At 40.9% G+C, this 72,089-nt stretch overlaps 1 protein-coding gene across 1 annotated transcript; it reads right to left on the bottom strand.

Annotated features, from left to right (window-relative positions):
- Positions 1–47,922: 47,922 nt before the first annotated feature.
- Positions 47,923–49,005, bottom strand: LOC147465760 (uncharacterized). The gene has a single exon (XM_086498622.1). The coding sequence runs from the start codon at positions 49,003–49,005 to the stop codon at positions 47,923–47,925; it is 1,083 nt and encodes a 360-aa protein (XP_086354748.1).
- Between the last annotated feature and the right edge of the window lie 23,084 nt (positions 49,006–72,089).

Genomic DNA, 72,089 nt, shown 5'->3' with positions numbered 1-72,089 from the left:
GTTGCTTTTGCTCTCCAAAATCCAACTTTTTGAAGACAGTGGCTTTGAGTTGTAGGTCCCAAAACTTGTCTACATATTTGTGGATGGATTCATTGGGAGAGAGCTTTAAGCTTCGCCATTCGGTGAGTACTTTGTCTTTGGCATCGGTGGCCAAAAACTGCTTCATAATGGAAGCTCTTAAAGCCTTCCATGTTCGTGGAGCTTCACCGTTGGCTCGTAGGCTAGACCACCATTGTCTGGCGGACTTTTGAAAGTGCATAGCTACATGGCGTAGCTTAGAGGACTCCGTGAAGCCCTCATCTCCAAACGCCGCATCGAATTGCTGGATAAAGGCCAAAACTTTGTCTGTAGCACCGAAGGTGCCATCATAGGTAAGGAAAGAGATGCTCTTCCCTCCCTCTTTGAATTTCTTCAGCTTGGACGACCTCTTCCATGCGGCATAGGATTTCCTATGGCCTCTTCTTTTTGATGGTTCAAAAGTTGCACCATCACTTTCTTCAGAAGATGAAGAATTTGAAGAAGATGGAGAAGAGGGTGACCTCTTTCTCGCCTTTTTCTTGTCTTGATCTTTGTCATCTTCACCATAGCTTTCATAAGAGGAAGAGGATGAAGAAGATGGAGAAGAGGGTGTCCTCTTTCTCGCCTTTTTCTTCTCTTGCTTTTTATCATCCCTCTTTGAATTATGGCGTGGAGAAGAGTGTGATGGTCTTCTCCGCTTTGGTGGTGATGGAGAGCTTTTAGCCCGCCGTCTTCGTGGAGCCATCTCCGCCGAGGTGGCGGGAGACTCGCTTCTTTCTTGTTCCTTCGGTGGAGGCTCTTGAGTTCTCCTTTGGGAAGGAGATGCATCATCAAGAAGTAAGTTCTTGAGCCCTTCATATGGATTCTCTTCTTCTTCCCGAATCGGAGAGAGACCTCTTTTGGTAGTCTCACAAGGAGGCTTCCTAGGTGTTCTCTCGTCATGGTGATGAACTTGGAGAATCCCGTGAGCACGGAGCTGCCGTTGCACTTCACTTTGGAGAGATGGATTGCCCATGGCTTGTTGAAGCCTAGAAACAAGATAATTAACAAGCATTGAAGCATCATTAGTAGCTTGCTCATGAGCAAAATCAAAGTTATCAACATTAATTTCACTCTCTTTAATATTGTCAGCCATTCTAACAACTTTTAGGTGTAAACTTTTTAGGTGTACTTTGGCACTTCAAGCCCTAGTTGCTACTCCTCTTTACCCCTTTAGAAAAAGCACTCAAGCTACTGTACCCGCGGCTCGAATACCATTAATTGCAAGGAATAGAAGAGAGGGTCTTTCGACACCAAAACAGCACCGGCTCCTGTCAAGCTTCTAATAGCTCAATAGTGGTTAAGCCGTAGGCAAGCCCCGTAGGACTCCACTATTAAGACCATAGCTCTCGACGGTGATGCCCCGTTAACTGCACAAAGGCAGGCGCACTGCAAGGCTGAAAAATCGCTATTCTACTTACTCACAGGCAATTAATAATACCAACCATTTGTAGCTAGCTTGAGGACCTCCCTTCTTGAGCAAGAAAAGAGAAACCTTGAGCTCTGATACCAATGTAACATTTAATGGTCTAAAATCTTATTTGTAGCGGAAATTAGCATGAACATAGTGGGCATTTCATTAGAATAGATTCCTAATGATAATTACAAGAGTGCTTGGGTGGAGAGAGCAACAAAAAGCATAACACCTAGTTAGATAGCATCGACAATACTTTCAAAAGAGAGAGCAATTAAACTATTGACAACAGTTGAGGACCGGATTTGCATGGAGCCGGTCCCCCCTCCAAAAGGCTTTGTATTATGGTTTGAATCTCCCATCAAGAGAGACATTGTACAATACAATTCTTTGTGTTCCTTCAAGACTAGCTAGTGCAATGAAGATGGAAGCTTCATACACCAAGCAAAACACTTAATCAAACACAACTTGAATTATCCCTGTTCTCAGACCCAAGACCTCACACACCTTCGAAGATGGTGAGAGCTAGCAGGGTATGAGAGTAGATTGAGAGGAAAAAGAAGTATCTTACGAGAAAGAAGTACATCTCCTCACATAATCACTCATATTAGCATAGCTTAGCTTAGTAATTAGCTTGGTAGAGAAGATGAGCATGCATTGAAGCTTGGCTCTTGGTTGGATTTGCATCCACATGCCAAGAGAGTGTTGATGTAGGCTTCTATCTCACAAGCTTGGAGTAGGTGATGAGCTCTCCATTAAAGCTTGGGAGGAGATAGAGTGTTTTTCCTTCACACATGGTCAAGTGTGAGAGTGTGTGTGTGAATGCCAAGCAAAAATCAGCCCCCTCTCTCTCTTGGGCGAGCCCTAGCTGCTAAGTTAGGCTGGCTTTTGCCTCATTGGACCTCCCCAGGTCAAGCCAATAGGGATTAAGCAGCATAAGTGATAGCCTTCTGACATGTGTCCCCCTTTCCCCTTTTGTGAGAGCTTTAGGTAATTAAATAATTAAACTAAACTCTCATTGGACCCCTTTGCCTCCTGGCCAATAGGAATCAGGCAAGCCATGGGGCTCCTGAATGCTCATTGGACCCCTTGGGAGACTGCCCAATAGTCTTCTAGGACACTTAATTCTTATTGGTTTCTTTTATTAAATGTTTTTAAATTAATTAAACTAGATTTACTCTAGCTTAATTCTCATTGGTCCACTTCAAGGGTCTTCCAATAGGAATTGGGCACACCTTGTGGGCATCTGGCCTAGGAAGCTGACATGTGTCCCTCATTCCCTTTGTGTAAAGGGAGCCTGTGTGTGTGTGTGTGTGGTTTTCTCTCTCATCCCCTAGCTTTGGGGCTCGCCCCCTCCCATGTAGGGATGCAGAAAGACTTTTTGGGCACACACACTAAGCATCCAATTTTCCCTAAGGTTGACCTTTGGACACAACCTTTGAATTTTGGAACCTTAGCATTTTGGAAGTCTTAATGGGCTGAACCTTAGGGTCTTTTTAGCCCGTTGTTTCACATGGCTCTTTTGCAGATGGCCCCCCCCTTTGGATCCCTAGTTTCCCTCCTTTGGATCCCTACTGTGGCCGGTCTGCTAACTTAACCAATATTCTAGCTTTTTCTCCCTTGGCACTTCCCCACATTAAATGATCAGTTTAATATGAGAAAATCATTTAGGAGAATTAGATATTGATTATTATGACAACTTTGTTAAAAAATTTCCTCCCTGATCAGAAACCAACTCAATAGGGCATCCAAAAATGGTCATAATATTTTTATACAAAAATTTTGCCACACTCCTTGTTGTGTTATCTCTCAAGCCACACCTTCCACCCATTTTGTGCAATAAGCAATTGCAACCTTGATGTAATTGTTATGTGTAAAGGTGGTTTGATGGGACCAACAAAATATAATCCCCACTTTTGAAATGGTTCCAGAGGTAATATAGGTTGCAAGGGCATCCTATCTACATTTAATGGCCTACCCTCTCTTTGGCAAAACAAACACTTCTTACTGAATTCATGAGCATCCTTTATAGCAGTTGGCCACCAAAGTCCAGCTTGAAATATTTTTCTTGCAGTAACATCTCTTGAAAAATGTCCTCCTAAATTTCTTGCATGAGCCTCTGCCAATACTACTCTTTGTTAAACTTAGGAACACATCTCTTGATCACTTGATCAATTTCTCTTTTGTACAAAGCTCCTGCAATAGCTGTAAAGGGTTTGCTTCTTAATGCTAATCTTTTCCTTTGATCCTTAGTCATTGCTTCAAGTAACACCCCTTCAATCAAGAACTGAAGCATATAGTCATACCAGTCACCTAATGATCGGTCAGTACGTGAAATAGAAATAGCTATGCATCGGGAAATTGATCAGGTCCTCCTCCAAAATCTTCCTCTCTTGTTTCCAATCTACTCAAATAATTGGATAATACATGAAGTCTGCATGGAGTATGAATCACCACATGATCAAATTCTTGCAAAAGCAGTATCCATCTTGCCAACCTCCCTGAAAGGTGGGGTTTATTGACCAAATAGATCAATGCCTGGTGATCCACATGAAAAATTACCCTATTTGCTAATAGGTAATGTCTAAACTTTTGTAGTGCATAGACCATTCTCAAGCACTCCCTCTCAGTAACTATGTAATTATTCTCTGCAGGTGTCAGTACCTTGCTTGCATAGTAAATAGGTCTGAACCAACCTCTACTAGTTTCTTGCTTTAATGTTGCACCCATTGCCACATGAGATGCATCCACAAAGATGTGAAATGGTAACTTCCAATCAAGAACAATCAAAACTGGTGCTACAATCAACATATTCTTCAAAATCTTGAATGCCTTGCTCTGCTATGTTCCCCATCCAAATACAGCATCCTTCTTTGTAAGGTTTGTTAATGGTATTCATACATGAGCCAAATACCTCAAGAATGTGTTATGCCACTTGAATTGGCCCAAAAATCTTCTCAATTGTTCTTGGTTCTAGTGCCTTACTTATAGCCTCCACCTTTCTAGGATCAATAGATACCCCTTCTTTAGAAATCACATGCCCTAAAAGAAATCATCTTTTAATTGCAAATGCACATTTGGATGGGTTCAATGACAGTCTGAATTCCCTGCATTTCTAAAAACACAACCTCAAGTGTTCGAGACGCTCTTGCTTCTTTCCAAAAACACTAAAATCATCCAAGAAAACCCTCATAAATGTTGTAAGGAATTTAGTAAACATATATTGTATTACTTTTTGAAATGTTGGTGGAGCACTTTTCAAGCCAAATATCATCACATTGCTAGCATAAACTCCCCATTCAGGTCACAAAAGTTGTTTTTTTCATGTCTTCAAGTGCCATTGAAATTTGGTTGTAACCACTAAAACCATCCAAAAAACTATAAATCTCATATCCAGCTATTGCATCCAATAGTGTATCACAAAAAGGTAAAGGAAATGGATCAATTACTGTAGCATCATTCAGTTTTCTATAATCCACACACGCCCTAATCTTTCCATTCTTCTTTGGAACTACCACAATTGGGGACAACCAAGTAATTTCCTCCAAAGGATAAATGAAACCCACAGCCAACAGTTTGTCAATCTCTTCTTTAACCTATTTGGCATAACTAGGATTCATTTTGTACCTTTGTTGTACAACTCGAATTGCGTCTGCTTTCAAATTAAAGGTTGTTGTGCTGCCTCTTGTCTATTGTTCAAATTTATAAATTTATGTGCATAATATTCTACCAGCAAGTCTTTATGCTTCAATTTCCTCAACTTATTCAAAATGTCTTCAGGTGTTTTATCCTCCCTGAACCTTAATAAAAATCTCTCCTTCAAATCATTATAATCAGCAAAAGCTACCATGCCATACTGTAAGAACCAATCCATGGTCTTACCCTATAGTGTTGCTGCAAAATGCTCTTTCTTCACTACATCTAGATGTAGTGCCTCATATCCACTTGAAGACCACCTTGTTTGAAACTAACCAATGTGGTTTTTAGCATCTTGGGACTTTTTCCCATTGAACTTTGTCGCGCCCATTTTGGGATTTGGTGCAGCCATTGGGGGTATCGGAAGTTCTCTGAGTACTCTTACCGCAAGTGGATTGAAAGGTAAAGTACCTATCTTGATGGTACAAAGTTTAATTGTCTTCTTGCCCTTAAAACTATCTGAGTTAGTATTACATTAACCAATTGTCCCAAAAGTGGGTCTGTTGTAGAAGGAGTTGTTTGTTGGCCTCCTTGGTTTGCAGGTGGGGTCTTCAGCGGCCCCAACAATTCCTACTCTTGCAGCAACCCACCTTATAGGTTTTTCTTGGTCATCACTACCAGACTCTTCTTCCTGTCTTCCCCTTGCAAAGAACTCTCTCCTCAGTCTAAACCTTGTGCCATATGAGTATTGTGGTAAATTGGACCCTTGCCCTGACCCACTCATGCATTGCTTCTTCTCTCCTGTCTTCAGTACTATATACGGACTGTAACAGAAAGGAAAATTGCAAGCACCAAAATGTAAAAATGATGTAGCTACCTTATCAGTGATTGAAATTTTGACCTGGAAAATTTGGGAAGAACTTCTCCAAGAACTTTGCTACATATTCCTAAAACTCTTTCAGTAGGGTTACCCAATTTGAGAACTCCTGCAAGTGGTCTATGTTAGCCAAAATATCAGCACCTTGCTACATTTCTGAGTGCCATATGATTCAAGCTAAATATGAACCAATTGCCGGATTGCCAAAGTGTTAGGGGCTCACAACCCTAGCAGGTATTAAGTACAAGAAACATGTAGCATACAGGAAAATGACTATAAGAGACTCCATATTAATTCATAAAACTGCAAATTATATGAACAATAGACACCATGATTGAAACAAAGAAGGTACTACTTCACTGTGTATACATCATCATTATCAAACTATAGACCCAAAACAACAGTTGGGAAGGCTGCAAACTACTTGTTGGTTACATCCAAAAATTGCTACACACCATAAGACAATTCAAGTATTTCAAAACTACCTAAGCATTAAGTACTTGTGTAAACATGTCCCTAGGTTTAAAACTAGGACCTTAGTTACAATCCAAAAAAGATAAGTACCCTGACACATCAAGCACTAGCAGTGGGCAAGGTGGTGCTTCTATACTCACCTTGGCAAATTTCCCTACACAGACGTTCTCAAATAAGTAAAATAAATACTTTAAATAAATATTTGGATCACCTTAGACTATTCACTTGAGATGCTACAACTTTAACAATTACAACTTGTCTCTTTAATTATCTTGATCAAGCTCACTCTAAATGTCATTCAATCCCCTTGAATTTCAAGACATTACTAACATGCCAAAATAGTATTGTCTAAATGTTGATTTGGAGCAAATATATGAAATTATGTGAGTTGGAACATCTAATTCCAATAGTGCAGATCAACTATGGAGCATTGGGTGCACAACAAAATTGATTTATGGATTGATGGTCAAATTTACCCAAGTGATCCTGTAACCTGTGCCTCACCACCATTTGGGAAAGTTACTGAGCTATTACGTTTTTTAGATCATGAAAGAGAAAGCCCATTTTCCTATTGCAATGCAAGATATTTTATTCCATGTTCTTTGATGAAATGGAAGCAAGAAGAAACTCTTTGGTGCATACTCTTTGCTGCAAGATATGCATGTCACTTGGAAATTAAAAAAGTCCATGATGAAGCCAATGAAAAGACCAAGTAGCTCAACAAGGAAATGGCAAAGCTCAAACAAAAACTAGGCTAGCAAAAACAAGAGAAAGAGGCGTGGCTAGACAACTACATTCAACTCTAGCCCTTGGCTTCCATGTTTTCAGATGCATGATACAAGCAATGTTCATGCTATCTTTAGGTTGTGGAACATGAAAGAAACGTATCCGTCAAACCAGATATAGGCAAGGGTACACACTTTTGACATGTATTCCAAAAATTTTACATAGTACTAAAAATTTATTTGAGTCTACAGACATTTGACATGGATGATGATGGATTTTGATGCTCAAGAAGCAAAACATACTCTACTATAATACATCCTCAAGGTAAAGAATCTTATGCAACTATTGGATGACCCATCCAATGCTAGCATTGCCAGTTTTTATGCCATAAGTATTTTATTAAATTGAAGAACATTGTGTAACCACACGAAATGATGGAGGTATGTGACAATCCAAGAATAAGTTTCAAAGCTTACAAAGCCTTGTATAGAGCCATCACACTAAACCATATGACAAAAAGGATATTTAGATTGTAATCTATACCTTACAGTGTGAGCCTTGCAAATAAATGTGTGAATAATGATGTTGCTAGCTTATTAGATGGATTCCAATGTGTGGATAATGGCATGCCTGTTACGGCATGAGTCACACATGCGGTCCTGCGGAGGTCTCGACATTGCGGATCAGGAGTCATGCGGTATGCAGCGGCCGTGGCGGCAATTCTTCACAAGATATCATGGGACAGGAGTTTGTGCACCATTCCCGATCTGCGCTGGAGCAATGGTTCTATATGGGGGGGCATGCCTGTCTTTTGATGTAACCAACCAACCTCTATGTTATTCATTACATCTGCTGTTGTAACTCTATGTCCGGATTACATATGAATTAAGCAGGAGGTGTTATGTGCCTGTGTACTGTGTATTGTCTTCTCTCCTATTTCTATGTGTTTGATGTTCACATAATGTAGTTTGCGGGTAATCATTCTTGTAATGCCTATTGCTCCTGTGCGGGCAATAGCCATTACATCTGGCGACCACGATGCGTGATGGACGACCTGCGATGAATATGCATGTGCACTAGGTCGCAGGGTCTGCCTGACCTTGTGGTTCCAATTGTAGGAAGACGACGGAGGAGATGCGGTTCGGATAAATTTGTTTTTTCTTCACCGTAGGTTGAGGAATCTGTATCTCCATCACCAAGCTCGGTGCGTGGTAGGCAGTTGCGGCGGGCGAGGCGTACTCCACGCAGTGAGTCATGTCCTCTTGTCATACGTTCATCCTCACCCACACAAGTTGCTCCACCACCATCTCCGGTAAGCAGTCCGGGGGTGTCTCCGCCACTGTCGCCACCTCCTAGTGCTCATCAGCTTTTTCTGGGAGGAGGTACAGTTGGGCAAGGGGTGATGGCACACCCTCAAATTAAGTATAGTCGATTTCGAGGTCTTTCGAGAGAAGACCCTGATGCACATTTGCTCCAATTCAATAAAGCTTATGGATTGAATCATGATTCCTCTCCATCAACAATCAGTGTCGACGGATCCAGAGCATTTCTACGAAGGTTTAGAACGGAAAAGACAGTCCCTCAACATTTGGAAAAGCTTCGAACGTTGCGGCAGAAGTCATTGCCAGTGGAGGATTACGCTGCAAAATTTTGGATGCTTTTGCAGAGGGTACCTCAGGCACAAAGGCCTGCAGTAGAAGTGCTGAATGATTATTTTTTGCGGGGGCTCAATGAGGATCTCAGAACTGCTATGGCAATAGTGGATAAGGTAACTAGTCCACTGGATAATGTAATTGCTAGGACTGTAGTAGCAAGAGAAGCTTTAGAGGATACGGAATCCCCAAAGAAATCAAAGAAAAAGGACAGGAAGAAATCTCATCGAAAGTTGCAAGACAGCGGCAGTGATAGTTCGGAGTCGGATTCCGCAGTATCAGATTCCTCAGACTCAGGCAAAAGCAATTCAGGGAAAGAATCGGAAGAGACACCTCGGAAAAAATCCCAACGTCACGGGAAAGGTGTTTCATCCGGATCATCGGAATCGACTGCGGTGGCTAAAAGTCTGAAGGAACTATGGTGTACCCAGTGTCGAAATCCGGGCCATGTTTCTCAGAAGTGCGCAATGAATCAGAAGTGGTGTGCGATTTGCACGACCAATACTCATAATACAATTAAATTTTATTTCAATGGTCGAGGTTGTCGGAGTCGAGGAGACTCTTCTACATGGCAAAAACCATAGATAGGGCAAGGACAAGAGCCTGCTGTGGCGATGGCTCATGCTCATACATCAGAGACGCCTTTGCAAGGTCAAGCAGGAGGACGGGGTCAAGGGGGAGGATGAGGTCGTGGAAGAGGTGTCCGAGATCCTAATCGCCCCAAGACATGCCTTTTCTGTTTGGGGGATGGACACTGGCGATCCGAGTGTATTGAAGCTATGGAATATGATCGAAAGAAGCAGGAACCCGCTGTAGGGAAATAGCCTAGTGTGGCTATGGTTCAGATTGAAGGATTGGAGGAGTCTAATCCAATGGTTTCATTAATCACGCAATCGGGTAAAAATGTGGTTCCAACACCCGATGTAAAGATTCCGGATTGGACTGTTCAGGAAGAAGTGCGGAAAAAGACTGTGTCCTCGTTGACACAATCTGCACCACCATGAAGTCATCAGGACCATCGACTGTGGGCTTGGAAATAAAGGAAGGAAAAGTTGGGAATAAGGATGATATTAGAGAAGAGGAGGATTGGAATTCAGTTTGGAAAGAGGTCCTCACGTTGCCAATACAAGTACCTTTGGGTTCATTACTGAAATTGGTCCTGAATTTTCATAATGCATTGCTACGACAAACGTCCACAGAGCTGAGGGAAGTCGCCATCGGGAAAGTTGAAAGCGAGGAGGATGATTCAACCCCGTTGCCAACAAATAGGATCACGGATACCCGCATTCCGGAGCTTTCAATTAGATACCATGGAACATACATTGACAAGGTACTATTGGATGGAGGAGCAGGAGTAAACATTATTACTCAAGCAGCTTGTGAGCGATTTGGACTCAGTGATTGGGATCATGCACCCTTTGTAGTCCGCATGGCAGATCAAAGAAGATTGCAACCAGTGGGGTTACTTCGGGGCATTGTCTTGGATGTGGCGGGTTATCTTTTGCCGTTTTCTTAGTAGTTTTGAATATTGAGGATCATAATCAGGATTATCACAGTATCTTGGGGAGACCTTGGTTATGACAAGTGAGGGTAAAGCATAATTGGGAAGAAAATATGCTTACAGTAAAGAAGGGTAGAAGGAAAGTGCAGGTGATGTTGGGAACATGTAGACAACCACTTCAGGCAGCATGGCCGGTGATAGAAAAAATAGTAAATATGGTGGAAGGATTAGAAGAGGATGAAGAGGAGAAATTTCTGAAAGCTAATCCGGATTTGGTCTCTTTATATCTGGTGGATATTTCTCTGGTTCCAAAGGGGAACTCGGTGGGGGCTTTAGGAACTCCAGCAGGAATAGGGGAGCAACAGCAGGTGTCTCCAAGTCCTCAATCATTGGAGGACGTTATTCAGCAAGAACGTGCGTTTGAGACGCAGATGGAGAAAATTGCAAGGGTTAAGGAAGATGAATTAGAGAAGGTCTTTCTTCGGGAGCAAGCGGAGTCGCAGCCCATATACATTAATAAGAAGCTTGAGGCAAGTTTTAGAGGTGATTTGATTAAGTTACTGACAGAATTTAAGGACTTTTTTGCATGGGAATATGCGGATATGCAGGGATTGGATCCTAAGTTTTATCAGCATACGATAAATCTGAAACCAGATGCGATACCAATGAAGCAGCACTCACATAGGATGAATCCGAATGTGGCAAAGCAAGTTAAGATGAAAATTGATCGTCTTTTGAAAGTGGGTTTTATTACCCCTATTGATAATCCGAAGCGGATTTCTCCAATTGTGGTTGTACCAAAGAAAAACAAGCAAATTCAAATTTGTGTGGATTATCGGAAATTGAATGCGGCTACTATTCCAGATCCTTTTCCTCTTCCATTCTTAGATTCCAATTTGGATGATGTAGCAGGACATGAGATGTATACTTTTCTAGATGGGTTTAGTGGATATAACCAAATACGAATGGCATTGCAGGATCATCCAAAAACAGCTTTTATTACCGCATGGGGTGTGTTTGCCTGCACAGTGATGTGGTTCGGATTGCGGAATGCGCCTTCAACTTTTCAAAGAGATATGTTCCAAATTTTTTGTCCTTATTTGACGGATTTTATGAGAATTTTTCTGGATGATCTCAGTGTTTTTGGAGCGTAATTAGAGCACTTGAAGCAATTACGGTTATGCTTTATGAAATGCAGAGAGGTAAAATTCAGTTTGAATCCTTTAAAGTGTGCATTTGCTGTTCGCAGTGGCAGGCTATTGGGGCATATAATTTCTGAAGATGGTATTTCCGTGGATCCGGATAAAATAGCCGCAATTATGGAAGCACCTCCACGGCGGAACCAGAAACAGTGTCAGATTTTCCTGGGTCAAGCCCATTGGCATGGGAGGCATTTGCGGTTTGTCGCGCATTTGGCAATCCCGATTACTCAAGCAGCGCATGCTATAGATTTTGAATGGAGACAGGAATGTGATCTGGATTTTCGGAGATTAAAACTTCAGCTATCCAAAGCTCCAACTATGCTTCCTCCGAATTGGGGTCAAGATTTTCATGTGTTTGTGGATGCTTTGGATCGAGTTATTGGCAGTGTGCTGATGCACGAACAAAGTCAAGGATGGTTCCGACCTGTCTATTATGCCAGCAGACGATTATCATCCGCAGAAAGAAATTATTCAGTAACAGAAAGGGAATGTTTAGGGATGATTTATTCAGTGAAGAAATTCTGGCACTATCTTTGGGCCGACGTTTTTTCTTCCATGTAGACCATTCGGCTCTTTTATACCTGGTACGTCAACAAAATTTGACGAGAAGATTGGCCAGATGGGTGCTTTTGCTGCAGGAATTTGACTTTGAGGTCATACATCGTCCAAGGGCTCAGCATGCGGTGGCTGACTACCTATCCAGGTTAGATTCCGGTGAGCCACCGATGGGTGTAGCTGATGAATTTCCGGATGCATCTCTGTTTCTAACAGGTGTAGTTGTAGAGGATACAACAGTTCCGCAACAGGAAAGGGTCATCCCTAGCATCCCATGGACATGGTATGAGGATATGTTTCATTTTCTCGATAGTGGCGAAATTCCTTCCTTCTTGTCCAGCCATTAGAGAAAACGTATGGCTATCAGAAGCAAGAATTTTGAGATTATTATGGGGAATCTCTATTATCGTACGGTGGCAGATGTATTACTCAGATGTATGCTATCACAGGAGCAGGAAGCAGTTTTGGAGGAAGTCCATACCGGTATTGCGGGAGGTCACTTTGTAGCATTAATCACGGCTCGAAAGGTTCTCCAATCCGGATTATGGTGGCCCACATTGTTTCAGGATGTGAGAAATTATGTGCAACAGTGTGATGTGTGTCAACGGTTGGGGCAACCTACCAAACGGTCTAGAATGCCTTTTCAGCCGGTTTTGCCCTTGGAACCTTTTCAAAAGTGGGGTTTGGATTTTGTAGGACCTTTTAAACCAGTTGCAGCTCACACGGATAATAAGTATATTTTGACAGCCATGGATTACGCTATCAAATGGGTGGAGGCATGGCCCTTGAGGGATAATACGGAAGTTTCTGTGGCTGGATGCTTATATAAGGATATCTTTTCCAGATATGGCTGCCCTATTGAGCTGGTTAGTGACAGGGGAAGTCATTTTTTGAATAAGGTGATGGAGAGAATGCTACGATTTTATTTTTGTATTGCACAGGAAATCTTCTCCATATTATCCTCAGGCGAATGAGCAAGAAGAATCAACTAATAAGCAATTGATTCGGATATTAACAAAGTTAGTGAGTATGCATCGAACAGATTGGGATGTGAAACTTCCTTCCGCCTTATGGGCCTATCAGAAAGCTTATAAAGTGGCAACATGATTGACTCCTTTTAAGTTGGCATTTGGCATGGAGGCAATCACCCTGGTGGAGCATGTGATTCCGAGTCTGCGGATGCTGATTGCAGATCGGCTTCTTCCAAAAGATTCTGTTATTTATCGCTTGGATGTTTTGCAGGAACTAGACGAAGAGCGATTGCATAGCTTTGCGGTGCTACAAGATCTACAATCTAGGCGGAAAAAATGGCTGGATCGCCCGAAAGCACGGCAATTTGTTCGAGGACAGATGGTCCTTGTATCTAATTCTCGACTCGAGAAGATGCCTGGGAAGCTTAAATTACGATGGTCAGGACCATTCTGGATTTTTCAAGCATGTGGGCCCATCTCTTTTTATTTGGCAAATTTGCGGGGGGAGGTAATTTCTATATCGGTCAATGGTTTCAGACTGCGCCATTATGTTTTACCTACCCCAATTCAATGCCCCTTTGCTGTGGTACAAGAGCCGAAAGCCGCCCTAATAATGATTGGGGATTCTTTTGCATGCAATCTTGGAAAGCGGGAAAGGAGCTATGATGGTTGCGACACCGTGGCTCGCCCTATTTGGGAGCTCATTGTGAGAGGATTACTGTATGCGGACGATTATTTTTGTGCTTCTCATGTTTTGTGTATCACGCGTCCTTAGCTCAATATTCTCTGCTCCTGTATCTCATCGTCACCATGACGGCTTCTCTCCTGCAATGAATCCCCTTTACTCCAGTACAGCAGTTAGCGCTTCGCTGAGTGGATGCCTGGCTGCAAGATTTGCGGCTATGCATGTTCGCCAACTTGGATTGGCAAGGGATACCTGTTCACCCGCAGGTAGTAGGTTTGATTGAGCAACTGGCTGTTGGAGATATGGTGGAGCTGAATAACCAACAGATTCAACTGAGAGCAGAAAGAATTTCCAGGTGTTTCTGTTTGCCCAACGATGGAGTGGTGCGAGCATCTCATGTGATTCTTGTTGCAAATGTCGAGCAGAAGTTTGGATTGAAAGTGAAAGGTGAATATAACCTTTCAGGGTTGTCAGATGTAGCGACCAGGGATGCGTATAGATGGTTTCTCGAGGTAATTTGGCTATAAGACAAAACCTATACCATCTTGACCAGAGCGAGGAATGTTTTGCATTCGGCCAACTTTGGGCCAGTGGCTTGGGCAGCAGTTGTCAGAGAAAGACTGTTGGCAGAATGCCAAAGAGTGATGGCATAGTTGGGGCGAAATACCCCAACCAACACAAAATTCGTCCAACTGCTCACACTGATCTTTCCCTTAAGGGAAGTTTTTCCTCTCGCCCTGCGTCCTCTATGCCATTTTGAAGATGACAGATTGGTGGTCCAAGGGACTGCTGCACCTCTGTCGCAAACCCAGAGTTTGGCAGTTCCTGCTGGGCGGGAAACACAGCAACATAATGTTGGCACTGAGGATTTTCCGGGTCCATCGACGGCAGTGGTACCCTCTGGAGCCCAAGAGATGGCCACTGCAGGACCAACAACCCGCAAGCACGGCCGAGAGGAACAACAGTTCTCTACACCACCTCCTGCGACTGCATCTCCTGTGTCGGAGGATTCTGCGGTGGCACGCTGGTGCCGCCGAATGCAAGAGAGAGTGGCAATTGCTACTCTGCCTAGGACGGGATCTCCGGCTGCGGACATTCCCGAAAACTTCTGGAACCACCAACGCGGCTGCCCCGACGGGAGGTACTCTTCTCGTAGCGCTACCATGGGAGTCAACGGCAGCAAACCCTACTGACCAAATACAGGTGTGCGGCACTTTTTTTAGCAGACTTGCGGAGTCTATTCATGCGGCCTGGCCAGGCCTCGCAACAGAGGGTAGAGTCAATGAGCTGGAAACGAAGGCAACGGCCTTGCAGGCTCACATTGCCGAGTTGACCATTCAAAATGAAGATTTGACTGCAACGGCTCGCCAGCAGAATGAAGAAATACAAACGCTTCGGGGGGCTAATGGTGCATTTGTGGTTTCCATTCAAGAAGAACTACTTCAATTGCGAATGCAACATAGCCTTGCCTCATACTTAGCCTCACACCCTGGTGAGGTAATGATCAGTATGAATGATTTGGATGCATTGGCAGTGGAGATGCAACAGGATCTCCGCATCTTTTTGGAACATCAACTACAGAGCTGGAGCACACGCTTATCTGCTGAGGTGAGACCACAACCACCAACTCAGCAGGTTGTGATGTAGCAACCTGAGTCATCTAACACTGACAGAGGTAAGAGTGTTATTCCAGAAGGTTTCGATATTGCTGATTGGGTGCAAGCTACAGAGGATTGTGCTGAGGCCCAGGCTCATGTATCTCGTTTGCAGAAAATGATTCTTCGATTTCGTAAGGAGCGGCGTAGGGTGTGTTTTTGGGTGGAGACTTTGGCTCACTCTTTCTCCCTCAGTCTACCCCCATGCCCTCCATTTTGTTCTGCTCTCAATAGATACCTTTCTCTCTATTATCCTCTACATACGCCTCTTGCTCCTTTGCCGCAGGCGCCGCAATCTATTTCTTTACCGATGCAGTTTATTCCTTGGGCTCCTTGGCCGGAACATACTGAGATAGATCCACATCTTTTGGATGAGGTCTATTGGGCCCATACTATAGATTTTAGAGGCTTTGTCTACATTGAAATTTCCTCTTCACTAGAACAGGTTGAAGATCAACAACCGGAACCTTCCAACCAGAGGGGCTGAGTGTGGGTTCGTGCAATCCACCATGCGTGCCAAGTGTTATGGCATGAGTCGCACATGCGGTCCTGCGGAGGTCTGGACATTGCGGATCAGGAGTCATGCGGTATGCGGCAGCAGTGGCGGCAATTCTTCACAAGATATCATGGGACAGGAGTGTGTGCACCGTTCCCGATCTGCGCTGGAGCAGTGTTTGTATATGGGGGGGCATGCATGTCTTTTGATGTAACCAACCAACCTCTATGTTATTCATTACATCTGCTGTTGTAACTCTGTGTCTGGATTACATATGAATGAAGCAGGAGGTGTTCTGTGCCTGTGTACTGTGTACTGTCTTCTCTCCTATTTCTATGTGTTTGATGTTCACATAATGTAGTTTGCGGGTAATCATTCCCGTAATGCCTATTGCTCCTGTGCGGGCAATAGTCATTACAATGCCCATGAAAGACATCAAATCCTTATGTGCGTGTATGTCGCACGTGTCAATGCAAGGAACTTGCCGATACACCATGTGCGAGCCACAAATGGCTCTAAGCACACAACAAGCCTAAACTAGTACGCTCAAAGAAGGCGATGGTGTGTCACTCACCGCTCTACGCTTGCTTCGTGGAGGATTCCTCGCCGCAAAGAAGAAGGAGTTGCCGCTTCTCCGTGCTCAACCGCTTCGCCGTCGCCGTGCCGTCGTCGCAATGCTCGATCTCACACTCTCTCTCTCTCTCTCTCTCTCTCTCTCTCTCTCTCTCTCTCTCTCTCTCTCTCTCTCTCTCTCTTTCTCTCTCTCTCTCTCTCTCTCTCACGCATACACACACAAGGAGATGAAGAAGAAGAAGATGGAGATGGAGAAAGAGCACTCTTCTATTGCACAAATGAGAGAATGAGTGAATTTTAGGTTTAGTTGACTTTTATATGAGCTCGCCCCATTCACACTTGGGTGCCCATGTTTAGCCAACTAATCCCTTGAATGTTCCAGTTAGAGTGCGCCTCTCATCGGCGATCACTCTTACCCTTTTCCTATTGGACCGACAAGCCCGGTACCTGACTCTACCAAATAAATAATACAATGTCCGCCGTAGGTTACAACGTCCGTCGTAGGTGATAGGGTGCGCGTGATTCGTGAGGGTTAACATGCCCCCCTTCCTGATGTAGTTTCCGTCCTCGGAAGCTATTGAGTTGAAGCTCGTTCGTCGAGGTGGAAGAGCATTTGAGATGAATGTCCTTAGTCTTCTTCAGTCACTACAAAATCAAACAACATTGGCACAGTAATTGCATTCTCATAAGCGATTAAAAAGCATATGCAGTTTTAGGCAGACAAATTGATTGGTAACAAAATTTTAAACAATTTGTTAGCAAAATAAACATTAAATTGCAATATAATCAAATGCATAAACAGATGTAAAGGTAAAAAATTAAAAAGGTCTGAGGTCGCTAATTTAATGGTCGAAAGACACTAGAGATCGACTATTAATACCATGGGTAAGCTTCTTAATTTTCTCTGGTCAATTAAGTTGTTTAATCGCGAGAGCCAAGTATTTCATGTTCGAGGGCTAACTAGAGGCTATACCTAGAGGACCTTGTAGTTAAGCTACTATAAAAGGAATTTCTCATGAAATCATCGCCTGACTGATTACCTTTTCTTTGACCCCCCAAAGTATTTTCACAGGGATTCAATTTTGATGCGTGTGCTTATTTTGTATGCCTTGGGTTTTTTGCTTTTCAAGGAAAAGTGCCCACACTAGGAACCTCTAGGGCTCTAGTATCATAGGCGATACATGTGAGTGAAGTACCCAATCAAGCTGAGATTTCTCTTCCAGCTTAAGATTTTACAATGTGGCACTTTGATTTTTTGTTTGTTCATTTTCAGCATTTTAATTTTGTAACTTTGGGGGGTCATATAACACTGATACACCTTCCCAGGCTCATCACACAAGTAAACTCCCTTTATAATACTTAAGCTAAAGGTCAATAGGGTCAAGCCCACTAGAAAGCTCTAGTACATTTCACACAATGCTACCTAAATCGGATTAAGAACCTAAGTAACCATTGATTATTAGGAAGGCATTCCCCATGGTATTAAGAGAAGATCTCTAACACCTAACTTGGTCAAACTAGTTTAGTCGGACTGCTTGATTTTTAAATCTAGACAAGTGATTATGACAAAAAATTCATTGAATTTAATGTTTGGTACTAAGAATAGGCGCTGAATATTATGCTACCAATCACAATCAAAGCAGACAAACTTGGATGCAAAAAGATAAGGGGCAATGCTAATGGACAAGAAACACCTGTTTGTGTCGATGGCCGCGCTTGATTTGAAGTTTGAATGAGAGAAAGATCCCATGAAGGTCCAAATCCTAACAACAGCAACACATTCCTCTACACACTAAGAAACACAAAGAATACCTCTAGGAGGCACATCAGTGGGAAAAGGTACCAACACTTATTGAACACAACAAAAAAAACATAAGGAATCCTAACCTAATTATTTGCACTCTCCCTAGAGAGTCAAGGGAATAGGATATTGTAGAGATTGGGGGGAAATCCTAAGGCTAAACCCCTATCCTCGTCGTCGAGATAAACAAAGTCATCATCCATGAGACCATATGTGCCATTCGTGTAGTCATGTAAATCTTCTTCTTCTTCATAGGTACCCATGTTTACTAAGAAGGTCACTAGACGCCTATAGTCATCTTGGTCAAAAGGATAGGCTTATGCAATGGGAGAAACGCTCTCTACTAAGTATGGATCAGTCGTGGTCAAGAGACGTATCAGCCACTCTAACTCCTCAAAATTCCTCTCACATGCTAGCGTACTTACCAAATCCCATTCACGTGCAAGCACCGAAAAGACCATGTGAAACATTTGTGAAAAGTAACGAGGATACCTCTCACCCAAGGCAGGAGTGGATGACTCTAGCGTACTAGCCATATCTGTACACGCAAATAGATGATGGTTAGAGTGCAAATATTACAAGGGTCGTATTCTTGTGCATAATGTGTTTTTATGATTTTGTGTTATGGCTCTTTTTCTTTTACTTTTTTATCTTGTTTTTGTGAGTATAAGGCTTTATATATACATTCCCTAAGATTGGAGATTAAGAGGTCAGGGAGAAAGGTTGAGAGGGAAGCAAGTGAATGATGGATTTCAACAAACACTCCCCCCTTCCTTGGGTAGATCATACTGTTTGAAATGATGTCGTCACCCTTTGAAACCAGTTGTTCCAAGTTGCTATAGGTGAAGGCTTTAACCAATAGTTTTCAACCGCTCTATGCATTTCATCTAGTTGCAAGGGTGGTAAGGTACTCTCCCATGACTTTATTTGCAACATTGTTGTAGGTGGTGAACTTACAATGGGAGGTGTGAACTCTTTCTTGCTTGTATGGATATGTACAATGGTAGGTGGAGGTTGTGTTGAAGCTTCGATTTCCATATAGGAACTACATGAAGAGCAAGAAGCTTCATTTGCTTTCCCTGTTCCTGAGCTAGGTGGAACAAATCGTTCTTTCTTTGGTACCCAAACTAGCTCTGGAGCGGGTGTGTCGCATTCCGTGATTTTTTTCTTTCCACGATATATAATTTGTTTTGGAGCCACAGGATTGAGCTCACATGGGCCCGGTGACAAGTAAGAGCACAATTTATGTTTTGACACCCAGATTTGATCATTTCCTTCAGAGTAGCCTTGGGCTTCCAATAGTTTTTTAGGATCATTTCTTGGGGCCAATGGGATGTCTCTTACCAGGCTCCTGTCTTTTAGCATTGGGGCCAATGGGATGTCTCTTACCAGGCTCCTGTCTTTTAGCATTGGCTATGGTTGCTAAAGAAGCTTTAGGGACCCACTTGTATGTTTTCTTTGTTATATTGGGATGGGTCTTGTGTGTCTCAAGCTTTATTTCAGCTACATCAATTGAATCTCTAGAGACTTGGGCTGGGGACATATGGTTCAACCTCTTGGACATGCAATTGTTTGGGTTTTATTTCCTTAAGAGGCAATATCTCAGGGACTATGGCTTGCGTGGCAGGGCTAAGAGTTGGTTTCTGTGTTGTGACACCCCCTGTCCCCCAATCAATAGTGCATTTGGTGGCTATCATCCACGTGCGTCCTAGGTTTATATTACCCTCCATAGTTCCAACAGGCATGACCAAAAAATCTTGAGCGACAACCCCATTGTCATAACTGACAGAAGTGTGCCAGATTCCAAAAACTGCAGTTTTTTTCTTGTTGACACCCTTGACTTGGATAATACTCTCAGATAGAGGTGGCTTCCCTAACTGACACCACACCCCATATGATAGCAGATTATATTTAGCACCCGTGTCCAATAAGGCGTTATATAGCACTTTTCCATAGGTTCTGTTTAGCTCAATAGGGTATCGTAGAGGTGTGTCAGAGTCCAACCAATCCTCGTCGATTTCAATGTGGAATGCATGTGTGACTCCAAGGTTAGCCTCTCGTTTTCGTCTTACACGTTGTTGTCGCTCCTTAGCCTCAGCTTAAGCTTGTATCTTCTTCAATTCTATTTGTGCCTTGGCTGCCTTTTTTGTATGGATGGCATGCAACTCCTCTTGGCTTAAAGGATCATAGTATCTTTTAAATTTTCTCCCATTGAGGAATCCAATGGCTTCAACTCCATCAAGAGTCTCCACATGAATGGTTCCTTGTGGGGTGATCTCACATACTCTATATGGTCCTTTTCCCATATATTTCAACTTTTTCTTTTTGTTACGCACTCCATACATAAGGACTTTATCACCAACATTGATATCTTTGTTCTTTAGATGATGGTCAAACCATTTCTTCCTCCTATCTTTCTCCACAAGTGCATTTTGCACAGCTAATTGCCTCTCTTCATCTAGCCTTTCAAGGATATATAATCGCTCAACTAAGGGGTTACCATCCCAACCTTCTTGAGAAGCTACTCGAAGACTAGGAATGACAAACTCCCATGGCATAACCGCTTCTTGGCCATACACCATCTTGAATGGTGTGCAGTTAATGAAAACTTTATACGCAGTACGATAAGCCCATAGAGCTGATGTAAGCTTTAAATCCCAATCTGTGCGATGAGCTTCCACCATTTTGGTTAAGATAGAGATTAAGGTCTTATTGGTGCTCTCAACTTGGCCATTTGCTTGTGGATAATAAGGTGTGGATTTATGGTGAGCTATCATAAAGTTGGTAGTGAGTTCTTTTATTACTCCATTTATAAAATGAGTACCATTGTCACTCACAATCTCAAAGGGACAACCAAATCTTGTAATAATTTTCTCAAAGAGAAACTTGGCAGTTGACCTCGCATCGGCCTTACGTGTCGCCCTAGCTTCCGCCCACTTTGTCACAAAGTCAGTGGCAACGATAATATATCGAGATTGAGTGCTACGAGTTGCTGGACTAATTGGGCCTACAAAGTCCAAACCCCATTTTTCAAATGGTTGAGTCACTTTAACAGGATGTAAGGGCATCCTATCCTTTTGTTGTGTGATTTTGTAACGTTGGCATTCATCACATCCTTTTGCAAAAAGTGATGCATCCTTAAATAAAGTTGTCCACCAATAGCCTGATTGAAACACCTTTCTAGTTGTTAGTTCCCCTGAGAAATGTCCTCCGGCTATACCCATGTGGGCTTCTTGCAGTATGTATAAATACTCATCCTCACGAGCACAACGTCTAAGAATATCATACTTCCCTAGCCTGTAGAGTTCCCGCAATGAGAGAGTAAGGTTCACATTCTTTTAACAGTTTTCGAGCTCTGTCTTTACGAAGCTCTTTGGGTGGAAAACCATTAACTAGAAAGTTCACAATCTTCTCACTCCATTCAGGTATGGTTTCGACTAGGAATAGAGAAGTATCAGGAAATTCATCATCGACTCAAGTAGGGGCCTCATCATTGGGTATGTGAGACAAATGATCAGCCATGACATGTCTTTTACCAGGTCTCACCACAATGGTAAAATCAAACTCAAGGAGAATTAACAACCATCGTGTAATTCTTCCTGTGGAACAAGGTTTATTTACTAGATACAACAAGGCTTGATGATCAACATAGAACACAAACTTGTTGGCCAGAAGGTAGTAGCGAAATTTCTTCACTGCATAAATCATACCTAAACCTTCTCGCTCTATAGTGGTGTAGTTTCTTTCGGCATCATTCAACTGACGAATTGCAAAGCTAATGGGGTAGTCCAGTTTATGTTCTCCTGGTTGAGCTAGAACACACCCAATAGCAAAGTTAAATGCATCAATATGCACATGAAAAATTACATTCCAATCGGGCACTTGTAGAATAGGAGCGCTAGTCAAGGTCTTTTTCAATGACTCATAAGCATGGTCACACTCCGCAGTCCATTGGAACTCAATAAGAAGCTTTTACAAAGGACGAGCTATCTTGGCAAAGTTTAAAATAAATTGTCGATAATAACCAACATGGCCCATGAACCTTTGAACTTCTTTATAATTTGTAGGTGGTGGCAATTCAGCAATGGCTTTAATTTTTCTCTCATCTGTGGAAATCCCATTTTTGGACACTATATGCCCTAAAATGACTCCATGTTTAACCCAAACTTGGCATTTGAAAGGGTTTAAGGAGATGCGATACAATCTACACTTTTCGTAAGCATGATAGATGTTATTTCCAAGAGGAATAAACACAAAGGTCATCTAAGAAAGCTTCACAAAACTCCCTCAAATATTCTCTAAAAGCAGTGTTTATTAATCTTTGAAAGGTAGCAGGGGCATTGGTTAAACCAAATGCCCTAACAAAAAATGCGAACACTCCAAATTTGGTTATAAAGTTTGTTTTAGCTTGGTCCTCTAGCGCAATTGTGATTTGATTGTAGCCAGAGTACCCATCTAAAAAGCTATAAGCTTCCTTCCCTGCAACTCTTTCAAGCACGTGTTCTGAATATGGCAAGGGGTAATGGTCCCTCCTAGTGGCGGCATTGACCTTCTTGAGATCCACGCACACTTTGAGTTTCCCATTCTTTTTTGGCACAATCACCATTGTCACACCCACTCTGAGTGCTCAATAGGGTATATGAATCCGCATTCCACAAGCTTTTCAATCTCTTCTTGAACGATTTTTGCATATTTAGGATTCATTGGGTAGGGTCGTTGCTGAACTGGTTTAGCCATGCTATTAATAGGGATTGTGTGTTGCAACATGGAAGGTGGAACACCTTTCATATCATGATAAGTCCAGGAAAATATATCCCTAAATTCCTTGAGAAGTTCTTTAAGTACACACTCCTCAGTCTCGGTCAGATCTTGGGCAATGAAAACAGGTTTACTCTTCTCCTGGGTCTGCTAACTCTATTTCCTTAACTATTGCTAGACCATCATAGATTCCATTGCTCCCATCGATAGGTTTTTTTTTAGCCTTTGTATACACAACCTTACGTTCCTCTGTGGTATAGGATTTGAAATGTTCAGGTGTAGGGTACAAGTCTGTGGGGTCCTGTTGTTCTGTGGAGTGTGATTTAACTTCTGATTCCTTTTGTTGTTGAGCTAATTCTTGATTTTGTCATCTCCTTACGGTACGGCTCAACTTTGGCTTCTCTGTAGCCTCTAGTTGTGCAATGTCAATGGGTTGTGGACTACACCACATAACGCTTTGAAGGTATTCACCCCAGTTATCTACCAACTTTCGATGAGCATCACATGCCCCTATATAATTAAGCCATTCTGCGGTAGATTTTTGTTCATTTATTCTAGCACTCACATTGCTCGATATCGTCGCCTCTTATATCTCTTACTCTTCTTGTTTAATTCTCGATTACGGTCGATTTCTAGTGAAGACTCACAAGATGAATCACTACTTGTGTCTTCTGCTCCCTTGGATAGATGATCATCTAGGTTACCACTGGGCCCTGAATGGTTTGTCCCCACATTTGCACTAAGATGTAACTCATATTCTTCATCCTCAGAGTCAATTTCAACTGATGATTCTGACCCCAAATCGTGTGGGCTATAGTCTTGTGAGGCGCTACTGGTTTCAATGCCAGTCAAACTTTCATCTTGTAGATCATTAGAAGCTATATGCATTGCTTCTAGCATGTTTAAGGGTACAAGTGGTGGTATTTCATCCCCCTCAGGTGTTACCCAGGTCGTCCCCCTATTTCCCCAAGTGTCTATGGTTGCTGCTAGGTGGACCCAATCCACATTGTCCGACTCAGTCATCCCAGGTAGTACATCCATATAAGGAGAATCTTCCCCAACATCAGTGTCCGCATTACACGTGTAACAATACTGCAATGGGGTCGAGTGAACTGTGATGTCAGATCTATGATCAATTATAAACCTGTTTCCTAGAGGATGTGATCGACTCGTCACAAGATCCACTCGAATGAAAGAATCTTGGAACTGCAGGTAGACATGGTTTTTGGACCAGTCATGCACCATTTTTGCTTCCCTCATGAAAGGACGTCCTAAGATCATCTCCGATGCCATAGTGTGTTTGGAGAAATCCATAACAATAAAGGTAATCCTTATTTTATGTCCAAAGACCTTGATCTTGAGATCTTCTAGCATCCCAATAGGTTTAACAATAGACCCATTTGCCATCTTCACTACTATGGTTGTGGTCGCAAGGTGAGGTCTTCCCATAGTTTCCCATCAATTTTTAGTCACAATGCTAACCCCAGCGCCACCATCAAGGATTCCCTTCAGAGTTAATCCCTTAGTACTGATTGGTATAGTCGCATTGGATTCATCACCCTCAAAGTATTGTCCCAACTTGTTAATAGGTATTTCTATAACAAGGTTCTCATCTAGGTTGGGTTGTGGATCTATGTATTCCTCCTCTATTGGCATCTCCCCAGCTCCATCCATCTGTGAAAATTGTGGTAGCCCAAACTTCAGTTCTCCATTGAGGAAGGCTCGAAGAGCTGAGACTAGCTCAGGGTCTTTATGTAGTTTGGACATGATGGTGGTTCTAACTTCTGAAGACATAAAATCCATCAATTTGGCAATGTTTAATGGAACCTTTTGGACTTCAGTCCCTTGACGTGGGAAAGATGGGATCTCCATTTCTTCGATAGGATAAGGTAGTCCCTCTATAAACATTCTTTCCATCAAGAAGTGAGTACGCCCACTTTCCCATGACTTTAAGCCACTTTCTTCTTGGATGACACTAGGTATGTCTAAGGGTCTATGGACTTGGTGAGGTTGTTGTTGCGTAGGGAACACAGTGTCTATAATATGGATCTTCCTAGGTGCTGGTTCTAGATCCCTTTGGGTATCTTCTACAAAACTCCTTAATTGCTTGACTTGCTCAATCTCCTATGTAGGGTTTGGGTAAGTTCCTATCTTCTTTTTGGATCCTGGCCATTGTGGCTCATGAAGATCTTCCTTGTTGGTTTCTATGTTAGTGGTCATTTTGGTCTCCATGGTTTCACCTGAATCAAAATCTTCTTCAGCGTCGTTCATATATATGGGGTCGTCACCAGTCCCCTATGTTGGTCTTTGAACTGGGGTCTGACTTCGCTGCTTTTTGCGATCTCTTTCTTCTTATTTTCTTCTTTTTCTGAGATTGGGCAATTGATGCCGTGTCTCTTTCCTCAAGAATATAATTTTGTTTTTGGAGCATCGATCGTGTGAGTACGTTTACTGGTACCACGGGTGTACTTGGTGATGGCTCCTCGGTAACTTCAATCAAGTTTAATGGCGTGATCTTCGGTGCATTTGGATTATTTGGACATTGGGCAATCAAATGATCTATGCCACATCGATTACACATGAGTATCGGCATTGTAGACGTGCTCGCTTGATTGGTTTGCATTAGTATGGCGTTCTTTTGTAGCCTAATAGGACACTCGGCTACACGATGTGGACCTCCACACTCATAGCATTGAAGAGGTGGTCTCTTAACAGTGTAATTGATATTTTGGCCTCTTGCCACAAGAGCAGCTACTTGATATACAGGTTTGACTTGTCTCCAATCATCCTCCATGTAGTATTGTGGACTTTCTTCAAGCACATCCATCCCATAGGCGATATTAGGATCTATATCTTCCTCACAGCCTTCCAAACAATAAATAGATGACCCACAACCCACTTGATTCACAGAAGTGATTCTCGGATGTGGTGGTTGCGGTCCTAGCACTGGAGGTGGTAAGGGTGTTGTTTGAACAACATTTTGGGCCCTAGGGACCATGTGTTGTGCTGTTTGTTCAAGAGGTGGGGCCGGCATCAATGCAGGTACTCGAGGTGTGTCTATCCATGCTAAGGTTGGTCTATTGGCCATCGCGTGCTTAAATACTATGCAATCCTTAGCTTGATGACCATACCTTCCACATGCATTGCAGTTCCCATTGAATTTTACTCTAAAAGTAGGGCATTCACTGGTACTATGTGGTCCATAGCATATTGAGCACCATTGTTGCTCCCTTCTTGGATACATATGATTGTTTTGCGGAGCACGATTGTCTCTAAGACTCTCTTGAATAGCCTTGGTGAGATTTGCTAAAGTCATCTCAGATATCTTTGGCTCCTTAGAAATAGGCTTTAGGGTCATTGGTTGATGCCCTGATGCTTGTGAGCTAATAGATTTAGTCTCAACAGACACTCTTTCTCCTTGAGTCATTAAATTATCCTCCAATTGGATCGCATTGGTGGTGACTGCTTCCCAAGTGGTGATACCTCTAATGACTAGGCCATTGTAGATATCCTCATGTCGTAACCCCCTAATGAATCTATCAAGCAATTGGTTATTGTTGAAGTGCTCATTTGGATTACATTGAGAATTCAAATGCTTCAGGCGTGTAACGCATATTCTCAGCAATAGATCGACCAATAGCTTGAGCAAATGTTGCCAAGTCACCTAAATGAGCAGGCACCGTAGGTAAAGGCGCTCCAGAGACTACATGTGGAGTAGGTATTGGCATTGGGCTTGGCGCATAGGAAGCCCTTGGGTTCCACGTTGGGTACGATGTTGTGCCATGTGGTGGTTCATAGTTCATATGGGTGGCCCTAGGCATAGCAGACGTCCGATGTGACATGCTAATGATAGCCGGTATAGTCCCATGGAAATAAGAACTTGTGTATTGTGGTTGTGGAGCATAGGTAGTTGAAACAATGGGAGGGGTAGGGACTACATGAGTGTGATGACCCATAGGTGCATACGATTGGTACACACTTGTAGGTATTGTTGCAGGCATTGAGCTACCATGTAGTGGTGCTTTACTAACAAATGAGGTCCATGGCGTATTTCTCGGCATGCCCATCATTGGGATAGGCATGGTAGCCGTGGTGTCATCAAGGGAAAGATGAGCTAGACTTGGAAACTTGGTGAAGCTATCACTTGTGGGCTTAGATTGCACTGAGATCCCTAGAGAAACAACATATGGGGGATCCATCAGACTTACCGAGGGAGTCTCCATTTGCGATAAGGTCGGTTGTTTAGCCTTCCCTATATGCAAGAATCTCATGAGACCCGTTGAAGGCATGTTGATCCCCTTGTTCTGTCTCTCTAACTCAATGACCCTATGGATGACCTCACAAACTATTTGTTGTTGATCCTCTACACTAGTAGCACCCATTGTGGATTGTAGGACATCTAACCAATCCACATGATAGGTGTGACTTGTGTATAGGTCGGTCAGAGTCTCTGTTTGTAATTCTTACTCCCAGTTTCATTAACAAACACTCCATCTAGGATTGAGGTGCTAGGGGTGTCCTTTGAGCTAGATGCAATGTTGCTTTCTAGGGGTTGGCCCTTAGCGGTTGCTAAATCGGAGCACTTGATTGCTCTCTTAGCAAGGATATTGACATAGGAGCTTTCGCTTTTAACTCTCTTCGTTGATCCGCCTTGCGTAAGCTCTCGACTTCCTTTACCCTCACTGGAAGGATATATTGCTCAACCTCTTGCACTTCGACAAGACTTCTACCATCGGATAATATGACCGCAGAGGGAAATAACTCTGAAGAGTCAGGAGGTGCACTGAATGAAGTATTCACGTGCACATTATCTAAGGGTATAGGGTCTACGTTTGTCACGAATGGAGAATTTACTTCCCCACCCCCCTCATTTACATCATTAGCTCCATGTTCGGAGCGAGTGGCTCTACTAAAGGTTTCCTTCAGGTGGCTAAGCACGCTCGGCCCGGATCGAGGACCCATGACATGCATGTCTTGGCTCGGGCTATCGGGATTAGGCATTGGGAAACCCTCCATGACGTCATAGTCAGAGAAAGAGTCACTAGCCTCTATGTTCGGGTCTTGGTTTGTACTACCTTGGGTCCCCGCCGAGGGTCCAGAACCTAAAGTAGGTGGATATTGAGAACTCGCGTAAGTCGAAATTCTCTCTAGTTGCTCCGTCTCTAGCACACGACCAGAGCGTAGATGCATGTGCCTTTGGCACCCTACAAACGTCGGCGAATAACCTTGAAGGTTAACCGCTTACGTTTTTTAAGTGTCCGTTTTCAATCATGTTTTTTACGTTTTTAATGTTTTTTAATTTTTGATTTTTTTGATTAAAGTGCGTGATAGCTCGAAATGAGTGTATCACTTAGAGGGTCGATGTATGCTTTACAACACAATTTTCGGGCATATGACGTTCCGTTGGTCCTCAAAAAAATCGATCTTTAGCTACGTGTGAAGCTAAAATTCATTTTTTTTAAAGGCGATTGAGGCCTAGGCCTGAGTGTGAGCTTGGGCTTGGGTCTAGGCTTGGGTCTGGGAGATATTTCCGATCCCGGTCCTACCTTTAAAATTTTTTACTTTTTTTTAAAATTGTTTTTTTTTAAAAAAAAGGATAAGGTCGCCGTGGCTTGCACGAGAGCACACACACACTCTATCTACCTACTTCTAACTAATACAACTACTGTTACACACTAACACACTTTATTAACTCTCACAGATCTACTTCCTACTTACTGTACACAGAAAACTAACAACCTTAGTACACAGAGAATAAACACAGTACCTTTGAAAACTCCATTAACAAAGAAAACTAACAACCTTAATACACAGAGAATAAACACAGTACCTTTGAAAACTCCATTAACAAAAAAAACATAGTATAACACCAAATCCCTCTTCTCAACACACACACCCTCCTTCCTTACCTTTCCTACAATAGAAATTGCACCACAAAAGAAGCACAGAGTGCCATTCAAGCTTAGTGTATGGCAATCCCCAGCAACGGCGCCAAAAATGTGCGCGTATGTCGCACGTGTCAATGCAAGGAACTTGCCGATACACCGTGTGCGAGCCAAAAATGGCTCCAAGCACACAACAAGCCTAAACTAGTAAGCTCAAAGAAGGCGATGGTGTGTCACTCACCGCTTTACGCTTTCTTCGTGGAGGATTCCTCGCCCGCGAAGAAGAAGGAGCCGCTGCTTCGCCGCACTTAATCTCTTCGCCGCCGCCGTGCCGTCGTCGCAATGCTCAATTGCTTTCTCTCTCTCTCTATCTCTCTCTCTCTCTCTCTCTCTCTCTCTCTCTCGCATACACACACACACACAAGGAGATGAAGAAGCAGAAGATGGAGATGGAGCAAGAGCACTCTTCTATTGCACAAATGAGAGAATGAGTGAATTTTAGGTTTAGTTGACTTTTATATAAGTTCGCCCCATTCACACTTGGGTGCCCATGTTTAGCCAACTAATCCCTTGAATGTTCCAGTTAGAGTGCGCCTCTCATCGGCGATCACTCTTACCCTTTTCCTATTGGACCGATAAGCCCGGTACCTGACTCTACCAAATAAATAATACAATGTCCTCCGTAGGTTACAACTTCCGTCGTAGGTGATAGGGTGTCCCCCCGTGAGCCGTGAGGGTTAACACCTTCCACAATAGTGAGTTCAAGAATGTGTGTGTATAGTGAGTTCAAGAATGTGTGTGTTGACTTGTTGAAGCTTCTAGAATCAATAATCAGCTTTTATGGGTTAACATAAGAAGAGTGTGACAGTAAATTTACCTTTGTTATGAATCTTGATGAGTGGTGCTAAGTTTTGAAAGGTTAATTTCTCAAAAGGGTAAGCATTACCTTGATGAACAGGGCCTTGGCGGGTATCAACGTTGAGCTAAATGTAGATTAGAAGGGAAACACATGTTTTGGGGTTCAATCAAAAAAGGATATTTGGTGGCTAGCAGCTTTTTATCTCTTGCATGAGACACATGAGTCCCTCAAGTGGTATTTCAATCACACTCTAGTTGTTGACGTCATTCAGCAATAGTAAGAAGGACAATGATTGCAGGTTTTAGGTTTGGGTATGTTCTAAGTTGAATGGCACTTGGCAGGAGACTTGAAAACCTTGAAGTGTATGTTAGGGCACAGGTAAGGTGCCTGACCCTCTTTCCATGTATTTATTTTTGCCATAGTAATGTTTTGACGGAAACTGAAGGCAAGTGTGCAAAGGGAAAGGGTGCCAAAGTTGAAGCGAACTCAACAAAAGGTTTGTCCACTATATAAAAAATGAGTAAGGCACTACAAAATGGTTTCAAGGTATCCTTAGTTGTGACCAAAGTGTACCCCCTAATTAGGACATGGATGATCCAAATTGGGATCCTATTCTACGTGTTCCACTATCAAATATGCATGTGTGCAACCTTCATGCATGTTTAAGAATTCTTGACAAGCTATTAATGCTTCACATTGATTATGCTCGGAATATGGAGCCTACAAAAATAAGGAAAGAGTGTATAAGAGAACTTGAGTCTATTCTCTCAAGTGTCGGTCTTCATCATGGCGGTGTGGTTAAGCTAACAGAGGACAAAAAGGCATCAAGAACTACACAAGATTGCCTCAATAAAATATGTATGGGTGGTAGTAAATTGAGGCATCTTCTTTTGAACTGCTATGACTTCCAAAATCCCAATGAGTTTCAATTATGGAAAAAGGTGTGTGACATAACCACCTACAAAGGCAACAAAGATTCCCTTGGAAATAAGCATGCGTGTGTGTGGCAGTCTATTTTGATGATATTTTTCCTCTTCTTGAAAATGCAAATCTAATATTTGATGACATCTTCACCTTGAAGTTTGCAATCAATAGTTTCAATCCCCAAATGGTTGATGCCTGGGGAAAAACATACATAACACATTACATGGTGCGAAAAGGCAAAGCTAATATTTGATGACATCTTCACCTTGAAGTTTGCAATCAATAATTTCACAGCCCAAATGGTTGATGCCTAGGAAAAAACATACATAACACATTACATGGTGCACAAAACACTTGGTCTCTATAGTCGAATTGCTTGTGGGTTTGAGTTAAAGTCATTTATATTTAAAAAAAATTAAAAACTCACAAGAACTAATAAAAAGTCAAAAATTCACGTACAAAACCATTGATTGTGCTACCAAAAAATCACTTGGCATTCCTATCATTTTTTTGTTTAGTCTCTAACCACTCTAAGAAACGATCTCTTGCACCTAAGACATGATATCATTGTGGTCATTTCTTTTGTTATTCTACATTTCAAAATACTCTTGATGCTAGTCTTCTTTTCCTCTCTTCTCATTGAAACTCTATAGAACTAGTTGCAGCTCCTTTTCCTTCCACTTCCATGACGTGTATTTTTTAAGGTAGATTGATTTTGCTTGATAGTGTGAGCAAGCCATTTATTGGCTACCTTCCACCGTTAAATCATGCCAACCGCACAGCTTTGTTGGATTCACCCCTCCTTTCTACTCTACAAATGGAAGGAAGAGTGGATTAAAAAAAAAGGGCCACATAAGCAAAATTTGGCAATCCTCTTCATACTGTGAAAGTACCACCCGTTGTCCCACAGCCTATAGCTCATAGGATATGGTGTGCAATTTTGGCCCACACATAAAGCAAAGGGTTAGTAAGTTCATATTAGGTGACCCTAAATTAGAAGTGCAAGAGGCCAAGCATATCAAGACAGTTGAGAAGAAGCAAAAGAAAGAGGAGGCACAGATAGAAGCCTTGAAAGATATGGGGGAGGAGTGATGAAAAAGAGAGCACAAGTAGTAGTGGAAAAGGTCCAAGGAAAAGCAAGCCTACCTTGCCAATTTACAAGCAAGAGCAAAGGTAGAGAAGAAGATAGCAGAGGACAGAGCACGAGCTGCCCAGCAAGGTGCTGTGGGAGCTCAAACCTCACCAAGCTTCCATAATATGCAAAGAAATGCACAAAGAAGAAAAATGTCAAGGTGAAACTCGAAGAGAAGTAGGTGCAAGAGGAAAGGAGAAAAAAGTATAAAATCATAAAATCACCTCCTCAATGGACCCAATAGGCAGCTCCTCCATTGCCACCAAAAACTCTAAAAAAAGCAAAGATGGAGGCCTATAATAGTGACTCTAAGACATATAAAAAATTATCACAAAAGATCATTGAGTCCATCGTCTTTAAAGCGGTTTTCTCTTGGGTGGTCACAAAAATTATGGAGGGTGCGGTGATTTGGTTACAAGAATACAATAGGCTACCTTAATGGCCTTATAGGATGCCTTATTAGCATCTCTATTCCAAGACAGCATAAACTATATTTTTCATGCAAGAGAGTTACTCTGTTTCAATTCTCAAGTCTTAATCACTCCACCATGAAGAAATTCAAGCAATATTTTGATTTTAGTTTAATCATTAATGGTTATTCTTATTAAAGTGGATCATAACCTTTGTCAAGATGTCCTCATTTAGGGATGTTGAATATATATCATTAGCAACGTTTCACAAGTTGGGAAAGCTAAATTCTTGCTTTCCAACATGTTATTGTCTCCATACTATGCCTATGCCAAGCTTGACTTAGAGAAATGACAACTTGAGATGGAGGTGTCGATGTATAGGGGTGACTTATTATTGATTTGTGTTTCATCATACATATATTGTAAAGCCTTTGAGTTTCAACCTTTTTGAGTAGTGTTGACAACAAGTTTTTGGTATCAAATCTTCTCAAATATCCCTAAACATTAGCTCTTGATAGCTATTTCTTTGGTATTTCTAAAGATGATACCAATAGCTATCACCTTGCAAACTTAACTGTTAAATTGCGGATTTGATTGTTACTATGTAGCTCATTTGGATAGAGAAAGTGTAAACATAAATTATAGATATATGCATTGTTAACATATATAGAAGATATGTACCACTCAAGCCTATGCAAACTACTAATCAAGAAACCTTTGGTTGGATACTATAACAATAGGGGTCACATGTGGTTTCAAATACCAAAGAAATAGCTTAACCAAAAAATTTCCAAGAACACGAGGTGGGCACAAGAAAGTAAAAATTGGCTCCTTGTTTGGTCGATTTCATCAAACACTACACCTCTATCTCATGGCCATATATTCAAAAAAGCCCCTATTTGTCATTTTAAAGCCCTAGGGATCCTCAACAGGAGAGGCCACAAGGGTGTGTAAAATGGTCAAACAAGGCCCCTGGTTGGCCATTTTGCACCCTTGTGGCCCCTCTTGTTGAGGGTCCCTAGGGCTTTAAAATGACAAATAGGGACATTTTTTAGTAATTTTCCCATGCCTTTACCAAGACATTCCCAAGAACAAGGGGTGGACACAAGGAAGTAAAAAATGGCTCCTTGTTTGGTTGATTTCTAGAGGGATTTGTGAAGCCTTTGAACATATAGCAAAATGGGGGGGGGGGGGAGCTCTTGCTCTCTGTACATCTAACACCACACCTTGTATCATGCTCATACACCTAAATTTTGCAATTTTTTGCCATGTAAAGGCTCTCGGGGACCTCAACAAGAGCGACCACAAAGGCGCGTGAAATGCCCATTCAGGACCCATGGATGGACATTTTGCGCGCCTTGGTGGCCACTCTTGTTGAGGGCCACGGGGGCCTTTACATGGAAAAAAATTGCATAATTTAGATGTATGAGCATGATACAAGGTGTAGGTTGATGAGCATGATACAAGGTTTAGGTTTTTTCCATTAGGGAGGGGGGAGTTTGCTAGAATACATCAAACTGCACACTTCTATCTCATGGCCATGCATCAAAAAGACTGTATCTGTCAATTTAAGGCCCCAGGGACCCTCAACAAGAGGGGCCACAAGGGCAAGCCGAATGGCTATCCAGGGTCCCTGGGAGGGCTACCCCTCTTCTAGCTTCCAATCGGCTCCAAGTCTGTTTGGGCTTGCCTCACATGAATTTGCTCATCTCGTCGCGCTCTTCGACCATTGTGTGATGTGAAAAAATAATATCTTTCTCGGATTCTCCATAAATCAACGTGTAAGTTGGAAATTTCTTTAAAAATGATGTAAAAAATACATTTCTTACTTTTTCCTTAATCTACGGGCTCCAACGAGCATTAAAACCATGGAAGCTGAAAATACTCAAAGAACCAATGTTTTTCATTGTGTTAAGGACTGTATTTCTTACATACAAAACTTTCTCAAAATCTCGCCCTAACACCTTCAAAAGTATCTTCCAAGGAGTGCCCTCAGTCAAAATTTTAAGCTGAAGGAAAACAATTAGAATGAACTCCTAAACTATGTACAAACTTTAAAATAACCAAAATCTCCTTCAAAAAAAGTTATTGCTAAAATTTTGAAAATAGGTCCCCCCTTGGACTTCCCACAATGTGAGAAATCAAAGGGTTCAAGGAGAGGTATGGTGTCACAAGTGCATGGTAGGAATCTCATCGAGGTTTATTCCGTCAAGATCTCTTGTACTTTATCATGCTTCTCATGTACAATCTTACCGAACAAAAAAAAAAAATTCTACACTTTAAATGACTACAAATCTTATTTAACTTAATATGGTAGACCTAGAGTGCTCTTACACATCAAGAAACAAAAAAGCCCAAATTTCTTCTCATTAACTTTGATAAACATACATTCGTGAACAACATCCAAGGGATAGTGTGGTCATAGTTCCTATAGCTCATGGGGTGACCTATCACATAAAAATATCTTTGGTGGGGGTGCCCTAATGTTAGGAAAGGGTGTGTTGCTGATGAAAAGGTATTGTATTGTCCTACTAGGGATCTCTCCATGTTAGCATAATGATTTTTAGTGTAGTGGGAGCCACATTGCTTGAGGAGAGCTTTGTGCCACTGTAAAAGCTTTATGTTATGCCAGTTCCTTGAGCCATTCTTGCAAACAACACCACTCAACTAGCATAGTAAGAGGTCACCTTGTATAATGACGCGTAAGAGACATGTTCTTCAAACAAAAACATGTATGAATTCAACATTTGCAAGTGATTATGGGCACACTCTCATAAAAGGATGCACAAGATTTTATTTCCACCAGGATGCTTGCCACCATTTGCACCATTTTCATTGGATAGGTAGGAGGTGGTTCAAGAGACCTTGGTCTTCAAATTCGATAGTAATTTGTTTTGGTGCTTCCTCCTTTCCACTTGGATCCTTCATACCTACGTAGATAGTGAGCACCAAGAACAATTTATCTTTTCTTAGTCCAAGTGTCTTTGCAATGTCATCAAGAAAAGTGGACCTTCCATGACCACTGCGTGCAAAGTGAGTAATTGAAAGTCAAAAACTTCTTCCAGCACTTCATCTCCCTCTGATCTTCCTCCTCGGAGGAACATGGATCTTATAAGCGAATAAGTGCCAATGGCCATGGATGATTTCATCTGCTCATTAATCTCCTCATATTCAGTTTCCTCCCCCACAATGGTAACAAGCTCATCTTTGCTCACCTTTTCTTTTGATTTTCCCTTGTCTATGCCCTTGAACACAAGCAATGCAAGCGTCAGGTCCCAAGCTATGAATTGGGTGCCTATACACATCATGCCCAAGTCTATGCATCCCCTATCTTGTAATTTCGTTTGGTGAGCCCTTTGATGAACCTCAAAAGACAAAATCAAAAGTTCTTGTCCATCTTGTAGAGGTGTTTGAGGAAGTTCACTGGCAACCACACCATATTAGATCCCTTAAACACAATTGCATATTTAGTCATGTGCTTCTCCATGTAGTCAAGAAAGCTTTGGAAGGATCTGAATGTAAATTGGTTGTGGCCTACATGTCAATTGTGCCCTTGAACTATCATGTACTCAATCTACAAGGCCACCCAACCTTCTCCAGTTGTGCAAGGAGTGCATCACATGATGTTTCTATGTCTTTGGGCATGAGGAAAATGCCAAGAGAGCTTAGAGCCAAAGATTTGTGAATGTGAGAGCAATGAACGTAAAAAACTTAAAAGGTGACATAAATACCCATATTCACATTAAGAACTTTCAAAAAAACCCTAAAAAATGAACTAAAAACTATAGATTTAAGAAAACACGGGACAAAAAAATACAAGACACTAAGTCTAAAGGCATTGGTATTTGCCAAAGATGAGATTTAATTAAAACATCATATTTTTCAATGGGAGAAACCTTTGCATCAATTATAAGATTTTACAATGATACATCATGGGAACCCACTATCCTCATCTACAAAGGAGAATTTCTTCTTTTCTAGACCAAAAAATTGTGTCATTGACAACAAAGAGGTATAGCTTGTGTAATGTATATTGCAAACTGAGATACTCGCAAAGATGGTCAAGGTGCCAATTGTTATTCATAGAGATCTTGTACATCACATCATCATGGAGACATATATGAAGGTCAATGGCTTCTCAAGAAGCAACATCAGAGTTGAGTGCCTCCCATTCTTCCATTTTTTTCTTCCTTCTTCTCTACAGGAAGACCATTGATAGGATTTGCTTTGCAATATTGTATCTGAACACCAATTTCTCTCTAGTTACACAACACTTATTTTTATCTCCTTAGTGGTTGACCACCTTGGTCTCCCATCCAATTGCACAAGAAAGATGATGATCGTCCCCTTTACAAATCCACATTGTGGTGTCCTCTGGCTACTTTGTAATCAAAAGATATACACAACACATGAAGATACATAAACCATGTTATTGTTTCTTTGTGGGACCCATAGGTGCACTTCATGGCTACATGCACATCCATCTCCATTCTCCTTTTTGTTTCTATTATCAATGTGTTGTCTGGCATAGTGCATTCCAAACTCTCTAGGCTTTGTGAGCAAATGGGAGATAGATTACCATACCCATTTAGATTAGGCGTGGTATAAGTATGGATGGTTAAAAAAATATGTCCTATGAAACTCACAGGATAGACAACCACAAGTAATTTTCCAAGTTCCATGTGGATGGCTTTAAAGGTCCCTATGAAGGATTCTACCAGCTCCAACTCTATAAAATCAAATGGAAATATATTTGAAGAAATGAACAAGCAACGGATATCATGAACACATTAGATGCAATGTATGAGGTGAAAATAGAAAATAAAAAATCCAAAAAAATTACAAATAAATGTAATTACAATTTGTAGGAAACCTCCTACCTCACTCAATGTTGTCCCTAGCTTTAATTGTGAAGCTATATACACATGCTTCATCTTTGCTAAGAGCTTATTGTCTTGTGTTTGCTTGAAATCCATGATTCTTTCCTTCCAATGGTGTGGTCAAGAAGCTATGTGTCTCTTTGAGACCTTGTGTGCGCCTTTTGCGCTTGGTTGCAGTGTCACCCACATAAATCACATGAAGATACCACAGTCAATACTATAGCAACCCAACAACCACTGACATCTTGTACATTGTTGCAAGAAATTGTGTCGATAACACTCCTACATTGTTGAGCACGTGCTAATACCATGGAAGGAAATAGCACCACCTGCACACATAAATTTATGATTAGTCTATGTAGCCATGATCTCAATTGCATAAAGAGCAAGGTTAGAAGGTAAAGATAGTCAATGCCACCACTATGCCCCTCCACCTGCAAGTTGGCCAAAAGGGGAAGAAGGAGTAGTGAAGATGTTGAGGACAGTAAATACATGTAAGAGAGACACTTGACAAAAATTTATTTATACTACAAAGAGATAATCCATGCAATTTCAATAAAACTCCCCAAAGTTACAAATGTTGGGAATATTTATTTTTTTCACTTCCACTCACAGAGAGTCATGTGTGCTCTTTGTGGGATCCTAATAGTTGAAAGCTAACACCTGCTACATGAGCTCTTGCAAACAATCAAATAGTGATATAGCCAGCAGGCAGCAAGGAGATAGCTAGAGCTTCAAAAGTTGAGAACCATAGACCTACCCTCAAGTAGTGGAGCCAAATGTTGTTTTATGCACTTTCTTAGAAATTGATCTTCTGCCATATTTGCCAGTAGTCCTTAGGAGTTGAATATAGTTGCACCTTAAGTAATCTAGTGTGTGTGTGTGTGTGTGTGTGTGTGTGTGTGTGTGTGTGTGTGTGTGTGTGTGTGTGTGTGTGTGTGTGTGTGTGTGTGTGTGTGTGTGTGTGTGTGTGTGTGTGTGTGTGTGTGTTTGTGTGTTATCTACATATACTAACCCACAAACAAACATTTATATGTTCAAATACCAAGGAACCCATATTAAAACAAGGTTTTCTTTACAAAATACACTTAGATTACAAACTATCCACAAATGAATAATATCATGCTGGTATAGGTCACCATCCTAGATAAGTACAAATTTGTTCTCAAAACCTCGAACTTGCAACCATTCTTCCAATGAGTATAGTAGCCAAAAATACAAACCAAAGAAAGTAGCCCTCATCTACACCCATAGAAACAACACAACATTCAATTAGCATTGGCTTTGTATGTAGGTGATGCATGGGCATCCTAGTTGCTATCCATGTCACAAAGGTAATACTTTTTGGTAAAAGTTATCAATCATAAAAGACAAATTATATGACAACACGACAAACATTTTAGCCAGTATTTCTCAGAAGCTCAACACCTTATTGCAAATTTGCTAAACCTAATAAAAACAACATAGGATTTTTGAATGAGGCATTCCTCTGCTAAAGGTATTTATAATTAATCTCCTTATACTTGCAAGCCCTTTTAAGATAAGTGCTTTTCTTAACATTTGCCACAAAGAAGGCCACATAGTCATCCCTTGTTGCTTTAAGTTTTGATGAGATCTGAGCCCTCTTGATAGGATCAAACACACTACTCATTCATGCAGTCAGCTTATACTTCGGTTCTTCTTGGCATCAATAGACATTTAGTATTGGATAAAATTAGTGTTTTTTATCGAATAGTCACAACCCTTTTCTTTAAAAAAATTTGTTCAGACCCTATAGGCCTAGTTTTAGTAAAGAATCTTCAAATCATATGAAAGAAATCTTCACTACTTTATCATACCCAAACCACAACCCCATAAGGTATGTAGACCTCAGCCTTTCTTATTAAGCAAACAGGTGGAAAAACTGGATTCACCTCCCTACCTTTAGAGAATCTAAAGATTAAAAAATGCATTATCACTTGGGATGTAGATAACTAGTCCCATCGACCAAACCTTTACTCATGTCAAAGGTTCAGCCCATCAATAGTTTTGCAAAGCTGCATTATATATCATACTATACCTTATATCAAACCTTGTTTGTAGTTATTCTAGTAAAATCAAGTATCAACTTATGCATTCAATAAAAACATCCCACCCACTAATGCATTACATTTATAACCATGGATCCTAATCTCTCTAAGTACCTTTGACGATAGAGTAGCAGAGACCCAGCAAAAATACATGCATTTTCAACCGCGTTTTTTGTAACCCTACAACCACCGAGTGTGAGGTTGATATATTAACCACTAAAACATGTCTAGCAACTCAAGGAGACATCTTTTTATTGAAACACTCTCAACCCCATGTTAATCAGAGTATACAAGACCCTACACAACATCAGCAATACTCTGAAAAAATGTTCACCATTAATGATGTCTAGTGAACCCTTCTCGCAAGTCTATGTGGATTCTTAACCAGAGTAATAGGGAGAAAATGTTATCAGCTCCTAGATGAATTATTCACTCATCCATACAATTGTAAGTAGGAGCCATTCATTGGCCTACAAAATCGGAGACCTATTTCATTCAGACTTCCAGATTAAGTTGTCCGGGCCAAGGACCTTTCCAAAGTTTACTCATTGTGCCCATTTTGATTGAGCCTTAATTGATAAGGAGAATACCCAGGAGAATAAGGAAAGTAAAAGTACATGTTAAGTACAGGTAGAAAAATTAGAATTAAATCCAGCAGCATATCCATATTTAATATTTTTTGCAGCTATCATACAAACCTCAAAAAAATCATGATAGCCTACCTTATTTTTCATACATCGCCCAGCTATCTAATGCCTTGTTAGTACATACAAAACCTATTAATCTTGCCAACATTAAGAAAAAAAAGTATATAAAAGGCCAAATGAGGCTACACCCTACATCAAGTATTTAATGGCAAAGAAGAACTCGTAACTCAAGCAACCCTCTCTGATTAGAGAAGGTACTCATCTACTCATGAGTATACATGCAAAACAAGCACTCGTTCTCTTATATGCAAGTAAAAAAACCATGGCATCTCTCTAGTACATATTAAGTAATTGCCTTAGTTTTTTACATCAAACAGAAAAGCCCACGTGAGAAGAATCCAATGTTTTCACCCCCATAGTCGTTTGATTATTCTTCCTCTTAGCGATAATGTTACGCACACAGAGTATTTCCACCCATAGTTGAAATGCAACATAGCACAACACCCCCTTGAAAACATATAGACTTGCTAAATGAGGGGTATTCCTCATCTTTAAGTAGTATTGTTTAGGCAATCCCTTTGAGTACAGCTCAGACAAGTCCAAGCCATTCACAAGCCCCTCATCACCATCACAAGCTAGCTCGTGCAGTCTTCAAAGTAGGTAGCCGGTCCCTAGTTGGTTTTGATGAGGCCCATGTGATTTGCTTGATACATCCTTTGCACCTTTGTGTTAGTCAGATCTTCTTGTCAACTTGCAAAGAAACTACCAAAATACGGTATGCAGATAGCTCATAAGAGTGTAGTTATATTAAGACTAAATCAAAAGTGGATCAAGTAAGAAAATCTTTAAACCACATTTATCCCCAACTAACCAACCACAAGGATAATCCTAGTTCAAACCCAGGGTATATCCCATTGGTTTAATATTGGAAAAAAACTATACATATTAGTGTGCTATTATGAGGGCAATACGTGAGGGCTAGGGCAAGCCAAAATTTTAGATTATTAAGCTAAGCATAGGTGTTTTCCAAGCTAGATTAGTCTTGTGGTCACTATCAAAATTCAAGGACAAAGCTTCTTTTAAACCTTTGTCTTGTGTGTGTTTGTGTGTGTGTGTGTATAGCTGTTTTAACTTATAAGACAAAATTGAACTTTTATATTGAAAAGACAACTGGCTTCAAAGCAAAGGACAAAGCTTCTTTTAAACCTTTGTCTTGTGTGTGTTTGTGTGTGTGTGTATAGTTGTTTTAACTTATATAATAAGACAAAATTGAACTTTTACATTGAAAAGACAACTGGCTTCAAAGCAAAGGCAAAAATTGATACAAAAAAAAGTAAGCCTTAGAATTATCTTTGTACATGGCATATGAGAATGAAACTTCATTCTAGTATACAATGATAGTGATCCAATAAAGAACTACTTCCCAAGTGGTAAGAGCAAGTATATTATCTTGACTAACTTTAAGCCAAAAAAAAATAATTCAAGAAAGGATAGAGTCATCACCTGCATTCATCCAAACAAGACAATAGATTCGTTAGCCTTGGATGTGTATTACAGGTTTCAATGGACTATATCAATTATTATCCATGTCCAACTTACAACCCTTTTTAACTTAAAACCACTATCAAAAAATGTTCATGTCTTTTAGTTCTTTTTTTTAAAAATGTCAGTAATTGTATGTTTTCTTTATATTCCAATGTTTGAAGAGACCTTTAAATAGATTTTTAACATATATCTCATTTTGATCAAAAGGCCATTACCCCTTTTGATCCAAGTGTCTTTTCTTTACCCATAGGTTATTTTGTTTTAGAAAATTGTTACGCCAATTTGTTTTAGGCCCAAATTCCCAAGTATCATAAAGCATAAAGTAACCTAATTATAAGCTTGAGATATGTTCCAATACCAGAACATCTTTGCCACTTTTGTCAGGCTCTGATTGCACTAGCTTAACTAATTACCATGAAGCCATAAAGTGTTTCTCAATACCAACTCTAGATACATTCAGAAAAACCTTTCAGCTTTTGTCAAGTTGACTTAACAATCTCATATTCATTTACGACTGTCATCCTACCAAAGTTTTTATGAAAAAAAACCCCTCTAAAAGAGCCCAGGTTAAGAATATTAGTAAGGAGATATATGTTACTAATATTGTCAACTTCATGTGATATAACTTACTATGTGGGATCCTTTGTAAGTGTAGCCCAAGTTAAGAAGATTAGTAAGGAGATACATGTTACTAGTACTGTCAACTTTATGCGATATTACTTACTACGTGGGATCCTTTGTAAGTGTAGCAAACCCAAACATGGCCTAAGAAGACCTATTTAGGAATTTTGGGAATTATTCAAGTCCCATTTCTTATAACCCTATTAAAAAACTTAGTATTTTTGTGTAGTTTGAGCTATCATCTATTGACGGTTACACTCTATGTTTCATATACCCCTTAACACATATCTATAGGGATATGTATATTTAAATACATACTTATATGCATGAACTACAATGGCATCAAAAGCATGAGGGAAGCATGGCACTAAACTCAATTTGCATTATACAACACTATTCATGTACAAAACGTTCTTTGAATCAATAGCTCAAACTTGAGACATTAACGTTAAAGAATTGGCTATATCAACACTCATGAAAAAAATCTACAATAATCAAAAACAAATTTTTAGAATTGAAGGGACCTCAAAATAGTGTGGTGTTTAAAAACACCAAGATAGAAAATAAAATCCAATTCACATATTTGCATGGATCCAAGTATTTTACAACTCATCCTTGGAAATAATACTATGTCAAGAAGCTCAATGACTATAAATACATCATTAAACTTTGTGTTTTCTCATGTATTGCTCCAATACGTACAAGGTTTCTCTATTACAAGCTGCTTCATTTACCAACATATTGCAAGTATACTCTCATTTGTCCCTTGCATAGATCCAACCAAGTAACCATGCAGTGAATGTTATCTCCAAAAAACTTTCAAGCTCTTCTATTGATTGATTCCACATTTTTGGGAAAATCAAGTAGGTTTCGAGCATATTCCACATTACACTGTAAAGGGCCTCGTAAAAAATTAAGGTATTATTTCCATCCAAATCATGAAAGTTTCTCCATGATACATCCAAGTTCTTGTGGTATACAAATCAATATCCAATTAGAACATCTGTCTTTTGGCATGTAGCCTATCCTGTTATGACATTAATTTTTTGATGGTGTTGTGGAAAGCATAACTCAAGAATATGACGAGGCCTTTGCAATAAATTAGTGCTCCAAATCCACACCTCAAACCATTGCATGCAAAAATCAAGGAAAGTGAATGCATCTTTGCAAATAAAATGCCACACATTTGTACTCTCTTCAACCAGATGCATATGTTTTCCCCAATTTGGGCATAAATCACCATGTTGCATTTCAATGGTCTTAAGTAAAACAGCATTGAGTTCAAGGATCAATACTCTTATTTTTTTTCATATAGTATCTGAGGGTGGTGGAATCGGTTTCCTTCTAGGCCTATGAGTAAATAGTAAATGCTTTGTACATTTGAAATCAAATTTATATGCTTCAGAATCTCCTGTTCAAAAAAAAAAGGCATGATGGTCAATGGAAGAGATATTATTTTCAATTAACACACTGTGCACCAGCATTATTTATTTTATCCATGATATATACAGACTGAAACCTTGAGAAGACAACAAAAGAAAATATTTTCTTCAATACAGAGAAGAAATCTTGTACAAAGAGCTCCAACCACAAAGATAAAAGAGAGACTTCTTTTCCAAGGTTGAATAACATCTAGTTGATGAAATATAAAAGTGTACATACTTGGTTCATGTTCAAATAATTGGACCCAACACATTGTTTTGGCCGGAATATTAGAACCCAATACATTGTTTTGGTCAAAATCTTCTTAACACATTTCCACCACTCTAGATGTATGTGAACATTCCATGTGATTGAGTCAACGCGCATGCCAAGCCCTTACTGGTTGTTTTCTTCCATCTGCAATAAAAATATGCTAGATTAGATAACAATTTGATTTTAATTTTTATATTTTTTTATAAACCTAAAGTGAGTTCTACCCATAAGCTTAAGTAGGCCTTTTGTAGCTTTGATATGTATGCTTTTGCTGTAACTCCGCTAATGAAATGACCACGACCATACCCCAAGCTAGTAGCATAAGCAATAGCATGTTGATCATTCAAATTTTTTGATATGTATGCTTTTGCTGCAACTCTGCTAATGAAATTACCACGACCATACCCCAAGTTAGTAGCATAAGCAATAGCATGTTGATCATTCTTTTTTTTTGTTTTGTGAGACAGTCTTAACAAGTTCAACTGGTTTGAAGATAATAGTGGCACACCAAACTTGGATGCCAACATCGTTGGATCCTTGCTTAAGGAGTTTGCTACTTTCTTGCCCCTAATTTCTTGAACATAACTTAACTTGTTATTGCACAATGGTATCTATGAAGATGCACAAGATGAGATTTCCACTTCAATTGAATTGTTGTCAAGTTCTTCCCTTAGAACTTGGGCATTGAACATGCCCCATTCTTCCATTATGTCTTGAAACTTTGTAAATAGGTCATGAACCTCTGTGATTGGAGACCTAGCCAATAGAGTGAAATAACAAATCAAATTTCATCTGTATTATTTAGATTTAAAAGGTATGGCAAAAGCTCATTGCAAAGAAGATAGTCAAGCCTCTCTTGAAAACTTTCAGGATAAATAAGCAGTTATCTTTTGGGTTGATACATCCCTTGAAAGGGTTATCATCAATGAGCAATGTATTCTTTGTACTGCATAAATTCCTGCACTAATACCAAACCCTCAACAAAGGCTTAAACGTAGCCTCAAAATTAGGCTTATCTGGTCTATACACTTTTTGAAGATTATGGATGTAGCAATCTTCTTGTCCCCATACCATAAAGAAATGATATTTTTTATGTGCAAGCTTTTCAAGAGTGTTCACATAAGTGCAAACATTCGTTTGTAGCATGGTGGACCAAATACCAACATGAAAGTACTAACATATCTCATCCAAAAATTCAAAACAACCCGGGCGAACAACAATTGTGGTGTGACCAAGGTAAATTTTGACACAATCTGTACATGGATGCCTCTTGTCTTCTTTGCTGAGTAAAACTCCATTAAGATCAAGAATGAGTGCATGTTTCTTCATGCTGATTGCATGAGGAATATTTTTTGCATACGATACAAAAGAATGATAACAATGTAAGTTTTTGCACTTATAAATCTCTGAACAAGGGACCATATATTTGCAGCACACAATTGTAAATTGCACACATTTATTTATGTCTCATACTCCCATACTCATCTATAATGATGTCTCTTAAAAGTGATTGCATTTCTTTAATGATGTGGGAAGATTGAAAGACTAGTTTATCTCCATCTCTCTCAAAAGAATATAAGCTTCCAAGTGGCCTAAGTTTTCGTGCATCAGGATGTAACTCCTCAACATTGATGTCTACTTGTGGCACATTGGATCCTTGATTTTGAAGTCAATTTCACATGCAAAGACAACATAATAGAATTTTGTATTATCTTCCAAAAAGGACCATATCTATACTAATCACATTGGAAAAATAAGTACCTTTGTTTTTCTCACCAACTTCAATCCCTTGCTCCCTTTCTTGAATACTTTGGACTTTGTGTGTATTTGGTGTCGCTTTTCCCGTCCCTTTGTCAATTTTTTCTTGTACGTCCTTGGCTGCAAGAGTAGCTTGGAGCTCTTCATTGTCTTCACCCTTCTTCTCACTACCCTCTGCATCCTCATATTTTTGAGGCATGTTGTTAGTGTCGTGTAAAGGTTTTGGAGAATTTTGCACAAAAAAATCACTTTGATGCTCTACCACCACCATCTCCTCTTCACTATTCCTAATATCGCTTTCATGAATTTGGGTCTCTCCAATGGTAGGTAGCATGTTCTCGCTCCCTTTAGTCATGTCATTTTGAAGTTTTTTGAGAGGTTTGTTCTACAAGATCACCTTTATGAAACTGGGTCTCTCCAACAATGGTGGGTAGCACTTTTGCTGCTTGAGATATGTTATCTTCGTCTTCCATTTTTTTGTCTTCATTTGAAAGATGAAAAAAGCCATTTTACCTATTTAGAAAATAGTCTAGTGGATTTTCAATAACAGAGGAGTTAGGATCCATCTTCATTCATACATATATAAAGGATTAGAAATTCATCAAAAAGCACATGAATCATAAATCTAGCAGCACTAATAAATCTTAGTCCTTTGCTTCTCGGCGAATATTCTTTGCTTGAGGCTACACCATGTTTCATCTATAATTCATAAGAAGATACTAAGCTTATAAATGACAAAGAAATAGTTGCTCTATCGCTTCTTGCGAGAGTCACCATGATTTTTTATTGGATGAAACATATCCAACCACATTAAGCCCCATGGCAAGGGGGTGGCAAGGGGCAATGGATTGTTGTTATCAATGCACTTAACTTCATAAGGTCAATTGCAACACCTCTTTGTAGACAATGTTAGAAGTGTATGTTCTTTGATCTCCATGTCTACTAACACTTGTTAAGTGACTATCACCAACCACACCTTGATGGCAGAAGAGGATCTCACGCGAGACATTGCCACATACAATTGACCATGGGTGAAAACAGGTGTTGGGAAATACAATCCAAGAACTCCCAATGTTTGGCCTTGTTCCTTGTTGATTGTCATCCCAAAAGCACAATGTAGGGGAAATTGGCGGCATTTTAAATAAAAAGGGATACCTTCTCTAGATCCCATGAGAAAATCAATCCTTGGAATGAACACTGCATTCTGCATGTGACCCTGTAATGATTTTTGCTTCAATCACTTTGCTGTGGAATTGCTTCCAAATCAAGTGTGTCCCATTACAAAGACCACTTCTTGGATCCAAATTGCGAAGCAACATAACTGGAGCATTCTGTTTCAATTGTAAAACATGTGATGGAAAACCTCCCCCAAGATCTAAACTATTTACAAACTCACTTGTGAATAAAATGCTATCACAATTTGATTCACACACTAAGTCTGCACTGACATATTCCTTATAAGTACCAGGAAATTGCTGCAAGCCCAAATTGTTTATAGCATCCACCTCCTTGTTTCGTGGAGCCAAAATTGCTCTATCCTTGAAAACGGTTGCATGGCAAGAGAGTGTTTCAAGGTCTCTATATATGCAAGCAACCAATGCTTGCAAATTATTTTGTGGTAGCATCATGCAGGCCGGCAAAACCACATTATCAAGTATGTCCCCATCACAAACATCGCCATTACCAATATCAAGTGTCCATTGCACAAACTCTCTTTCAATAACATTACTGAAACAATTGACCACTCGCATATTTTGTGTTAGATGCATGATTTCTGTACTTTGCCAAATGTATGAGTGGCACAAAGATGCATCAACAATGTCTGCATGATTTTTGTACTTTGCCAAATGTATGAGTGGCACAAAGATGCATCAATAATGTCTTCTCTTCCTCCTTTACTCACAACATGTAAAATATGTCTGAAATCACCACCAAGGAGGAGAACCTTTCCACCAAACAACATGTTATTTTGCATGACATCTCTTAGTGTCTATGTACAAAAAATCGTTGGCCTCTGGATATTTTTGATTTGCAACAAACCACTCAGTGAGCATTGTCTTTTTGCTGACCTCTCTCTCCACCGCACTCTGTACAGTCGCTCTGTTGTTGAAGATGACTTGATTTTGATGAGGCAAGTGAACTTGGAGCCGTTGTATGTTAGGTTTCTCTTGATGCATGTGAAACCCAAATATACGCCAGATAGCTTCAGATGCTGATACATATCGAGCATTAAGATAGTTTGTAACTTCATTTAGAAGCCCTTCACTATCTTGTAGAACAATAGTGGCCCTGTCATGTCCCTTATACACATACTTGTAGAGATATTTCATAGCGGATATAGTGGAGAAAACCTCCACATTGATATGTGCATTGTACCTTATTGACAAAAATGGATTGTATGGAACAATCCATTTATTACTCATTTGCACTTTATTACGAACAATGTAATTTCCATCATCCCTCCTCATGTACGTTGGGTATCCATCCATAGCCACAGTAGTCGATGCACTGAAGCTTTGAGGATATTTAAACCTGTAAAGTTTCCCTCTTTCATACATGGAGCATTCTTATTCAAGTTTCCACACGGGCCATGCACATTACATCGACTGATAACATCATACAACTGTGGAGACATTACCTTATCAGGAAGCTCCGCACACACAACCTTATCATAATCCAATGTCTCTGCTGGCTTATTCTCAGATGCAAGTATCAATAGAATGTGAGCATGAGGAAGGCCTTTCTTTTGGAACTCAATCACAGAGATGTGTCCAATGACCTTACTAAAAATAACTCTCTTAATTAGCAAGCCCATCAAATCCTTGAATTTATGATAGAAAACATGGGCAATAAGATCATGACAATCATTGGATATCTGTCCAGGTAGTAATGCATCCTGTATCTCCTTCCATCCAGGATTGCATGTGAATGTTATGAAGAGATCAGGTTGGTGCATATAGCGAGGGCCACCAACATACGAAGAAGGCAATACAACCCTTCTTCCAACATTAGCACCCAATAACGGTTCTCTATCATCCCTTGTTCCATCTCTTGCTCCAACCATATCTATCAAGCCTTGATACACCTCACTGTGAAGTTCACTTTGATGATTACAAACCCACAAAAGCCTCAACTCTTCCATACAACTATATGCATCAACAATATATTGTTGCAGTAGCCTACCAACATGTAAAAGACATTGTGTCGTGTCATCTCTAATTTGCAATCTATACTTGTAGAAATCCATTGTAGAAATATACTTTGTAGTTTCATTTACTTGCTCTCTGCTTACTTCCACTATGTTTACTTGCGGTATGTAAGGATTCCAATCTTCTTCACCATTTGTAAATAGCAACACATATAATAGAGGCATGTATGACTTATGGCAATTTGAGATTCTTTTTAGACCACCACCCAAAAGATTCAACACAATATCACGATGGCCAATGTTGCTCTCTTCACCCTGACCAGGCATGATTGCAGCAACTTCCACACTTGTTGGAGCAACATACTGCCAACCATTTGTACGCTTCTCAGTAATGACCATCCTAATCTCCAGAATATTGGAAGTTTGGACCATTGTAGCAAACCCCCTAAAAGCTTGAACATACGGATTTACTCAATGCATCATCGATTGCAAGCTTTCCAAAACATATGGTTTGAGTTTAGAAACATGACTCATCCTGTTTTGCAACTCATTCTCAATGTAAAAAAAAATACCACTGAGAAAAGCGAGGGATTTGACCTGATCGTTCTTCTGGCATCAATGGACCAATGTTATGATAAATAGATCCATGCACTTTGAAGGTATAGATTCCTTTTCTTTGGCAGAGAGATTCATCTATATGAGCTCCCAAAGAAGCAAATGCCCCCACACTATTGTATGCTCTGATATGTTTCAAGAAATTTCTACTTCTAGTATTACCCCCGTGCATCAATTCTCTTAATTCTAAAGGAGGTTCACTTAATGGCGGCAAAGAAACATTTCCTGAGTTGCAAAAACTCTTCCCCACAAATGTGTGAATGGTCTTTGCTTTTGTTTTCCAAGCTAAAGCACCACAAAAGGAACATGCAAAATCCAAGTTTCCTAGGTTGTGAAGAATACACTTTCATGAGAAAGAGACAACATAGAGATATGCATCAAGGAAGTGGTCTCAGAATATAAGTAGGTGATAGATAGGCAATGTGTCTCAACTTTGGAGTAATCTCCCTCTCTGGAGACAATTACAGGCTCCTCGGGAACATCTCCGTTATTGGCTTCCAAATTGTCTTCCACTTCAATCCTTACATAACTTTGTGAGAGCATTGACTCGATATCTACATCTAATGTAATCCTTCCCTGAGGAAATTCATTGCATCAATTTATGTTTATCAAATGCTGGCAATCTTCAAAGCGAGGCACATTAATCTCCCCTAGAGAATGTCAAACTCTATCTCGTGCTGCTGCACATCGCGTAGCTTGAGAGGCTTGACATATCCTACTACGTCTTGCATGTCCAGGAGACAACACCTTTGGACCAATAGCCATCTGTTCAAAAAAGAACTCTTATAAGTACTCACAGATATATACAGGTTAGTACCTAGAGAGTTAAGAAGAGAGTATGGAGAAGAAAGGATTTCCCAACTATGTCTATCTTTCTTTGAGGGAGTCAGTGAGAGGAGGCTTGCCAACCCACATGGTAAATGTCTATATACTTCTATATCTGTCTCTCTATATCTCATCTAACTACTACTAAGGATATAATTGGGGGATCGAGTCCATTAGATTAGCCCATTCATGATTGTCGGTTAAGGCCTGAGTTTCTGTCGACAATTTCCCACTGCAGTTACAATGCGCCAGTCTGCACCTCAACAGGATTCTTGCAGTCGATGCAGATGTGCCCGTTTTGCACCCTTATTTCACCCCGTCCAGTTTATTCTTTTTGTTGGACTTGGATGATGCTTGCCTGAACTAGACACTCAAAAAATTATGAGTACTGTTCAGTCGATATAAAAGGAGCAGAAGCCCTAATGTTTTTCCATCTGCAAGTTGGGAGCGCTAATGAAGAGTAGAGCTTCCTAGCGCTTCTAGACACTCATCAGCCCAACATTTGTGGGTCTAGCATCAGCCATATCTATAGTTTTTTCTCTAGTTGAGATCATGATGGCCGAGTGATGGCCCTAGCGCTCTTGTGTGCGTAGATCAGCATAGCATTTTGCAGATTAAGCCCCATACCAGCCATTGCAGTAGGATAGCCAATGTTTGCAAAATTGGTCAAACCATTATTGGCCATTGGCAACCCACATCAAGACGGATTCAAAGGTGCATCCAAATCAGCCCCGAGGTGCTTCATTATGAAGAGTTACCATGGTGACAATCCCCATTTGAGTTGGTAGAGTTGCATTGAGGCTTGAATTGTTGTGCACATTCCGTTTACGCAATCAAAAGCAAATACCACATCGGCAATGGTGTGCATGTGATTGCATTGGGAGAGACACTCTCGCTTTGCATCTGCCAAAAATATCCCAGTGATTCTTGACCCTACCCAAATTGGGCATATCTGGCAATAAATGCATTCAAAGAGACGGCATCCTATATAGGAATCTCTCTCCCACTTTTTGTGCTTTATGAAGTGCTTCACATTTGTCATACCTAGAAAGAAGTTCAAACATTGCACACACCTAGAATACTTTGTGTGTGTGTATGTATATGTGTGTGTGTGTGTGTGTGTGTGTGTGTGTGTGTGTGTGTGTGTGTGTGTGTGTGTGTGTGTGTGTGTGTGTGTGTGAGAGAGAGAGAGAGAGAGAGAGAGGCAGGGAACGGGAGGTGTGACTCAAAAGACATATTGGCAACAAAAATAATACAATTATGGAGATCCTCTGAGAATGTAGTATCCAAATAAGACAAGCAAGAGTTGTGAGAAAATTGGTATCCACTACATACATAAGCTTCCCCCAAAATGTAGTCAATATCTGCAAAGCCACCAAAATATAGATCCGCTAAGCCTATACATGAGAAAGAAGTGAGTATTACTATCGATTACATAATTTGCTTCTTGCAAGGGTTGCCTTGCTTTGAATTGGATGGAATATCTCCAACGGCATTAATCCCCTTCTTGGGCCAATGGGTCGTTACCAATGCATTGAGATTGTTTGAGATAGATCTAACTTTGGAGACACCTGTAGTATGTTGTACTGCTATGACGGTCAATTTGTTGCTAGTGCTTCATAATTCAGGCACAATGCTTTTGAAATCCATGCTATCCTTGTCAAGAAGGGACCTCTCCAAGAGACTCATGATTTTAGCTTGGTTGCTTTCTATGCGAGAAAGTTGTTCTTGCACTGAGCTCTGCTGCTGCAAAATACCATTGATCTGTAGCTGCATCCGCTCCTCTAGACGATGAAGATAAACCCCTTGCTCATATTGTGAATGGCTCAACCTGTGAATGCTCTCTCTATAGGAAACATGTGATGCCTCCGCCTCTCACATGAGGCTTGAATTTTGGAGCATACTGTGTGGATGATACCTAGTCCATCTACAATTTGCTTCTTTGCAGGTCCATCCCCACCTCGGGCAACGCGCTTGGCATTTTGTAAATTGTTGCCTGGGTCTCTCTCTGGGGTAGAAAATATCACCTCCGAAGAATCTCCTCCACAGGTAAGCACTTGCTCCATTACTGTAAGATGAGATATATATTTAGCACCGGGTTATACATGTTTTTCTAACTATCTATTTCTCCCTCTCTATTTTTCTCCTATCCACCTCTCTATACCTCCCTCTCTATGGTGCAAGGTGGCCATAGAGAGAGAAATAGCCAAAGCCTGTGTGCATCCTATGGCCATAGCAAAAGGTTGTTGACTTTCCTATGGGCATAATGTGAAACTGAGCGTGCACGCACACGCGTGCGCGCACACACACAGAGGCTATACCTATATAGATATACATATTTTTTTTGTCATGTGGGGGAGGGGAATCAACAACGGTAGTGGCAGACCTCTCTCTCTCTCTCTCTCTCTCTCTCTCTCTCTCTCTCTCTCTCTCTCTCTCTCTCTCTCTCTCTCTCACACACACACACACACACACATGCCAAATGTGGTGCATTTTGGAAAGCACAAAAAGTGCTTGAGAAGCTTCTTGTGTAGGATGTCGTCTCTTGGAATGCATTGATTGTGGGATATGCCTAGCTTGGTTAGGGCCAAGAGAGCGGCTGACCCACCTAATGCTTCTCGTCCATCAGCTCCATTCCCCCCCCCCCCCTCTCTCTCTCCCTCCCTCTCCCTCTCTCTCTCTCTCTTCCCTACTCATGTGTAGGCATATCCCATACTGGGTGCATTCCAAGAGACCACATCCCATAGATTAAGCTCATTGAAATCACCTTTTGTGCTTTATGAAGTGCATTACATTTTGGCATACATGTCGACCAAGTCAATGCTAGACTTCAAGGTTTTTACACTAAATTTCTCTACAGGTTGTAGGTTTTCTCAAGTTCAAATTTAAAATTTAGAGGTAAATACCAAAATTTGTAGGGATTACATTAAACCTAGGTTTTTTTCTAGCTCTGCGAGCCCCACCATCACAGAGATCTGTATCAATGCAAAATAGCGCATATAAGTTCCTCTTCCCCCCTGATTATTTGTCTGCTGATCCGTTGATAATGAGTTGTAGAGAAATGCCTCAATTCCTCCTCCTCCTGGCTTTTGAAACTGAGTTTGCCATGTGTTTTATTGGCTTCAAGCCTAGTTCGCCCACGTCAGTAGATTGTTGTTGTCATGTGGGGGAGGGGAACCAACGACAGTAGTGGAAGATCTCTCTCTTTCTCTCTCTCTCTCTCTCTCTCTCTCTCTCTCTCTCTCTCTCTCTCTCTCTCTCTCTCTCTCTCTCTCTCTCTCTCTCACATGCCAAATGTGGTGCATTTCAGAAAGCACAAAAAGTGATTGAGAAGCTTCCTATGTAGGATGTCTTCTCTTGGAATGAACTGACTGTGGGATATGCCTAACTTGGTTAGGGCCAAGAGAGAGCCTGCCCCACCAATTCTTCTCGTCCATCAGCTCCATCCCTCTCTCTCTCTCTCTCTCTCTCTCTCTCTCTCTCTCTCTCTCTCTCTCCCCGATATTCTACTCATGTGTAGGCATTCCAAGAGACAACATCTCATAGATTAAGCTCATTGAAAGCACTTTTTGTGATTTATGAAGTGCTTTATGAAATGCTAGGGTTCAAGATTTGGGAAAAATCATTTTTTTTAACATACAAAATTCCTTCCCTTGAATTTGCTAAGAGAAAATTTTAGAAAATTAGGCTATCATTTGAGTTTTTACACTATTTATCTCTATTTCGGGGTGGAATTTCTCCTTTTCCCCTTGCCTTCAACCGGCATTTTTGAAATTGAAAACGACACGATATTAAGCTGACTTCGACCGAGACACATTTTTCCCAACATTGGTGCTTTGAATAGTGCCAATTTGTTGAGCCCCTACTGGTGCTTTGCAATGTTCAAGAAAAATCATTATTTTAAACGTACAAAATTCCTTTCCTTGAATTTGCTAAGAGAAAATTTTAGAAAATTAGGCTATTATTTGGGTTTTTACACTATTTTTCTCTATTTTGGGGTGGACTTTCTCCTTTTCCCATTGCTCCATTTCAATGCAAAATAGCGCATATAAGCTTCTCTTCCCCCATATTTATTTGTCTGTTGATCCATCGATAATGAGTTGTAGAGCAATGCTTCAATTCCTCCTCCTCCTGGCTTTTGAAACTAAGTTTTCCATGTGTTTTCTTGGCTTCAAGCTTAGTTCGCCCCCATCAGTAGATTGTTTTTGTCATGTGGGGTAGGGGAACCGACGATGATAGTGGAAGATCTCTCTCTTTCTCTCTCTCTCTCTCTCTCTCTCTCTCTCTCTCTCTCTCTCTCTCTCTCTCTCTCTCTCTCTCTCTCACACACACACACACACACACACACACACACACACACACATGCCAAATGTGGTGCATTTAGAAAAGCACAAAAAGTGATTGAGAAGCTTCCTGTGTAGGATGTCGTCTCTTGGAATGCACTGATTGTTGGATATGCCTAACGTGGTTAGGGCCAAGAGAGTGGCTGCCCCACCTAATGCTTCTCATCCATCAGCTCCATCCCTCTCTCTCTCTCTCTCTCTCTCTCTCTCTCTCTCTCTCTCTCTCTCTCTCTCTCTCTCTCTCTCTCTCTCTCTCTCTCTCAGAATGCACTGATTGTGGGATATGCCTAACTTGGTTAGGGCCAAGAGAGTGGCTGCCCCACCTAATGCTTCTCGTCCATCAGCTCCATCTCTCTCTCTCTCTCTCTCTCTCTCTCTCTCTCTCTCTCTCTCTCTCTCTCTCTCTCTCTCCAATATTCTACTCATGTGTAGGCATTCCAAGAGACGACATCTCATAGATTAAACTCATTGAAAGCACTTTTTGTGCTTTATGAAGTGCTTTATGAAATGCTAGGGTTCAAGATTCGGGAAAAATTTGTTTTTTTAAACATACAAAATTCCTTCCCTTGAATTTCCTAAGAGAAAATTTTAGAAAATTAGGCTATCATTTGAGTTTTAACACTATTTTTCTCTATTTTGGGGTGGAATTTCTCCTTTTCCCCTTGCCTTCAACCGGCATTTTTGAAATTGAAAACGGCACGATATTAAGCTGACTCCAACCGAGACACATTTTTCCCAAACATTGGTTCTTTGAATAGTGCCAATTTGTTGAGCCCCTACTGGTGCTTTGCAATGTTCAAGAAAAATCATTATTTTAAACATACAAAATTCATTTCCTTGAATTTGCTAACAGAAAATTTTAGAAAATTAGGCTATTATCTGGGTTTTTACACTATTTTTCTATATTCCGGGGCGGACTTTCTCCTTTTCCCCTTGCCTTCAACCGGCATTTTTGAAATTGAAAACAACACAATAATAAGCTGACTCCGACCGAGACACATTTTTCTCGAACGTTGGTGCTTTGAACAGTGCCAATTTGTTGAGCCCCTACTGATGCTTTGCAATGTTAAAAAAATAATAATTTTTTAAACATACAAAATTGCTATCCTTGAATTTGCTAAGAGGAAATTTTAGAAAGTTAGGTTATTTTTTGGGTTTTTACACTCTCTCTCTCTCTCTATTTCGGTGCTAATTTGCATGTGCAACGATGCGTGACAGTCAGTAGGCATGTGGGCATTGGTTGGCAGGCCCCAAATAGGCCAATAAGGTACACTGTACAGAGTGCACTCAAGGGCCAGGGCATTTGCTGTTTTGTTGGTCGTGCGACCTGCCTGAAGGCGCAGAGAGAGAGAGAGAGAGAGAGAGAGAGAGAGAGAGAGAGAGAGAGAGAGAGAGAGAGAGAGAGAGAGAGAGAGAGAGAGAAGATGTTGTCAGCGCTACAGATTGGGGGGGAGGGAGGGAGAGAGAGAGAGAGCACTCACAACTGTGTTCGGGAAAAATCATTTTTCCAAACATACAAAATGCCTTTCCTTGAATTTGCCAAGAGGTTACTTTTTTAGTTTTTTACACTATTTTTCTCTATTTTGGGGTGGAATTTCTCCTTTTCCCCTTGCGCTCAACCAGCATGATATTAAGCTGAAACACATTTTTCCCGAACACTGACTCACAGTCTCAGTCTCACGTGGAGAGGAGGGAGATGAAATGAAATGCTATATTAAACGTCTTCAAAGGGCCAAGGTCTATGAGACCAAACTCATACAATCTTGGTGGATCTAATAGAATGTCTGATTACAAAATAAAAATGAAGTAAAGTGAAAAACTAAAATCATTATCATCATCATCGTAAATGGCCAAGGATGCTGTTTCAAAAATTTCTCAAAATACCCTTAAATGTCATTATCATCATCATCGTAAATGCCCAAGAATACCCCTCAATTTCAAAAATTCTCAAAATACGCTTGCATCTATTTTGGTTAGATTGTTCAAGATTTTCTAAGCTTTAAGGTCCATTTTTTATTGTCAGGGGGGTATTTCATTTCTCTCTCTCTCTCTCTCTCTCTCTCTCTCTCTCTCTCTCTCTCTCTCTCTCTCTCTCTCTCTCTCTCTCTCTCTCTGTGCGGGCTCACAGATGCTAACATAACATTTCATTTCTCTCTCTCTCTCTCTCTCTCTCTCTCTCTCTCTCTCTCTCTCTCTCTCTCTCTCTCTCTCTCTCTCTCTCACACACACACACACACACACACACACACACACACACACACAAAAACATAACATTTCATCTCTCACCTAGTAGACAGCAGTCCACTCTTTTGATCATAACTTCTTCATCTGAACTCCGATTTGGGTGATCTATAGCCTCAATCGAAGAGCACGAAGTCCTCTACGCATTGATGTAAAGACAGAAATTTTCAGAGTTATGGAAGGCGTTTCTGTAGTAGCATTTCCGAAGTGAACAGGTTCAACAAAATTGATTCTCATCTCCTATTTTACATACAATGTCTTCCGGCACTCACAAGGGTTCTTCTTCTTCAACAAGGTCCACAACCATTGTGGAAAATGATCCAAAATCTCCTAAGTGTGGAGATAGCAACACAACCACCCAACCAACGACATCGGAAACCATGATCATGGCGTACTTGGTATCATTGCAAGAGACCGTAAACAAACAAGGCGAAGACTTACGAGCACTTGCAATGGAGAATGGCACACTAAGGGTGATTGTGGTTGAGAATGAGAATCTCAAGAGGACACTTGAGATGCAAACAACACGTTTGATGCAACTTGAAGAGGAAGTCAAGGAATGTAAACGCTCTCTTGTGGACTTGAATGCTTTGAAGGAGCGAATGAGCAAAGTAGAGCATGACCATGTATTGAAAGAGGACAAATTTGACACTATAAGCCGGGATGTATGCGACATGAAAAATGTATGCACAAACAAGTCTTGGGCTGATGTATATGGTAGCAATGTGGTTTCTAATTCCTCACTCATGCAAGCTATGGTTCAAACAAAGAATGTTGAGAATGTGGATGTGGAGGAGTTGAAGGAACGGGAGCGACGTTCCAAGAACATTGTTATTCGTGGAATTCCCGAAGAGAAGTTAGAGACACCTCCTTCTCTTGCCATTGTTATTGAAGATTTCTTCAAAACCCACTTTGGCATGTCCGGAGCTATGGTCTATGGAGCACATAGAGTGGGTAAGCAAGGAGCTCCTCGCTCGGGAGAACGGCCAATTGTAAGCACCATGCCGGATGAGACCAAGCGAAAGATTATCCTTGATAATAGTTGGATCTATTTGAGGGATACAAAATGTTTTCTATGTGAAGATCGCACTATTAAGCAACAAAATATGCGTCGCAAGGCATATGAGGAAAAGAATAATAAAAACAAGGAGATCTCTCATGAAGAAAATGTGCCCAAGGAGGAGGCAAGTCTCTCAAGCAAATAGAGATGCATGACCTATGAGACCGAGTTACAATTAAAAATATGCTTTTGGAATTGTAATGGATACCCATGGAATGCGGGGGTTGGCATTGATGAACTAACAAGCAAAGCCGATGTTGTACTTCTTGTTGAAACTTGGGAGCATGATACACAAAGGATTAACGGCTTGGAGGATTACAATGTACATTCATTGATGTGGTCAAATAATCTCAAGCAATGAAGAGGACAAGGAGGGTTAGCATGTATGGTTAAGAAAGGATTGGAAGATTTTGTATCAACTGTGAAAGATGACAAGTACAAACGTTATGTATGGCTGAAAATTATGACACCAAAAAGAGCACCGATTTTGGTAGCCGGTTGCTACATTCCTCATCATGATTCTCCCTTTTATGCTTGCATGGATAGAGATCAACCATTTTCTGATTTGGAAGAGGACATTGCTTATTTCAAAGGTGAAGGTGATGTTATTGTATTTGGGGATATGAATGCTCCCACAAAAACATTGCAACATGATACTCAACAATTTGATATGCCATACATTTCAAGGAAGTTGGAGGAAGTTCACTTGTATGATCGTACTTTAATGGATAAGAAAGAGCCGGATCACTATGGAAAGTTACTTTTACACATGTGTAATAGCACGGGTATGCTCATTGCCAATGGTGTATCTTTGTGGAGTGGAACCAATGGATTTACATGTAGGAGACATAATGGGGATAGTGTGATTGACTATATGCTACTCTCTGAAGCCATCATGTATCGCATAAAGAGTTTTATGTTTGGTCAATGGACTCCGGAATCCGACCATCGCACCTTATATATTGACCTTTCATGTGGAGAAGCAACTAAGCATGATAATCTCAGCCAAAGGAAAGAGAAGTTATCACTATGTATGGATTTCAAACGGGCACCAATGTACATTGAAATGGTTGAGCAAAAATTATGGATGACAAAGCTTCAATGTGATGCACCATTGGAAACTAAATGGGAAGCTTTCAAGAAAGCTATTTGTTCCTGTGCGGAAGAATGCTTTGCCATAAAGCATCTCCATGGTATCAACAAAGATAGATCACGCAAAAGGTGGTTTGATAAAGAATGTCAAGATGCTCGAAAGTCCTTGATAAATCTTGATGCAGCTATGGACAAAGACAACTATCAAAGTCATTTGCATACATACAAGGCATTGATTCAAAAGAAGAGAAGAAGATGGGAAGTAAAGCAACAAGAATTTCAAGTCCAAGAAAAGGCACATGCATGTGGAAGATTTTGGAGAAACTTGAGAGGCAAGCGGGTTGAGAATTTTGGTAACTTGAGTCTAGTGGATATGTACACACATTGTAGGCAATTATATGAGCAAGCAAATACTGAAAAAATACCATTTTATGGTTCACTCCCATGTATGCCATCTTTTTTTTACTATTGAGGATGTATGCGGTGGGCTTGAAAAGTTGGCCACTCGCAAAGCGGGAGATCTTCAAGGTATCAAGCCGGAGATGATCAAATGGACGGGAGATTTTACCCATGAGTGGATGTGTGATATGTTCAACCTTGCACTTCAACATGGTATGCCTTATGATTGGAGTACTAATTGGGTTAAGCCTTTGCATAAAGGAGGGGATGTAAAGAATGTAAGCAACTACCGGACTATAATGATTGGGTCTCTTATGGCAAAGTTGTTTGGGTGCATAATGGAGATGAAATTGAGTGATTGGGCTGAAGAGAATGACAAGCGTGCAAAGGGACAAGCGGTTTTTCGTCGATGCCATAGCACCATTGATCATCTTGTCACTCTTCGTGTTCTCATGGAGGAAAGTCGGTTGAAAGGCAAGCGATTGGATTGTTGTTTTGTGGACTTTAAGAAAGCCTTTGATATGATTCCACGTAACAATTTGTGGAGAAGGATGGAAGAACTCCAAGTGCCAAGTGAGTTTATGCTTGCGGTTTCTCGAATCTATGAGAAGGTGATTTGTCAATTGCGCATGGGAAGAGAAATTTCAGAAATTTTTGTAAGCACTATTGGGGTTAAACAAGGATGTCCATTGTCACCAACTCTCTTTGGTCTATGCATCGATCAATTGGAACAAATGGTACTTGACTTTATGCAAGAAGAAGGCATTGAAGAGGTCACTATTTGCAATGCGGTAATCATGCTTTTGTTGTATGCGGATGATGTAGTGCTTCTAGCACACACTTTAGAAGATGCACAAAAGCTTATGGTTGTCCTTGATAACTTTTGCTTGCATAGTGGGCTGATTGTAAATGAATCCAAAACAAAGGTTATGCTTGTGAAAACCAACCATAAGGAGAAGCCATGCATTGTGTACAACAACAAGACACTTGAAGTTTTTGAGAGCTTTAAGTACCTTGGCCTTGAGGTTCCATCCAATCACAAGTGGCATGAATGTGCTATTCGTCGTTTGGAAGCGGGAAAGAGAGCATATTATGCATTTGAGAACATGTGTAATGCGGGAAACATCAAGTGTTGGGTTCTCAAGAAGTATCTTTTTGATGCATTGGTGACACCGGTTCTTCTTTATGGAGCTGAAGTGTGGGGCGGGAGCATCTCAAAGTCTACTTGGAAAGAGTTTGAGAATGTCCAAAAGCGTTTTCTTACAAACGTTCTCCAAGTTAAGACACAAACACCATATATGCTCCTACTTCTTGAGTCGGGATCTCTTCCAATTGAGGTTATGGGCATGGAAAGGGTTGTGGAGTACATGATAAAGATGCGTCAAAACCCCTCACATCGACTTCCTACAATTGCATGGGAAGCAAGCAAAAAAGTTCAAAAGATGCATAAAAGCAAGATCTTGAGCACGGGATGGATGCAAGACATAAAGAAGTGGTTTGGGAGATGGGATGCATTACACTTGCTACATGATGCTTCAATTGACTCTCAAGTGAATGAAGCTTTTCTACAACGCCAATGTATTACGGCTTGGGAGAAATCCAGTGGGTCACGCTTCATACGTTACACCACCTATATTGCCCCCAACTACAAAACCATGTTCTTCGCTGAGAGAGGAAACCGTACTCACACTTACATGCTTGAGCCTATTCCCTTGTCTGCGATACGCACTATCGCAGCAATTCGGCTTAGCTCCCATTTCCTTCGATGTGAGATAGGGCGTTGGGGCAATGGAGAAGAGTCAAATCGATTGTGCACATTATGCTCACTGCAAGTTCGAGAGTCTGAGTACCACACACTACTAGAGTGCTCAGCTTTTGATCACATCCGAACTTGCTTCTCTCACATTTTCAGCCATAACTTAGACCTACACACTTTCCTCTCCCAGCCAAAGTGTGGGCTCTCCATTGCGACTCTCATCACTACAATTTTGGAGCATCGAGAGTCACTCATCAGCCATACACATACTACATCACATGTAACTTTGGTCCCATAGGTCATATTTGACCTCCGAGGACGATAATAAAATCTATCTATCTATCTATCTATCTATCTCTCTCTCTCTCTCTCTCTCTCTCTCTCTCTCTCTCTCTCTCTCTCTCTCTCTCTCTCTCTCTCTCTCTCTCTCTCTCTCTCTCTCTCTCTCTCTCTCTCTCACAGACGTGGCAAGACTCAATAAAACATTTCATTTCTCTCTACTCCTAGCGTGCAGTCGCAGTCTCCTACACACACACACGTTTGTTCATTCATTCGTTCGTTCGTTCGTCTGTTCATTCATTCGTGAGAGAGAGAGAGAGAGAGAGAGAGAGAGAGAGAGAGAGAGAGAGAGAGAGAGAGAGAGAAAACCTGTGCGATGAGAAAGCTGCCGAGTGATGGAGCGTGATGCGAGGAGTTGCCGGTGATGGAGCGCGATGCGAGGAGCTGCCGGGTAGGGTGAGCTGCTTTGATGATGATGATGATGATGAGGGTGAGCTGCTGCAGTAGTCGATTCAAGAGCAAATGATGATGGTGATGAGCCCGCAGGCTTTGAGGATGATGAGATTGAGCTGGAGTAGCCCATGAGCCCGCAACCCGCAGCCCGTGAGCCCGTGATGAGCCCTCTCTCTCCCTCCCTCCCTCTCTCTCTCTCTCTCTCTCTCTCTCTCTCTCTCTCTCTCTCTCTCTCTCTCTCTCTCTCTCTCTCTCTCTCTCTCTCTCACGATGATGAGCCCGCAAGGAAGGGGGAAGGTTAAGCCCGTAGGAGTGCGATGAGGAAGGGGGAAGGTGATGGCTACAGACCTCCCTTCTCTCTCTCTCTCTCTCTCTCTCTCTCTCTCTCTCTCTCTCTCTCTCTCTCTCTCTCTCTCTCTCTCTCTCTCTCTCTCTCCCGCCCGCTTTAATCAGCCCCGCTTCGCCAAGCGCGCCTACTCAAGAGGCGACTGGCGGTGATTTTTTAATTATTTTTTTTCAATTTTTTTACCTTGAGCCCGCCTGAGTCTTCAGGAGATGCCATGTGGCAGGGGGGAGCCAGAATTCCCTCCCCCTTTATCCTTAGTATAGATCAAATCACTAGCATGTTCCACTCTATTGTGGCCTCATGAGCTTATTTTGGATATTTTAGCATGATAGTGTTGCCTCATGCAAGTGCTTGAGACTTAACCAGGGCCAGAGAATATTAGCTCTTGGATCGCACTTAAGTTTGAGCCTCAACTACATGTGCCAGTGTAGCACGAGGGTTCAAAGGTAGCCTCATCAGATCCTTGGCTACCAATGGCAGGAGGCTAAAACTTAAGTTTGAGCCATTCATGTCTATGCTAGTGTAGCGCTATTGTGCAATGCTACCCGCATGACATCGTTGAGGATACTACCAAGGGCATGTAATAACACATTTAGGCTCGAACTTAAGTTTGAGCCTTAACTTTCTATGCTCGTATAGCAAAGCACTACTATACAAGCCTATCCTCCTGACATCCTTGTAGCTACCAATGGCAAGAACCTTGCTTGCATTGTAGCCCTACTATGCAAGGGCACATCCTCATGACATCCTTGTGGATATCAAGGACATGGAAAAATAGCTTTAGGCTCAAGCTAAAGTTTGAGTATTTCGTACTGTAGCACTAGGGTGAAAGGTTAGCCTCGTGAAATCCTTGTAGCTCCCAAGGTCATAAAATAGCATCCTTGTGGCCACAATGGAAAAAGGCTTGCACCTAAGTATAGAAATTGCCTACAAATGTCAGTATAGCACTATGATGCATGTCTAGCTTCATGAAATCCTTGTGGATACCAAGGGAAAAGAAAACACTTTGAGGCTCGAGCTTAAGTTCAAGCCTCAACTGTATAAGCTATTGTAGCACTAGGGAGTAGGTCTAGCCTCATCCTTTAGAGATACTAACTCCAAGAGGCTCGAACTTAAGTTTGATCCTCACTTGCATAGGTTAGTGTAGCACTAGAATGAAAGGCTAGCCTGATGCCATCCTTGTGGCTACCATGGGTATAGAATAGCACCTTAGTCTTGAGCCTAAGTTCAAGCCTCATTTTCATATGCTAGTGTAGCACTAGGATGCAAGGCTTTCCTCATGACATCCTTTTGTCTACTAAGGGCAAGAGGCTTGAACTTAAGTTTGAGCCTTGCCTACATATGCTAGTATAGCACTAGCATGAAAGTCTAGCTTCATGACATCCTTGTGGATACCAAGGGAATAGAACAACACCTTTAGGTTCAAACTTAAGTTTGAGCCTCAATTGCATATGATATTGTAGCACTAGTGTGTAAGGCTAGCCGAGGGATATCCTTGTGGCTACTTAGGGAAAGAGGCTCAAAATTAAGCTTGAACCTCGCCTACATATGCTAGTATAGCAATTCTAACTTAATGACATCCTTGTGGATACTTAGGGAAAGAGGCTCAAATTTAAGTTCAAATCTTGCCTACATATGCTATTGTAGCAAGGCTAGCTTAATGACATCCTTGTGGCTACTTAGGGAAAGAGGCTCGAACTTAAGTTTGAACCTTGCCTACATATGCGAGTATAGCAAGTCTAACTTAATGACATCCTTGTGGCTACTTAGGGAAAGTGGCTCAAATTTAAGTTTGAACCTCGCCTACATATGCTATTGTAGCAAGTCTAGCTTAATGACATCCTTGTGGCTACTTAGGGAAAGAGACTCGAGCTTAAGTTTGAACCTTGCCTACATATGCTACTATAGCAAGTCTGCCTTGAACTTAAGTTTGAGCCTCAACCGTGTATGTTACTTTAGCACTAGGGTGTAAGGTTAGCCTCATGACATCTGTGTGGCTACCAATGCCAATAGGCTCAAACTTAAGTTTGATCTTCACTTGCATATACTAGAGTAGCACCAGCATGTAGGGCTTGTTGCTACCAAGGGCATAGAAGAACACCTTTAGGCTCGATCTTAAGTTCAAGCCTCAAGTGCATATTCTTTAGCACTAGGATGCAAGGCTTGCCTCATGACATCCTTGTGGCTAGCCTTGTTTGCATATGCTATTGTAGCACTAGGGTGTAAGGCTAGACTCATGACATCGTTGTGGGTACTAGAGGCAAGAGGCTCGAGCTTAAGTTCAAGCCTCACCTAGATATGTTAGTATAGCACTATCATGAAAATCTAGATTCACTAAATCCTTTTAGGATTCATGCAAGAATAGAAAATCGCTTAGGATTGAACTTAAATCTAACCTCATGGCATCCTTCTGGTTACCAATGACAAGAGGCTCAAACTTAAGTTTGATCCCCACTTGCATATTTGAGTGTAGCACTAGCCTGGAAGGCTAGCTTGATGACATATTTGTGGCTATCAAGGGCATAGAATAGCACCTTTAGGCTCAAGCTTAAGTTTGAGCCTCAAGTGCATCAGGGAATTAAAAATCACTTTTAGGCTCAAACTTAGGTTGAGCTTCCTCTCCATATGCTAATGTAGCACTAGGGTGCACCTAGCCTCATGACATCCTTCTGGCTAGAAAAATAATAGAGCTTCACTTTTAGGCTCAAATTTAATGTAGCACTAACTTGCAAGACTACTCTCATGACATCCTTGTGGCTAGCAAGGGTACAAAACAACATTTTTGGCTCAAACTAAAGTTCCAGCCTCGCCTACACATGCTAGTGTATTTTTTAAAATGTACTATTTACCTTAAACACGTGCTCCTTGTTTAGGTTCTAAAATTGTTCTTTTTGGTTGTTTCAGGAATGGAGGCTTCCAATGTACCAAGTATACCAGAGAAGGGTGCAGGTTGCACAAGTCTTCAGACTCGATGTTCTTGGAATTTCCACTCACGCCAAAACTACTGCTCCAAGAATAAAGGTTGACAAGACCTTTGAATTAACAAAAGAAGAAGGAGTGAAGTGGTTTGTGGATACCTACGATACATATGGAAACTACAAAGGTGACATCCATCAATATTTGTCACAATGTGATATGAAATATGGAGACATGGGATTGTTGTGGGTGTCAAAGATGATGTGGATGCAACCACAATTCCATGCTTTGCATGTAATGTGCTACTTATTGGAGAGACCACAAAGGCAAACAAGTTTTTCTTATCATTGGGCACTTTTCATGTAGCAGACATGAATGGTAGCAAACTAGGAAAAAAAAATTATATTGTAAAATTAGGATTGAAGATCTCCAGCTTCACTAATAAAGAAGACTAAGGTGTGGACTGTGTGGAAGACCTAGGGAAGGAAGTGAAACATGAAAAGCAAGTCTTGAGCTTAGCAAAGAAGATTGTACCTACAAAGAAACCATAGGGGCACTATATATCTAATAAAGTTATGGAGAAGACAGGGAAAGCCATAGTTAGGAGTACACTTGCAGCATCAAGAGGTGCCCGTGCAAGCGCTTCAACACATGCAGAGAAGATCACTGCCACCATTAATTTAGAGGAGCAAGAAGGTTCACAAGAGAAAAATGCACAAGGACTCATAAGAAAAATAAAGGCAAAGGACGATTCTACTCTTGAAAAATATTGACAAAAACTAGCAACGAGGAAGATGAAAAAGAGTGCAGAAGAAAAATAAGTTTTTGAAGAGGAGTTGATGGACATGGAAACTCCATCCGAAGATAACAAAGCACTGAACTCCTTAGAAATCAAGAAGAGATTCTATCCTTTTGGGATTAATGAAGTCTTTAGCATTGATGTCAAGGTGTTTTCCTGCTCCATCAAACTATGTGTATAGAAGATTATATCTAGACTGGGTCAGGATTTTGACTTTAGACTTTATTCAAGAACCAAAGCAAGAGGAGATATTGGCAATTTTGATGCCTTGTGATCCTTCCAAAAAAATTCCTCTTGACAAACTTGCCAAAGAGGATGTTTGAAATGTTGATTATTGGATCATCTCTCTGGACAACACTCCATTAGTGCTGCAAAACGTTTGCAAGGTGCAAAAGTTGCAAAGGTTACCCCTCAATTGCGTCAACAATTCAAATATAGATTATCAAAGATTATTCTCAATTGCCCACCAAAGATCTCTCGTGAAATCTCCAAAGATGAGAATCTATCTGTTGCAATGTCAATGCAAAAGGAGCCATTTCTTCACCAACTTATGCAAGCACAAGCTCAATGGCATGTAAATGGTTGTCCTTCTAAGCCACCACCTGGTGTCAACCAAACCATGAAGGACTTTGAGGCTTGGAAGGTACTTGTTTGATTCTTTGAAACCATGGATGTGAGTCCTTTTAATCAATATCTATTTGTAAACTAGAGTCTATCATACACTCAAGCAAGACCTCCATGTGCTCATTTAGAACTTAACGTGAGGTTTTAACTTAAGATTTAGTGTCACTTGCATATGAGGCTGTAGCACTAACAAGGAGGCTTGAACTTAAGTTTGAGCCCCACTTACATATACCCATGTATTTTGGACTTTGCATAGATGTATGTGAGCATATTAAGAAACAATTCAATCTAGTCAGGCTTGAATTTATTAAATATGCGTCTCAATCCCACAAGTTAGAGCCTTGTCAATATTGATGTTGGAATTTACAATTTTGCAAACCTTTCTTGAGACAACAGAGCACACACTTCAAAAGGGATTTGTCAAGACCAACTTGCATTTGCTTCTATTTGATGAGTAGATATGGAAGAATTGGGTCAAGATCATGAGATAATCTGCTCGAGCTCTAGAATGGACATGGATGAGATGGCTTGGAAGCTAAAAACAGATTGAGTGTTGAAAGAAGCAATAATATCATTCTTACAAATGTACACTTTTGCACTTTGCATGCCTTTATGCATATATTTGATCGCTTGTTAAAGCTTCACATAGAGTACGCTTTCACAATGAAACCACTTTCCAGATCCGTGGAAGCCATTTGAATAGTTGAAACAAATCTAAATTCGATTGGATGTCATGGTGGCAATGTTTTCATCATCGGTGAGGTGGATAATATGCATGAAGTGCCACAAAAAGTATCTATGAATGGTGTGAAAGCACGTAGGTTTTTCAAGAAACCAGAGATGCGAAAGGAGAGGGGTGAAGAGGATGCTCCATGGGAGCTATGGAAAGCGCTTTGCAAGTGTACGACCGATCAAAATTCAAATCCCGTGCTTGTAAATCTGCGTAGGCAAGTGTGGCACCACTTGGAGTTAGTGCTTCAAATCATGTGGAAACCCCAAACCACGAGCGAGCAACAAAATTTGTTCAAAGATCACATTTCGAATTTCACTAAAGCATTTGTGCAAGCGTGGGGAGAGAGCAATATCACACACTACATGGTAAGTTACTTTGTTCAGTTCAAATTTTGATGCTATACATAAATATTTATTTGATCTAAGCATTTTTTCTTGATGCAGCATATTTTGTATGTGCATGGAGCATTCTTTATGTCAAAATATGGTTCATTAGACATGTGGAGCACTCAAGGAATGGAAAAATCACATTATCGAGCCAAAGGTGTTTACTTTAAAAATACACGTCACGGTGGTGGAACTACGAGATCCAACTACATGAAGGAGATGTTTGATTGGTTCTTTCGTTTTTCTTTGGGGAGATGTCATGCCATAGAGTGAGCGCGAAAGTCAAGTCTTGCCAAGGAGGTTAGGAGACAATCTCGACTTACTGCTAAAGAGAAATGGAGAAACTCCACCGGACCCCTTAATCATGCTAGGTGGCGTGAAAATCTCCATAGAGTGGGCAAACGTTGGTTACCCAACATGTAAAACAAATGATGTTATGCAATGTAATGTTTATGTTTGTAGATGTCGTTGTTGAGTTGCATATAACACTTCTCCATTTATCTATTTTTTGTTTTTTATATTTTGATGATATTAAGAGTTTTTTTAAGTGGCCTGGTCAAGTGTGAAGAGAACTTTTTTTTTTAAATAGAGGGCTTTTAGAGAAGAAGGAGTCTCATTTTCAATCTTGCCCCTTCTTACACCATGGCACGCACAAAGCAAACAACAAGAAAAGATCAACCTTTTTTTGCTCACCCTCACTCAACCGTCTAAGGTGCTCAAAAACCACCTTGGATACACGAACAAGAGCTTTTAGAAGAGATGGAGAGAGAATGGTCAGGTGAAGAGCAACAAGATGGACAACCTTCACGCAAGAAGAAACGGGTAGTGACATCAGACACAGAAACCGAAACGGACAACGAAGCACAAAGCCCACCATGGAGTGGACAGGAGATCCCAAGCAATCATCGAGGAAGACATTGCCATGTTGATTCGGCGCTCTGCCGTCAGATCAGCCTAGAGGTGATCATGGGTTACTAAATGAAGAGGATTTTGAGGATGTAGCAGACGAGCCAGTTGGAGTGTAGGGTGGAGTTGAAGAGCCAGTCAGAGCACATGGTGGCCTTGAAGATGCGCAAGCTCCCCCTCGCAAGCCCTCTCGTAAAAAGAAAAAGATTTTCAAGGTTCGCCCTCGCAAGGCCCATGTCCCATATCCTACCATCCCTCAACAACGGGCTCCTGCTGTGAAGCGACGCGTTCCAAAGGCATTGCAAGAGATTCGTCACTATCAAAAAACTTCAGACCTTCTCATACGCAAGGCACCATTTGCATGTTTGGTAAAAGAGATCATGCAAAGTTATCAAATGGCGTTTCGAGTTCAAGGTATCGCCATAGAAGCTCTGCAAGAAGCGGCAGAATATCATCTAATTTCTATTTTTGAAGACACCAACTTGTGTGCTATTCATGCAAAACGGGTGACAATAATGCCCAAGGATTTAGCTCTTGCACGTCGAATCAGAGGACAAAGAGATTGAATTTGACTTTTAGGCAATTTTGCCAATGTAAAGATATCTTTTTGAAATATAACAAGTCGTGGCTTTTTCAAATATAACGAGTCGTGTACATTTGTTTTAAGTGATAAGTAAAACTAAGTAGAGAGAGGGAAAGAGAGAGAGAGAGAGAGAGAGAGAGAGAGAGAGAGAGAGAAAGATATGGATAAAAGAGCTGTCAACCAAGTTTGGTTGATTGAATAACCAAAAAAAACATTGTATTCTTATAATTTTTGCTTTAAAAACCTTTAATTAGGCTGTCTAGAGGTCTGCCGCAAAGGCGCGCGAGAAGTCAAAACTAAATATTACTTCTGACTTCTCGCGCGCCTCTGCGGCAGGCCTCTAGACAGCCTAATTAAAGCTTTTTTATGCTAAAATTATAAGAATACAATGTTATTATGTTTTTATTGATGTTATTTATCTGAAAAAAACTCTATATTTTGATTCAGAGAATTACACAAGTGTATCACAAGATAGAACCAATCATATACTATCCATCGTACCATAAACTCAATACAGAAGTTGGAAAGTAGCATTTAAAATCAATTTCCATTCGAATTTTGAAATAACAAAGTAGTACAAAGATGTGATATATCTCATTACATATTTGAAGGAGTTAATTACAAGATTTATGAGCTATTGACTGCTTGAGCCATCTAAGATATGGCGAGCAATGTTTTCTTGGCGCTCTTGGGCGCAAGGAAGCTGTTTGTGCAGCACATCCCAAGCAATTTGTTCCACATTGCTTAGACCTACAGCTTGGCTTAAGGCCACGTTACAAGGCACATGACCACGAATGTGTGTCGCAAATGCAGCACTGGCCAGAGATTTATTTACAAGATATATAACTTCGGAGGCTTGAGATATGTTTGACAGGCATAGGATGCGGCTCATTGCTTTCATCATTGACACCCAAAATTGACCACAAGGAGTGTACTCCTTGTGGATTATCGCAAATCCGTCCTGGGGGAGCTTGCCAAGGTAATGCGCAAGAGACGACTGCCATCCAAAAGCTTGGCGCCTACCATCTCCTCCCCGACCTGCATGCTCATCCAGCTCCACAACATTCTACAAAGAAATCAATAGGTAAATAAGATTTCAGAATGCAACAATGAAAATTAACGTAATCACAAAACAAAAATCAATTAATACCTCTTGTTTTTCGTCGTCTTCATCGTTTATGCCTTTGCTGTCAAGAGAAATAGATGAATTGGGAGCCATAGCGACACTCTCAAGTTCATCTATATGAACAGGCATAGGAGTGCGTTGGTCTTCAAGCAATGCGCGTGTAGCTACAAACTCATCCTTTGACACAGATGAGTGTGGTGCATCTGTCACCGCCACCATTGCCAACTCCACTGTATCTACCACACTCTCTCCAAGGGGAAGGAAGCTTCGATCCAAAGGATCGGAAGAGGGGTCAATGGCAGAGGACTCTACAGTGGCACAGAGGATGGACAGACACTCATCCATGAGGATGTCAAAAGTCTTTTCAAGATCATGTAAAAACAAATATTCCTCCCCATCTATCACAATTGGGGAGAGGTGTTCAAAAAAAACCTCCGGAGTTAATGTCTCCTCCGGCGCATCTGCAGCGGGCTTAAAGGATGCTTCTGCACCCTCATCACCCATGGATTTGGCGGCATCCATGAAACCTCCTGGGTAGGTTAGAGCAAGAATATTGCCCTCTTTGCTTGCATCCCAGGGCGCTGTAATGGGCTCCTTTGTGTCCTTGACGACACCCCCAAGGCGCAAATGAGGCAAACTCACCTCAGATCTTTTAGGCTCCTCCGCAAGAAGAAACACAAAAGTCACCAAGCGACTTAGAAACTGGGTGCCGACCTTCTTCTTTTTCAAACGTGAATCTTCAATGTACTGACCTACCTCACCCGCAATTACACAAAATCGTTGAAGTCGCTGGGTGAAAGGCCGATCGCCTTTGTGTATGTAGCGAAGCAAATCGCATGGAATCCACAATTCCCCTTGTCCGACAATTGGTACAGCATACTTGTCGATGTAAAATTCAAAAAATTCTAAGATAGGCTGAAAAGATTGGATGTTTAGGTGAATAGTTGAATTCACATCAAGGAATTGGGTGAAGAAATTGTGAAGATCGTCACGATCTTGCCACTCGGTTGTTTGTAAAAACGCTTGGAAGCGTTGTAACGCCATGGCTTCGGGAGGGGTGGAGGAGGATGCCATAATGATAGCTCTGAAAGTAGGAATGCAAAGAGTGTTGGAGCTCAAATGAGAGTGTGAACAGGCAAAGATTGTGAAAATGGTAGGGTTTAGGAGGCTTTATATAGCACGAGCCCCGCCCCCCCCCCCCCCCAAAAAAAAAAAAAAACAATAATTAAAATATTAAATAATTTTCATAAAGTAACACAAATAACAAGAAGTTATAAAAAACTTACAAACTAAATTACAATCATTTAACTCAAAAAACACATCACTACAACTTTAAGATAATGTGCATTGCCAAAATTTGATACAACCATCTGCTTGAACTTACAATTGTAATATTATAAAAAATTTAAGTACAAAACATAACTACTCTAATGATAAAATCAAATTCTCTTCCGTCGTCCACGCCTTTTCAATTTGAATCGTGCTCTCCATGCGGCTACCAATCTAGCAAAAAATAAATAAATTAGCATACCCAATTTAGAGCAGGGAATAATCAAAAGAACATAAATATAACATAATTAAGAGAGAAAAATCATTCACCTTACGTCGTCCGATACAAAATTTTGTATCTTCTCCATGCTCTAAACCCATTATCACTAAGTGCTCCCGCACATTGGCCAATGTCCAATGCTTGTTCACTTGGACGGTTTCAACGGCACCACTCAACAATTTGATTGCAATATCAAATACCTCAATTGTAGCATCGGTGGATTGCAATGGAATCCACTCACCAAGCTTGCACATCCACCTTTCATAGAAGTACCGCACGTAAAGAGTGGAGCGCACCTTGATGAAACGGATATCAATGCCGAAACTTCCAACCTGACACCGAAAGCGATCTCCGTTGTGAAGTCCTTCAAGATACCCCCACTTCTCGCCAAGGATGGCTTCCAATGTATCGTATTGTAGATCTTTGCAAACATACATAGTATTTGTATGATG

The sequence above is a fragment of the Adiantum capillus-veneris genome, chromosome 1, assembly GCF_014529385.1.
Source record: "Adiantum capillus-veneris isolate H3 chromosome 1, ASM1452938v2, whole genome shotgun sequence".
Taxonomy (NCBI): domain Eukaryota; kingdom Viridiplantae; phylum Streptophyta; class Polypodiopsida; order Polypodiales; family Pteridaceae; genus Adiantum; species Adiantum capillus-veneris.
The sequence above is the reverse complement of the archived record's forward strand: the minus strand, read 5'-3'. Positions and strand labels throughout refer to the sequence as shown.

Excerpts from the sequence above, each read along its gene's own strand:
- LOC147465760 (XM_086498622.1), bottom strand. The coding sequence starts at position 49,005 with ATGGTCATTACTGAGAAGCGTACAAATGGTTGGCAGTATGTTGCTCCA.